At 40.2% G+C, this 72,089-nt stretch overlaps 4 protein-coding genes across 4 annotated transcripts; 1 reads left to right on the plus strand and 3 right to left on the minus strand.

Annotated features, from left to right (window-relative positions):
- Positions 1-9,778: 9,778 nt before the first annotated feature.
- Olr1469 (olfactory receptor Olr1469) lies at positions 9,779-10,723 on the minus strand. The gene has a single exon (NM_212527.1). It carries the CDS (start codon positions 10,721-10,723, stop codon positions 9,779-9,781), a length of 945 nt encoding a protein of 314 aa, NP_997692.1.
- Positions 10,724-20,946: 10,223 nt separating this feature from the next.
- Or1e16d (olfactory receptor family 1 subfamily E member 16D) lies at positions 20,947-21,891 on the minus strand. The gene is given in 1 exon segment (NM_001000723.1): positions 20,947-21,891. A coding segment is annotated over 1 exon segment (945 nt).
- A 13,743-nt stretch (positions 21,892-35,634) lies between these two features.
- Olr1471 (olfactory receptor 1471) lies at positions 35,635-36,576 on the minus strand. Its single transcript, NM_001000722.1, is given in 1 exon segment — positions 35,635-36,576. A coding segment is annotated over 1 exon segment (942 nt).
- Positions 36,577-48,197: 11,621 nt separating this feature from the next.
- On the plus strand, positions 48,198-49,135 carry Or1e21 (olfactory receptor family 1 subfamily E member 21). Its single transcript, NM_001000944.1, is given in 2 exon segments — positions 48,198-49,088; positions 49,091-49,135. Coding segments are annotated over 2 exon segments (936 nt in total).
- The last annotated feature ends 22,954 nt before the right edge of the window (positions 49,136-72,089 follow it).

The following is a 72,089-nucleotide window of genomic DNA, read 5'->3' on the forward strand; positions in this document are numbered from 1 at the left end:
TCTAGAATATTTAAGACTGACACACAGTCCCTGGTATAATATCATGTTTCCCTTTATTCACGATGGTCACAGGAAATGATAGTCTCTAGTCAACACCTAGATATGCACCATCCCTTTTCCTATCTCTCCTCCTAGTTATCTCTGGGATTAAGAGGCTCCGTATCCCAGAGGAATCCAGGTCCTGAACAGCCCATTAGTGTAATTATCCAGGATTCTTCTAGAACCAGTCCTTTCGGAGTCTTGTAGTTGTGACTGATTACAGTCATTGATTATGTGTTACTACACTTGGAGGGAAGTTGAAGAAGAGAGATACATAGACAGAAGTTTACAACTTATCCAGGGGATGAGCTGCATACCGATGTTGCTGGAGCCTGTATTTTGAGGAACATTAGGGGCTAAACTTAATAATGTAAAAGATCCTATGAATATGAAAATGTATAGACATCTTAGTTGCTGTTGGGAGAACATCACCATGAAAAACACATACTTTGGAAGTGTTCCCAAGTACCATTTTCTGAGGAAAACATAAGTCTGTACAAATCTGTCCTCAAGATATATAAACATGATGCTAACAACGATACGAATGTATGAGTCAACTTCCTATAAGTGTCAATATATATTACAGGGCATCTCTTTCCCTTTTCTGGACTTATCACACACATGTGCGTGCGCGCGCACACACACACACACGCACACACACACACACACATGCACACACACACACTTAGAAGATGTCTTAGTTTTAAATTTAGTCATTTTAGAAAATGGCTATGGTAGTTATTCACTAAAAAGGAGAGATTTTACCTTTACAGTAAAGGCTAAAATAATCTTTCTTTAAAAACAAACTTTTAATTGATTCTACGTGAATTTTTTTCTTTTCTTTTTTTAATTGGATATTTTTATTTACATTTCAAATGTTATTCCCTTTCCTGGTTTCCTAGACATAAGCCCCCTATCCCATCCCTCTCCCCTTCTTCTATAAGGGTGTACCCCTCCCTATCCACTCTCTCCCCATTCCCTGACATTCCCCTACACTGGGCATCCAACCTTGGCAGGACCAAGGGCTTCTCCTTCCATTGGTACCAAGCAAAGCCTTCCTCTGATACATATGCAGCTGGAGCCATGGGTCTGTCCATTTATAGTCAGTCTTTGGGTAGTGGTTTAGTCCCTGGGAGCTCTGGTTGGTTGGTATTGTTGTTATTATGGGGTTGCAAGCCCCTTCAGCTCTTTCAATCCTTTATCTATTTCCTCCAATGGGGGTCCTGTTCTCAGTTCAGTGGTTTGCTGTTAGCATTCGCCTCTGTATCTGGCTGGGTCTCTCAGGAGACATCTACATGCAGTTCCTGTTAGCATGCCCTTCTTAGCGTCATTAATCTTATCTAGTTTTGGTGGCTGTATATGTATGGTCCACATGTGGGGCAGGCTCTGAATGGCTGTTTCTTCAGTCTCTGCTCTAAACTTTGTCTCCATATCCCCTCCTATGAATATTTTTGTTCCCCCTTTTAAGAAGGACTGCAGCATCTGTGCTTTGGTCATCCTTCTTCTTGAGCTTCCTGTGGTCTGTGTATTGTATCTTGGGTGATTCGAGCTTTTGGACTAATATCCACTTATCAGTGAGTGCATACCAAGTGTGCTTTTCTATGATTGGGTTATGTCACTCACAGATGATATTTTCTAGTTCATTCCAGTTGCCTATGAATCTCATGAAGTCTCCTGTTATTATTAAATAAATATATAAAACAATCATTAGGTATTAGTCCACCCCTTTGAGCAGATTTCTGTGGAACAAGTACTGCCTTGTAGAGATGACATATAGACAAATAAATAATTTATTAATTCTTAATGATGATTCTATAAGAATTCCAAAAATTTTATTAAAATTGTTAAGATTTTTTTTGATGCAAGCTCAAGAGGTTTATTTTTCTGGAGCCTTGGGTCTATCCTCAATCAGCCCCTCTTGGCGAGTGCCTAGAAGGTGACCCCAAATGGCTATAACAAGCAGTTTTTATACTTTTTTAGGGATACATGTTACATCAGCAAGGCTAGAGTTTAAAATTATTGGCTAAGTATATTGACCTTTGAATCTATTGGCTACCAAGCATATGACATGCATTCAAATTCTATCTGGGACCAGAAGATCAGGTGACAGTCAGTACATTCTTAGTTTTTTGTTTTCAAGAATGTTTCTGCTCCTCCAGGGAACTCTGGGTGGAGAATGGAACTTGGCCTACTCTTGACTTGAGGCAGTGGGTATAAGGCTGGCAAAAGCCCTTAGGGTCCTTCATTCCACCCTTTTTCTTGTACAAGCTCCAATCTTGTAGCTACGCTCAGGGGTCTCTGGTAACTAACTCATATTCTTCAGGTCCTGTCTTCAGGGTCTCACATGGTTGGCACAGGACTATAAGCTGTACTGCACCTATTCTCTCTCTTATGAAGGAAATAAACTTGTTCAATATGCAGGGTCCAAAGGTCAACAATAGCAGAACAATTAGGGGTCTTAACAAGGTGGATATAAGGGTGGTTAGCCAAGGGGACAAGTTAAACCAAGTACAGTATTCCATACTCTGTTCTCTCTCTCTCTCTCTCTCTCTCTCTCTCTCTCTCTCTCTCTCTCTCTCTCTCTCGTTTTGCTAGCTCTTCTCTTACCTTGGCCATCATACCACACTTTGTACAACCTGAGTCCCCAAGTTTTTCTCTTTAGCCATCTCATTGCTTTGCCTTTCTGAGTGAATCTGATTATTATTGGGTTATAGGTGGCGTTTGTGCAGAAGGTATCCCAATACCCTTGGTCTTCCTGGTAGGGCCCCTCAGTGATATAATTTCTTTTTACTGTGATCAAGTCCCAAGAGGAGGAGGGGTTCCAGTAGGTATTTTCCTATAGTCTCACATCCCCAGGTGGCACAATAAAACTGGTATGGACCCCCACATCAGTGAACTTCTGCCTGGTTTCTTTCATCTTGATGGCAAACGTAAGTGGGGGTCTCCTGCAGGTGATACCTCTGTGCAGGGAATGCACATCCTATTGTTCCCTCCACCCCAGCCCAGAGCCCCCTTTCTCCCATATGGGCAGTTTGCTTCCACCAGTACTCCCATCATGGGTGGGGATGTCCCATAAGTCAAGTCCTTCTGCCAGCTAGCACAGGTCAAAAGTGACGTCGGACCACCAGGTGTTGAGGGGTTTGAAAGTCATCAGGGAGGCGACCTCATCTCCAGTTCCAGTGGAAACCACAGTCCAGGTTTGATGGACCAGCACATGGGGGAGTGCGGTGTCTGCAGGTTTCACATGGGACACATGTACCAGGGCTGCAATACCATCCACCTTGAAGACTATAGGAGTGGTTAACAGCACTAGGAAGGGTCCCTTCCACTAGGGTTCCAGCGACTGTGCCCAATGCCAGTCTGGAAACAGTGAGGGGTCTCGGGTGTTCCTGGAGCATATAAGGCAGAGAGTTTGGGACAAATCTGATGTTGTATTGACTGAAAGGCTTGGAGTCTCAAGAAGAGGTTCCTGTTAGTGAGTTGGAATACCTCCAGGGAGGACCTAGTGGACACGAAGGAAGTTGGGGTACCAAACGGAATCTTAAAAGGGGTCAGATTAAAATGGTGGGGGGTGTTTCAGGCTCAGAACAGGGCCAGGGGAAGGAGCACCACCCAGTCAGGACCAGTCTCCAATGCCAATTTAATTACGGTCTATTTTAGGGTTCTGTTCATTTTCTCTACCTGCCTTGAGCTCTGGGAACAGTATGTACAATGAAGCTTCCAATTAGTCTCCAATATCTTTGCCAATTCCTGTCTTACCTTAGAAACAAAAGCAGGACCGTTGTCCGATCCAATTACCTTGGGCATTCCAAACCTCGGGGAAATTTCTTCTAATATCTTTTTGGCAATCACAGTAGCTGTTTCCTGCTTGGTGGGGAAAGCCTCAACCCATCTAGAGAAAGAATCTACAAATACTAGGAAATATTTGTAACCATATTTTCCTGACTTAACTTCTGTGAAAATGACCTCCCAATATACTCCAGGTCATTCTCCTCTAGGTCTCTTGCCCTGTTTGCTCTTGGCTGCATAAGTATTTACTTGCTGACATACCTTACACTGTTCTACTGTCTCTCTGGCTAAAAACCTAAGGTCCATTACATACACCTTGACTGCTTGGATGAACTTCTTATCCCTTAAATGAATCTATTTGTGAATTTAGCCAAGTGAGTTGTTTATTCTCTAGGGAGTATAGTTTTCCCCTTTTGAGTGTGCCATTGTCCTTCCTCTTCTAAGCAATTTGGGCCTTTTCTTCCATTGTATATTCTAAGTGAGGCCATCTCTTAGTCCAATCCTGGTTCCCAGCGGGTGCCTCTTGCAGGCCCATAACTGTGATAGGCTCCTGCATAGCCACTTCTCGAGCCACTTGATCTACCTAGTTATTGCCCTGTGCCACTGAGTCTCTTCCCTTCTGATGTCCTGGGCAATGAATAATACTCACAGTTGCTGGCTTCATCAGGGCATGCCAGAGATCCAAGATTTCTGTTTTTTATTTTATTCCCTCTGATGTGAGCAGTCCTCTCTCGGTATATAGCTCCAGGAACATGGGCTGTGGCAAAGGCATACCTGTTATCTGTGTAGATGTTAATTTTCTTGCTGGCCCCAAGTTCCAAGGGAAATTAGCTCTCCTTACTGCGCCAATATGCTGAAGGGTAGAGGTTCAGCCAGCCCATCTGACATTTGTGTCGTCCACCACGGCAGCACCCACTCATCTCTGAACTTCATGAAGAAAACTGCTCCTGTCTGTAAACCAGGTAGCCTCAGCTTCTGGAAGGGGTTGGTTTGAGAGGTTGTTCCTCTACCCATGGGCTTCTGTCATTATTTGACACTTGTGCTGTGGTGGCTCTAGGTCAGGATTGGGCAGCAAGATGGCAGGGTTGAGCCCACCTGGTGGAGAATCTAGTCCATGTCAGCCGATAGGTGGTCCCATCCTCTGGGTCTTTCCATTCAAAGGTGAAGTACTCTTAACTTGGGGTGCCAAGGTCAGGCAGAAGAAAGCATCTTTCAAGTCTAAAACTGTGTACCAATTTCTGGAAGGTGACAAAGAACTCAACGGAGTGTAGGGGTTAGGCACAATAGGGTGGATGTCAGCCACTCTACCACAGTTTATCTCTTTTAGGTCCTGGACTGAGCAATAATTGTTAGTGCCTGGTTTCTTAACTGTCAGGAGTGGTGTGTTCCAGGCCAAATGTAACCCCCTATGCTGGAAGAGCTGGGGGATGTGTGGCTTAATTCTTCCTCATGCCTCCCCGGACATTGGGTACTGGCACACCAAGGCAGAATCAGCCTGGGTCTTAAGTTCCACTATGTTCCACAGCCTGCAGATACGCATGACCTAGCCCAGCCATTTCAGCCCAAGTAAGAGGAAACCTTTCTAGCCACCAAGCAATATCTTCTGTCTTTTGGGTGTTTGTCTCAAACAATATGTATTTGTTCTCCAGCCTAATGCTAAAGACCTGGACAGGTTCTTCAGCAGGCCCCCTCAATTGAGGACCCTCAGGAAGGAAGTAGCTTTGAGCCCCCATCTTGGATAACAAATCTCTCCTGAGCAAGGGACAGGGGCAGTCATAAATGATTGGGATACCTGGCCCATGCCCTGGTCCACAATTTTTCAGGTAGTCCATGAATATTGTTTATTCCCAGTGGCCTCTTGGACTCATGAGTTTTTTGCTGGAAACTGGCCCATCAACTTGGAGGAGGACTGAGTGTTGGGCCCCAGGATTCACCAAGAATTGGATGAGTTTCCCTTCCACTTTCAAGGTTACCCTGGGTTCAGGGAAGGGAGTCTGAACCCTGTCTTCCGTAGTTGCTATCTTCCCTCAGGGTTAACACCTTCAACATCTGGGGGGAGGTGCTTTTTCCAAGGCCTGGGATTTCCTGCCCCTGGCTTCTATTTGTTGGGAAACTCTCAGGCCCAGTGGCCTCTCTCCTCACAATATGCACACTGGTCCTTTTCAAGGGGGTTTTCTGTCTCTCTTTGGTTGGAGTCTTTGCTCTATGCTTTCCCTAACTATTGTAGCCAAGATTCTCTAAAAATTCCTTTTCTGTCACTTCTCTTTTTTCATCTCTCTTTCATCATCTTCCTCTTTCTCTGCTCCTTCTCTGTCTCCCTGTTATGGTAGACTTTCTCAGCAACCTGTACTAAATCCCTCAACAACTTATCCTGTAGTCACTCTGCCTCTGAAGCTTTTTCCTGATATCCCTACATAGATCTTTTATAGCCAGGTCTATAAAAGCCATTGTCACAGTAGCTTTGTGCTCCTTGCTGCTGGGGTCATAGTGTGTATATTGGTGGAATGGCTTCATGAGACGTTCTAGAAAGGCTGAGGGTGACTCGTCTGGTCCATGCTTAACCTCATGTACTTTGGTTAAATTTGTGGGTCATCCTGCGACCCCCTTGAAATCTGCCAACAGAATCTGGTGGTAGACCTTCAGGTACTCCTTACTTCCTGCCATATTAAAGTCCCTGTCAGGTCTAGCCAGGGGATATCTGCTGTTGATGACAGCCTGGTCAATCGATGGTGCCCCCTTGTCTGAGGGGGGACATTCTTTATGGCTTCCTGCATTATCCTCTCTTGCTCTTTGGTAATAAAGGACACCCTCCTGAGTTGTTGGATATCAGTACAAGTCAGGCAAAATGAAAGGTCAGTATTGCATAGCCTGATTGCAATCCTCATCTATGGGCCTGTAGGCTCAGAGGGGGAGGACCACTGTTACATTGGGTGAAGTGGCCCTTTTGTTTCTGGTCCCCATGGTCAGTCCTGGTTCTGAGGGCCCCTTCCCACCCTTCCCTTGTTGGGGCCAGAGGAGGGGGGTAAAGGGATGCTGGATGAGGGCTCAATGGAGATCCTTGAGGAGGGGCCATGGGAACTGGGACCATGGTAGAGCGATAAGAGGGTGGAGGATCCAACAGTATCAGATCCATTGTGGAAGGTCCTGGAGGATGTTGTTCTTTACAGACTCATTGGTCTCTACAGGGTTATTCTCCTTCATGGCTAAGACCTGTGAGAGTCTTAGAGACAAAAAAGCTTTTATCCAAGAAGGATGGGGGTGTGTCCTCCACTAGATCCTTTCAGGTAACTACATAGGGCCCTTGGTCTGGGTGCCTGAGGGATCCTGGTCTAAGGGGTCTTTCCTTTACTGCTTTGATCAATTGAAAATCAAGGGTCCCTCCGGGTGGCCACCCTATTCTGAAAGTGGGCCATTCAAAGGAGCAGAGAGTAACTAATCTGCCCTTCTTTACTACTACTGACAAGTTTTCTCCTCTTTCCCCAACTTCTGTCTAGTGGCTAACTAGGATGTTTAATGGGGTTAGATTCAGTTTGTCCCATGTCCAAAAATAATGTCAGTTGAAGTCCAAGTCCAAAAAAACAGAGAAAGACAATCAAGACACAGACAATTCACCCCTGCCATAGGCACAGAACAAGATTTTGTCGGCTCCTGCTGATACTGAAGTCCAAAAGCAAAGAGAAAGACAATCAACACACGGACAATTCACCACTGCCATGGGCGCAGACACCAGGTAATCGGGTAACTCAGTCAGGCTTACACTGATGTAGAGTCCAACAGGTGACTCAGCCAGCTTACGCTGGTATCGAGTCTAACAGGTTCCAAAAGGAGCAGAGTCCTCCCAACTCCCTTAAGTGGGGGTGGGCTGAAGCATCCTCCAGACTCACCAAGTCATGACCTTAAGGCACGTCTGCCAGCCACAACTTGACTGCACCAGACCAGAGGCTCTCTAAGCTTTACAGACACTCATGAGCAAACCAAAAGCAAGACAGAAAACATGGATACAGATAACACAGATATAGACAACTGTGGTACCTGACATCAAGCTCAAGCTGTTCCTCCGACTACCATTCCTTGCGACCACATAGTGGGTCAGGCTTCCTGGCCAACGCACCAAATGTAAGGCTCGAAGTGAGTCTTAACTACTGGGAGATGCCCCAAGTGAGACACAAACATGGAGTTTGATGCAAACGCAAGAGGTTCATTTTTCCAGCTTTTTGGGGCCAACCCTCAATCAGCCCCTCATGGTGAGTGACTAGAAGGTGACCAATATTTCTTTTTATAATAGAACTGTTATGAAGTCCTTCCTGATATCAAAACTGCAATGAAAACTCTGCCAGTCTTCCAGTTAATTTCTGAGTTAGAAAGCAAGCATTTACAACTTAGAGTACATGAGAGCAAGATTAGGAGAAGAGAGCAAAGAGAACATTTTTGGAGATCTTTTCTTTTTCTTCTTTAATCCTTTGTACAGTCCAGACTTCATCCTCCTCCCAGTCTATACCCCCTGACCACACCCCTTCCCATGTATCCTCCCTCCCCCATCTCCAAGAAGGATGTCTCCCTACCACCAGACCTCCCTACTTCCTGGGGCCCCAAGTCTCTCGAGGGTTAGGTGCATCTTCTCTCACTGAGGCCAGACCAGGTATTCCTCTGCTGTATGTGTAGGGGGCCTCATATCAGCTGGTGTATGCTGCCTGGTTGATGGCTCAGTGTCTGAGAGATCCCGGAGGTCCATATTAGTTGAGGTTGCTAATCTTCTTATGGGGTCACCCTCCTCAGCTTCTTCCAGGTTTTCCCTAATTCAACCACGGGTGTCAGCAGCTTCTGTCCATTGGTTGGGTGTAAATATCTGCATCTGACTCTTTCAGCTGCTTGTTGGGCCTTTTGGAGGGAAGTCATGATTAGCCCCTGTTTGGAACACATCATAGCATCAGTAATAGTGTCAGGCCTTGGGGCCTCCCCTTGAGCTGGATCCCAATTTGGGACTGTCGCTGAACCTCCTTTCTTTCAGGCTTTTCTCCATTTTTGTTCATGCAATTTTTTCAGACAGGATCAATTCTTAGAAAACTTTTTAGATATAGAACTTAGAAGTAAAGATTAAAACCACTTTTCACAATATCCATATGTTTATTTGGACATTTATACATTTTTTTAGTTTAAAATGACATGTACAAAGTTAAAACAACACATGTTGGGCATGACACTTTTAGGAGAAATATAGAAAATGCATAAACTTGTATATACATTATGCTTTTAATAAAATTATTTACTGTTAAGATCAACCCAAAACAAACAAAACCTCCCACTTTTCTAAGTGTCCCTTTTTCTTCCTGTGACTTCAACTAGCAGTCTGGGAGTTAGAGCCACACAGTTCCTGCAGACTTAGAACAATGTCTACTTTTCTTAATTCCCCACTGTTTTACTATGAGCTGTTAAATGCCAGAGGCTGCAGTTTTCTGGTCTCAGAGGAACTCAGACAAATGGGTCAGCTACTGCAGCAAAATGACTTAGACATAGATAGGTAAACATTTTCTTATTAAACAGCAATCCTAAGTATCTCAGAAGACCAAGCCTTGCACCCCATTGATGCTCTTCCCCCTTCGCTACCTTCAAGAGAGTCAGAAAGAAGAACCTTTGGCTCCAAGCAGATAGAGATAGATAAAAAGCAGAAGTTTGAACAAATGCTAAAATCTGAAAATAAGTTCATATCAGAAGGAGCAAGAGTCTAGCATTGTAATACATCTACACTATAATTTTCCAGGAACAAAGACAGGCAAGACAAAGAGAAAGGTAGATCAGGTCCCTTAGACCAGTCTCCTTGTTAAACTACTTAACTTCTTAATATAGTGGACCATTAGTATAGCTTGTGGGCTTTCATGGTGAAAAATTCTACAAAATATTCACATTAGTATGTTTATAGAATGAAATTATGTTAAATTTTCAATTTTTATCATTATAGGTTTAGTTGAATTTTTCTTTTGCAAAAGATTCTTTCCATTGCTCCCTTTATATCTCTATTCCTCAGGCTGTAGATAAAGGGGTTCAGCATGGGAGTCACCACTGTGTACATCAAAGACATGACAGTCTCCTTCACAGTAGAATTATTACTGGAAGGACATAAATAGAGACCAATGACTGTCCCATAGAACAGTGACACTACAGACAGGTGAGATCCACATGTGGAAAAGGCTTTGTAGATACCTTGAGAAGAAGGGACCTTGAGAATGGAAGACACAATTCTTACATAGGACATGATAATGAGGGCAAATGGAAGGACAAGAAAGAGGCTGACCACAATAAATATCACAACCTCATTAACACGGGTGTCAGAGCAGGCCAGCTTCAGCAGAGCAGACATGTCACAGAAAAAGTGGGGGATCACATTGTCCTCACAGAATGACAATCTGGCCATGAGCAGGGTGTGCAGCATGGCATGGAAGGTAGTCAGCACCCAGGACAGCACCACCAGACTCACACAGAGCTTGGGGCTCATGATGCTCATGTAATGAAGGGGGAAGCAGATGGCCACATAGCGGTCATAGGCCATGGCCACAAGCAGGAAGTTCCCGAGGTCTCCAAAAAACAGAAAGAAGTATATTTGTGACAGGCAGCCTGCATAGGGGATGGATGGAACTTGGCTCTGCATGTTCTGCAACAACTTGGGCATCGTAACAGAGGAAAAGCAGAGGTCAGAGAAGGACAAGTTGCTGAGAAACAAGTACATGGGTGTGTGGAGATGGGAATCCAGTAGAATGAGGATGATGATGATGAGGTTCCCTAGAACAGTGGTGAGGTACATGGACAGGAACAGGGCGTAGAACACGTGCTGGTGCTCTGGGGGAATGGGCAGGCCCAGGAGAAGGAACTGGGAGATGACAGTTTGGTTCCTTTCTGTCATGGTGTCTATGGTACCTTTAAGAGAAAAATCTATCAGTTTTTTTTTACAACTTTTTTTTTTTATTAACTTGAGTATTTCTTATTTACATTTCGAGTGTTATTCCATTTCCCAGTTTATGGGCCAGCATCCCCCTAACCCCTCCCCCTCCCCTTCTTTATGGGTGTTCCCCTCTCCATCCTCCCCCCATTGCCGCCCTCCCCCCAACAATCACTTTCACTGGGGGTTCAGTCTTAGCAGGACCCAGGGCTTCCCCTTCCACTGGTGCTCTTACTAGGATATTCAATGCTATCTATGAGGTCAGAGTCCAGGGTCAGTCCATGTATAGTCTTTAGGTAGTGGCTTAGTCCCTGGAAGCTCTGGTTGCTTGGCATTGTTGTACATATGGGGTCTCGAGCCCCTTCAAGCTCTTCCAGTTCTTTCTCTGATTCCTTCAACGGGGGTCCTGTTCTCAGTTCAGTGGTTTGCTGCTGGCATTCGCCTCTGTATTTGCTGTATTCTGGCTGTGCCTCTCAGGAGAGATCTACATCCGGCTCCTGTCTGCCTGCACTTCTTTGCTTCATCCATCTTGTCTAATTAGGTGGCTGTATATGTATGGGCCACATGTGGGGCAATATATCAGTTTTTAAAATAAACGTGATCATGTATTCTTGTTAATCATCTGTTATGCGGTCAACAATATTAATTCTTCAATCATCACAGTAATTACATATGTATTCCAAATGTTTATTGATTCTATAATACTGATGATTGAATATTTCATTTTTCTATTATGCTGCAGTGCTCATTACCCCATAAACATTTTGTATATTTGTTTCTGAGACACAGTTCAACATTATTTTCCTCTTACCTGTCCCGATTTTTCACTATTATTTTATGAATATTAAACAACAGTAGTTAACTTTTTCTTCTATTAGTATCTCACATGGCCATGGTCTGAGAGATGTTTTCTGAGCCAAATACTCTCAAAATTCTATGTATAAGCTCATTGCCAATGACAATAGTCTTTTCCCTGTAGATTCTGCTTTGCATTGCTAACTATCTTATCTGAAGTTCAAGAGATTTCAAATACATCTTAATGGTGTTGCTTAGCTCACTCAAGACCTCCTATCCCCACTGCTTTTATAGTTGAGCAAAAGGAATTCCAAATAACATCAGAAACATGAATTTTAGCGAATTCACTTGTTTGTTGTACCTTCAGTCTAGGACATCTGATAGGTTTTCCTGTGTGTTCACTTGCTGTTCCTTCATATCTTACCAAAAGTCCATATTCCCAGAGCAATGTGGCATCTTCTGTCTCCTGGAATATCAAAGCAAATGTTTCCTTTATGTCAATGTCTGTCCTGGCAAACCCCGTTTCAACATGTTTTATCCATACAGTTGTGTTCTGAGATGATAATTTGAATTTTTCATGATTATTGCTTCACGGGGATTATCATTACTCTTAAGAAAAAGGCATACATTTTAGCATGTACACAGCCTCACATTTTTATTTTACTGTGCAGTAAAGCCTTTGTTGGAAGTCATAGTATTTTATCTCCAGTTTTCAAAACTTTCCAGTTCTCATTACTATCATTCTCTGTAGTCTGTGATTTCTTCACCCAGTGTATCCTTCATGATTTAATGTTTATGATTTAATGTTTCATCTAATGTTAAAGACATAAAACTTTTATTTCAAGTAGAATTAATACTCTTTTAAAATATTTTCAGGATATAGACTTACTACATAACAGTTTACTGTGAAAAACCTGAAATTTTGTAATGAGTTTCAGACAAAAATTTTATATGCACAAAAATTATATGGGTAGGTCAGATGTATGATTTTTCTGTGATGTTGGTGACTAAGAATAACATTTTTATGCTTCAATTTTGAATGTCATTGAGATTAATGTAGGAAAATGAATGTGATGATTATTTTTATAAATTATTGAAAATATAAAACGAAGGATGTACTTGTTTCAAAATACCTGGGGCCTTCTCTTCTACAATTACCCAATGTTGTCTAGCTCATTAGATACTTGAAAATACTGATTTTGAGATATGTAAATTTTAATGTTTCTCTAAAGTTTCATTTCAACATTGTCAATAATTTAGTCAGCGTATTTGAATAAAGAAGATTACTGTTCATGCTGTAATGAGACTCATATTGAAGGATATTAGAAGAAAGTGCACTCTTCTGAAGAATTTTGCTTCCAGACTGGACTAAAAACTCCAACCTCTAATATTTTCAGGGACTCCACTGTGCTGACTGGCCCTGAAGATACTGGGTTGATCCAATCAAGAACACACTCCCCCTATTATATTTCTTCTGGGAAACCTTTTTGAATAATACTCAAGATGTCTCTTTTCTGACAAAGGGAGCAGAGGAGGATTCTTATGAGATGTGGGAGGGCTGGAAATGTAGCTCGATGGTATGGCACTTGCCTAGCATGTCCCAAGTATAGCATTTGACAGCTAGCATCAAGCAGAGAAAGAGAAACATTGCCCCCAAAAAGCAAATGAAAATTGGAGTGAGGAAGAGAAGGACTGAGGAAGAGAGGGAAAGAAAGAGCGAGAGACAGTGAGAGACAAAGAGAGAAACAGAGACTATATGAGACCAATCAAATGCTTCATTCTGTTGGTAATGTTTATGATGTTCACTGTTTGTATATCTGAGTATTATCAAATGAAGATATATGTAGGAAAATCACACAGTTTCTGAAGTTCTTTTGCTCTGTGAATGACTGGGACCCATATCTTACATAGGATGATGTAATCAGAAACCAGAGACCTAACCTGGACTTATTTCTACTGATGACCTCTAATGACTTCCTATCTGTTTCAGCTGTCAAATATACAAGTTTGATCTGGAAAGCGAGAATTTCTCATGAAGTGTTTCTAACATTAAGTATGCAGGAAGCCCTTCAAACAATAGTATAAACATGAAAGGAAGAGCACCAGAGATTTTGAGACAAGTACATGTTTTTTTTTAATATTTACAATGATATATAAAATAAATTAATCCTATTTGTTTTCCCACATCAACTTCAATGTCACTCTCTGAGCTAAAATGTAAGGAAATAATTTTTACTCACCAATATTATAGGACACTGCACTTCTGACCCATTCAGATATTTTCATAAGTCTAAAATCTCTTGTCTGAAATTGCACACAGACCAGATTATGCCTCTGTAGTTCAGATTCTACATGACAAATGCACACACAGATGATGCCAGTAGCATGGTCAGTGGATTATATTAAAGAACAATTGCATCTATTACTACTAAGCACAAAGGTTTAGCTTTGTCAGATAAATTATGATCTTGGATCTTTCAACTTGTCTATAGTTTACTAAATCTTCATAGGTGTAGGCATATTAAAGAAGAATTAAGGACCACAGAAAGTATATTAAATTTGACTTAAGAACTTGCAGGCTGGGCGCAGAATTATACAACTGTAATTCCAGCTGAGGATCACAGTAGCTGAAGGCATAAGAACACTTTGAATTCAAAGTACCCTTAGGCAACAAAGTGAGTCCCATCCTCGAAAACCCAAACAATTTTGTTGCAATCATATGATCTTTGAGAACATTGCATAAGAAGTAATTGTAAAGAAGTCTGTCATTATTAGTTATAATTGGTGCTCACTATATATGGTGTCCATGAAACAAAATCCTTCGATAGTAGCAAAGTCTTCATGGGGAAGAAATAGCAATGAATAATTTTATGGTACCTGAAAATATGTCCAGTGTGACATAAAACCAATACTCTCAGCCTGGAAGAACTTAAGGAGACAGATCACTTTACTCGGAGTGCAAGGGTAAAAGTTACTGCTCTTCTTTAGTCACTGTAGACACAGGTCCAAACACGTCCTACAACCATCCCTTAAGTATGCGCCTCTGTTTCTCTCATACCCTCTTCTACTCATCCCTGTGCCTAAGAGGCTCTGCATCCCAAAGGAGTCCAGTACCTCATTAAATGCAGTAATTACCAGGAACCTCTGTAGGACCAGTTTTCTCATTGTCTTACAGCGGTGACTGATTATCACCACCAATAGCATTACTGTACTTAGGGGAGGGTAGAGTTTGAAAGAAGCTAATGAATGGATTCTTACCCCTTTACTTTTTCATGTAGCTAAATCTGACTCTTTGTGGAATGGAGAAGGGGCCCAGAGAAAAGGAGTTTGTAAAATTCCTAGAGCAATCAGAGACAACACTCATGGATAGAAAATACATCAGAGACCAGCATTCATTCAAAAAGTCACAGTGACTTTTGAAGACATACAGTTTGGAAATGTTCCCAGGCTTTTATGAGGAATAGTCATGTTGCTAGGGTGAATCAGACTTCTGTGACCAACTTCCTCTGCCAAAATGTTAAACACAGAAATAAGACGAAAGAGAAACTTGTCCATACCATGTTTAATTCTTATTCTAATTAATATATAAATGAAAAACCCATATTCCCACCTCATTTGGTTACTCATGTTTTATTCTTATCTCTTTAGGAAAACATCAGTAACATTACACCACCATCCCCCCTACCATTCTTTAGAGGCTTCACCTTATGCCCTAATGCCACATCTTATGGCCCTGTCTATGGTCCAGAAGCCATAGATTACTTATAGTTTCTTACTCCTGGACCAGTCCCATGTACAAGGCAGTCATCAGCTTAATGAACTTCTTTATGAAGTGACACACTGCAGACTTTCAATTGAGGGATTCAAAATTGTTTCTCATTGCATTTGTATTTGTTAGAGGTGATAGGGGCTGGAGAGGAGAGATGGCTCAGTGGTTAAGAGCACTGACTGCCCTTCCAGAGGTCCTGAGTTCAATTCCCAGCAACCACGTGGTGACTCACAACTATCTGATATGGGGTCTGATGCCCTCTTCTGCTGTGTCTGAGGGCAGCTACAGTGTACTCACATACATAAAATAAATAAATCTTTAAAAAAGAAGAGATGATAGTAATATTTATTTTTGGACACAGCAATATAATTTTGGAAAAACAATCTTACAGCACTTAAATTATCCCATCACAAATCTACATTTACAGGATTTTAAGTCTCTATCCCAAATCTCTTAGATCTCACACTTTCAACGAAGTAGAACAATGGAAAAAAATCAAGACAATAAATCCAATAGCTTTTCTGCATACCATCTGTCTTAGTTAAGGTTTTACTGCTACAAACAGACACCATGATCAAGGAAACTCTTATAAGGACAACATTTAATTGGGGCTGGCTTACAGGTTCAGAGGTTCAGTTCATTATCAAGGGGGGGACATGGCAGCATCCTAGCAGGCATGGTTCAGGAGGAGCTGAGAGTTCTACATCTTCCTCTGAGAGCTGCTAGCAGAATACTAGCTTTGAGACAGCTAGGATGGGGGTCTTAAAGACCACGCCCACAGTGATACACCTACCATAACAAGGTCACAGCTACTCTAATAGGGTCACACCTTTTAATAGTGCCCCTCCCTGGGTTGAGCATATACAAGCCGTCACCCCAACATTAAATTCATGGAGCAGAAAATTAGAAAATATCACTTGAACAGCTTCAAAAATTATGTACATTGTGAAAGATTTCAAAATGAGGAACTCGAAAATGAAGTTGCAAGGCTGGAGTAACCAACATCTATCTAATTGGACTTAAGTTCTGCTCAATAGGAAGTAATTAATACCTGGTACTGCAAAACTTAACCATCCATCTATGGCTGATGAAATCATGGATCCTAGAGAACTTATCCCTTCACTTTCCTAAACTAGTATAATTTCTAACTTCATTAAAAAAATACATGTCCTTATACTTACAGATAAGTGTAGCTGAGGAACCTTATCAAAGAAATTTCAAAAATGCAACAGACAGAGAATATTATAGAAATCTGTAACTTGTCAAAATATGGAGAACATGACCATAGCATACTCAAACCATTAAGATAAATCTACAACACAACTTCTGTACCTCAGAATCAGAAAGCAGTTTAGAAAAAGGGGTGGAAAGATGGTAAGAGTCAAAGGACCAGGGCATCTGCCATAGGATAGTGTTTTCCACGTGTGATAGAGATGATGTACTTATGAAATCTCAACAATGTTACCTAAATAAGACGAACAAAATGACAGCACTAGCTGATGAGCTAATATGAATGGGGGGACAGATCTCATAAGGTCCCACATCAGATAAAAAGCTATAGGCAACTAATGGCTGCTGAGAGAGGAAGGATCATTCTTTGCCAGGTATGAACCCCTGATAAGTTCATTATTCAATCCAAAGTTGTCCGCCTTAAACATATACATGTTTGAGCAATTCTAAATGGACCCAGCAGTATGTATACATCTATCTGTCTGTCTTTCTATATCTATCTGTATATCTGTCTGTGTATATACATATATACATACAATATAGAGGAGGTTATGAATTTGAGAGGGAATTAGATAAAGTAGGAAAAATTGGAAAGGGAGAAGAAAGACTAAAAGTATGTAAAATTTTATTAATATATGAAAATTTCACAAAATATTTTAATCAAAATTAGTAAAAATAAATATTTTAACAAGTGAAGAAATCAAGATACAATAAAATAAACAATGCATGTTTTTTCATTTGTAGATCTTACATTTAACATTTTTATTTCATTATAGCTATCCATTTATCTATAATCTATCTATCTATCTATCTATCTATCTATCTATCTATCTATCTATCTACTTATCATCTATCTATCAATCTATCTGACCCTAACCTTTGAAACTGCTATAGGAAATTAAATAAAACACTTCAAGGTATAACTAAACACAGGCTGGGACTATCTGAAAAGAACTCCCACAGTGCAGGAGATAATTGCAAGAATTGACAAATGTGATATGTGAAATTAGCTTCTTCACAACAAAAAATATCTGTGGAGTAAAGAGATAGTCTACAGAATGGGTGGACTTTTTCCAAGTACACATCATGCATATGTCACCATCTAGGCTATATAAATAACTGAAAGTAACCAAACAACACAAACCCCAAATAATCTGATAGACAAGTGGCTAATGAATGGATAGTCAAGTCTCAGCAGAAGAAACACAAAATTAAGAACAATTAGCTGAAAAGGTGTTTTTCTGAGTTTGGGTCACCTCACTCAGAATGATTGTGTCAAACTTTGTGCATTTATCTGCAAGTTTCATGATTTTTTTCTTAACAGCTGAATAATATTCCACTATGTAAATGTACCACATCAGTTGATGGACATCTAGGATGTTTCCATTTCCTGGCTATTGTACATCGAGTAACAATAAACATGGGAGAGCAAGTATCTTTGTGTTAGGATAAAGAGTTCTTTAGAAATATGCCCAAGAAAGATACAAATGGATAGTATACATTATTATTCTATTTTATTATCACTTTTTATTGATTCTTTGTGACTTTCACATTATATACCACAACCCTACTCACTCCTCATCCCTTTGTATCTACCCGCTGCCCCTGCAACTTCTTTCCCCAAAAGAATAAAAAAAAGAAATTAAAACAAAACAAACACCATTCTGTGGAAATTGTAGTTTGTCACACAGTATACCCTTTTGATTACACACCTTTGCTTTCAAGTGTTCATTGGAATGACTTATTGGTCTGGTTTGAGGCCTTTGGCTTCTACTACACTATCAATACTGGATCCTACATAGACTTACTCCTTTTGGATATCCTGTTGTTGGCCCTGTATCATGGAGATTCTCCAGCCTTGGATCTGAAGGGCCAGCCCCTTCATCTTCATGTGCTCTCGCAGTTCAAAGATGGGGTCGATATTAGGGTGGGCCAACTCAAAGCTCTGTATCTGAGCTGTCTTGTAGCTGAGGTGGTCAGTCCACAAACTGTTGCATTCACACCATCAGGGTGAGCTTTCCATCACTGTTCCAGCTAGCACAAGCAATGCCACAACAAGCAAAGGGCAGAAACAGCTTTCCAGATCTCATGCTTTTGGGGCCAGCTCACTGGTGCCCAAGCCAGAAGTGCCAGCTCTACTGTGCTACCCATGTGAGGTGCATGGCCTTTCTTTCATAAATTCTGCAGCCAGTGAGGGGCAGAGCCAGCCCTCCTACTCTCAGGACCTTGGGGTCAGCTCTCCAGTTGAAGGTAGTGAGGAGTGAGGGAGGTTATCATTCCTTAGCCTATACCACCTGTGGCAATGGGATGACAGGACAAGCTCTCTAGAGCCATGTGCTCAGAGATTGTGCTTCTACCAGCAGACCCAGTTCTACTGGATGGCATGGTGCAGGGCCTGTTGTAGGGCCTTTTCTTCTGAGTGCTGCAGCCACTGAGGGGTGGGAGTAGTTTTTCAGAATGCTGAAGGCAGTGAGGTTGGGGTCAACTCTGCATAATGTTTCAGCATCACCATTCAGGTGGCAACACAGATCAGGGATTTTCAAAATGGCTTTTGTTGGTAATATGAACCACAAACATTGATACAGACCTACTGCTGCTACGTGGCTATAGACCTAGACATGGCCCTCAGTGGCAGTGCAGGCTGGAGCTTCACTATGGCATCAGGTGACAGGGCAGGCTATTCATCTCAGGCTATTTCTCTCCACTCTCAAGTATTCAGTTCCTTCTCTCTTCATAGTGCTCAATTTATTCAGATTTTCTTTTGCTCCCATCTCTCCACCACATATTTGTACATTGTAGTGGCTCCTGCTGCAGAGAGGTCCACAAAATGGGCATGTCTTTGGGCATCCTCTGCCTATCCTTACTGCATGGTATGGTGGTGGTGGCCCTCTCCTATCATTATTTCATTAGTATTAAATTGTTTTATTTTAAAATTTTATTAAAAAGTAAATACATCACTTTCCCCTTTCTTTCCCTCCCTCCAATCCACTCTCAAAGCAGTAGCCTCTTTTTCTTTTTATTGTTATCTGTCTGTCTGTCTGTCTGTCTCTTGTCTATCTGCTTATTATATACTTGTCTGTCTGTCTATCAATCAAAACTATATAAGCACAACTTGATGAGCTCATGTTTGTTATTTGGATAGATATGATTTCAAGGCTAACTGCTTTGTATTGGGTAATCAATCAGGGGGTTAATCCCTGGGAGTACTTAACTCTCTTTTTCTTAGTAATCATTAGTTGCCTATAGTTTTTCGTCTGGTGTTGAGACCCTGTGAGATTTTTTGCTCACTTCTGTATTAGCATGTCTATTGATATTGTCATTGTTCAGGCCTTGTTAAAGTGGACATTTCTAAGAAAGGCAGTCACACAGTAGACTTCCTGGTATTCCGATTTTTGTAATCTTTCCATTCCTTCTCCTGTGATATTACCTGGACATAGAATGCAGTAGCTATGCTGTTGATGTAGCCATCGAGGCAGGACTCCTCACATATATTGATCTTTGTATTGTGTGCAGTTGTGGCTCTCTTTAATGGTCACTATAAATTATTTTTTAGATAATTTTCTGATAATCTTACACATGTACACAACAACTCTCACCTCTTCCCTATGATTTCTGTCATATCTCTCCTCTCCACAGATTGCTTTTCACATTTATGACTATTCATTTTGTTTTGTGACCTATTGAGATTATCTAGTCTATCTGTTGGACCCTGGTGAGATCAGCTATAAATACACTACTACAGATGGTGGTTATCCGTTCCCAGAGTCTGTGAACAATTAATAGTTAAAAAAACTGGTGGGGCCCCATGAACCCTCTATCTTTATCTTTGCCCCTTTTAAAAAATACTCATTTTTGAGAATTTTATAAGCTTATAGATATCACTGAGAACAGACAACAAACATCTATGCTAGAAAACAACACAAATGATGAACACATAGTCTAGGGAATTAAGTGATGCAATTATTTAATGACAAATTGTAGAAAGAGCATGTATAAGACTGGAAAAAGGCTGGCAAGCTGAGTTACTTGGATATTATTAAATATTGATCTGAGATTATAAAGTACAGTTTTATAAGCACACAGTCAAACAGACATTTGGACAAAATGATAAAATGGAGTAAATTAAAATAGAAAACCATGGGGATTAGAGATGTGACTTTAATTCTATGCTAGTGTTTTCAAGACCACCTGGACAAGTAACATGTGCATATTCAGATCCCCCAAACTTACTTCCCAAATTCAACTCCTCATATAAACTTCTAATTTGTGTGTTGAAAAGTTATGTTGTGGGACCTTTAAACAGAGGGATCCATGATGAGGAAAAATTCTGTGACAACAGCACAATATTAACATTTTTCTGCAAGAAATTATATGAAGATCTGAAGTATTACCATCATAGAAAGGAGGGAGTTTGCTTTTTGCACATTATTTTTTCTAATGCATCTTTTATGTCTCTGTTTCTTAGGCTGTAGATGAAGGGGTTCAGCATGGGTGTCACCATTGTGTACATCAAAGACATGACAGTCTCCTTCACAGTGGAGTTATTAGCTGAAGGACATAAGTAGAGACCAATGACTGTCCCATAGATCAGTGACACCACAGACAGGTGGGAGCCACAGGTGGAGAAGGCTTTATGGATGCTTTGAGAAGAAGGGACCTTGAAGATGGAGGAAACAATTCTTGCATAAGAAACAATGATGAGAAGGAAAGGTAGTACAACTATAGGGCCCCCTAAGATAAATATTGCTAATTCATTATCATGGGTGTCAGAACAAGCCACTTTCAGCAGAGTAGACATATCACAGAAATAGTGAGGGATCACACTGTCCTCACAGAATGACAATCTGGCCATGAGCAGGGTGTGCAGCATGGCATGGAAGGTGGTCAGCACCCAGGACAGCACCACCAGACTCACACAGAGCTTGGGGCTCATGATGCTCATGTAATGAAGGGGGAAGCAGATGGCCACGTAGCGGTCATAGGCCATGGCCACAAGCAGGAAGTTTCCAAGGTCTCCAAAAAACAGAAAGAAGTATATCTGTGCCAGGCACCCTGCATAGGGGATGGATGGAACTTGGCTCTGCATGTTCTGCAACAACTTGGGCATTGTGACAGAGGAAAAGCAGAGGTCGGCAAAGGATAAATTGCTGAGAAACAAGTACATGGGTGTGTGGAGATGGGAGTCCAGTAGAATGAGGATAATGATGATGAGGTTCCCCAGGAGAGTGGTGAGGTACATGGCCAGGAACAGGGCATAGAACAGGTGTTGGTACTCTGGGGGAATGGGCAGGCCCAGAAGGAAGAACTGAGAGATGGCAGTTTGGTTTCTTCTAGTCATTTCTTTACACAAATGCCTTTTCAGGAAGAATAGCAGCATTTAACAATCCAAATGAAGGTGAATGTATTTCAAATTCATCAGACATTGAGATGATGTCACACATTTACGTCCTCTACAATAATATCATCAAAAGTAGTATACTGTTCAGATCAACATGCCTTTATCAATAATTATTAAGGCCTTTTAACTTCTTTTTAGCATATAGTTCACCAGGCAGTTCTTTCTGAAACATTTTTCTATTTAGTCTTGTCATGAAATTGAATTTTTTTCTTAGATTTACCTTGCTAGTCATCCTAGATGAATTGAATTGCCTGTGATTTATCATTTTCTCATTGTGTGATGGTTCTAAAGAAGTTTTCCATACTATCTATCTATCCATCTATCTAACATGTATATGTATATGTACAGCCACACATATGAACATATCTATTTCTTTAAGCTTTGCAGAATGCAAAGTTACTCTACTTGACCACTCTAAAACTTTGACACTAAGTGATCAAGTTCAGAGAGGTAATTTTGTATTTATTAAACACATAGTGTAAGAGTTTATGATAGTTTTTAGTAATTATTATAATTAAAAGCATCTACAGAGACTATCACTGGTATTGATGTAGGAAAATTTAATGACAATTTCTATAAATTATTGAAAATATAAGGACAAGAACAAGGTATGGACATATATGCAAAATTATCTCGAGTTCTTCCTTATCCATACATACCACTAAGAGATTGATATTTTTAAGGCCATGATAACAAGTTTTGACAAGTGCCAGTCAATTCTTAATGATGTTAGGAAGGTATTTTCAATATTGTCAATATTGAAGTAAGCAGACCTAAGAAATCAATCTTTATAATATGGCAATTCCTATGGAACAAGATAAAGGATATAAAAAAAGAGAAGTCTTCCAAAAGACAAATTCTGACTTCAGACACAAGACTTTAGTCTCTACTCTTCTTAGAGACTCTTGAGGCTGTCTCTGCAGGTATTAGACCCTCAGCTGCTAATATTGTATAGACTGTATCCTTTAAATAAATTGCCCTTTCTGTTATGTTTTTCTATTTTCTTCTAGACAGTCTTGATTAAAGAACCCTAGCAGTTTTAGATGGCAAAGAAATCAGAAAAAGGGCATTAAGAGACATGCGAGGGTAGGTGTATAGTCCAAATGTATAGTGTTTGACCAGCATGCCCAACATTCAGTGAAACCACCCAACTGCCTCAGGATGAAGAGACCTTCACTCTGTTTATGGATATTTAATGCTGTTTCATTCAGTGATGCATACTTCAGAATCATGTTTTAATATTATGGAAAGATGAGACATGTAGGGAAAACCATAACCCAGTTTCCTAAATTCTGCTTCCCCTGTGAATGATACAATGAGTGTGGTAGCATATATCTGTAATCCCAGTGCTCCTATGGAAGATGAAATGTGAAGATAAGAGAATCCTTGGAAGACTGGAAGTCAGGTAGCCTAGCATAAATTATAGCAAACAATAAGATCTTACATATTGCGAAATATACATGGCTTTTGATAACCTCTGACCTCTACATAGACAGAGAGATACAGAGATTAGAGAGATACAGATAGAGACAGAAGAACAGAGAGGCAGAGACAGAAACACATAGAGTGAGAGACAGAAAGGAGACAGAGAGGAAGAGACTTAAAACCAGAAGGACTACATAACTTATCTCCATGTAGTAGTGCAGACCTATGTTCAAGCACTTAGAAGGCTGAGGCAGGAGATCACTATGAATTTGAGATCAACCTGGGACACAGTGAATCTCTCCCCACAGAAACCAAATTAAGTTACATAATTCAACTCAATTTTCTAGACTGGGGCTTGAAATGATATGTTTTAGGAGAATATTTGAAGACAGAGCAATTGTAAGAACCACATAGATACTAAAATGTTTATTAATATTTATCGCAAACCAAATACTTCAACTATAGGATAATAATACAAATCAGAGAAGACAAAGATGTATATTATCATACCCAAAAGATTGTCCTGTGAATATGCAATTGGGAAGAAAAAGAAAATACTTTCAAGTAAAAAAAAAAAACAGCAAAGGAATAGCTCACTATCCAGATAATTTACCTTGGATGGCCAAGGGTGATTCCTAAATCCTGATAAAAGATTGTGTTTTTATATTCAGTATGGGCACAGGAAGTCAGCAGATCTGTGGTCTTCTGTAGTGTCTACATAACATTTCATATCTCCCCTACCATGCATCTCTATAATAAGAGGCTGTGAGTCCCAGAGGAGTCCAGTGCTGCAGTAACTCATTAACTTCTCTATTGCCAGTTCTCTCAGTGACCTACAGAAATGACTGATAATCACTGATCACAGATAACTACACTTTGAGGGTCATAAAGTAGGAGAGCAACTCATGGGTGGATGTTAACTTGTTTGTTTGGTGTAGTTTATTCTTTTTGGGGTGAAGAGGAGTATTTGAATTGTTATGTAAACAAAGACTATATGGTGAACAAAATAATATTTCTTAGAAGATAATTTTTAAGTGACCTTTAAAGACATATCATTTGGAAAGGTTGCAGCTTGATAGTCCATCAATATGTTGTAACTCCAGTAAATAAGCCCTTTGAGGAATGAATGTGTTACTGGCAGATATCAGACTTTTATGACATAACTTTCTAAAGCTGTCAATAGTGTTATTGATAGAAATATGAGAAATTACACTTCCCAGGATCATGTTTAATTGTTAAAATTAAAGCACACATTCTCATTCAATTAGATTATTTTTGGCTTCTTGGCTCTAAGAAAAATATCAATGACACCCATCACCACACCACTTGCCCAGCCACTCTCTACACTTGTACTACTGTCTAATGCCAAAGTCTATTGTCCCTGTTATTTTGCAGCAATAGTTGAGATCCATAATTCTGTTTTTCACTAACACTTTGTTGCACATGCAGCATGCAAATGATGTTGGAAGAAATTTTTGATGTTGTGTTATAATGCATGTTTTCCTTCTGAAGAAATCTTCATATTATTCATGTGATAATTGTGACAATATAGGTCATATTAGCATTTTTATTTGGACATGAAAATGCTATGTTTTTAAAAAAAGGAACGCACCAGGAAAATACATAGTATTACTTGCTTCAGTTTTGTATAGGGTTTCTGCCTGCATCCGAACTGATCTGGTCCCACAGATCTCTGTACCTAAATCCTGTGGGGGAGAGCACTGGACTCTTAGAAGTGTGGACAATCCTGAGAGCTCAGGGGAGACTGCCATTTTTTGCTCACATTCCTGGTCCAAGAGGACCTGTCTAGTGCTCTCTGGGCACAGGAATCTGGGAGCAGTCAGGGGCAGGACCCTTCCTGCTTCTGCCTGAGTCCAGAGCTGGAAGTCAGTGACCAGGAGCATCGATCCACCTGACAGCAAAGGTAAGATCAACTTTTCTGCTCTAAGTAACCTACCTGAAGGCTCAGGACACACAAACCCAGGAGTAGTTCTCTGTTCCCAGATCTTGCTGAAAGAAAACAGGTCTACAGGAGTGCTGACACATAGGCTTAAAGGAGGTTCAAGCCACTGTCAAAGACAGCAAGACAAGCTAATACCAGAGACAACCTGATGGCAAGAGGCAAGCATAGGAACCTAAGCAACAGAGACCAAGACTACGTGGCATCATCAGAGCCCAGTTCTCCCACCAAAGAAAATACTGGATATCCAAATACACCAGAAGAGCAAGATTTGGACTTAAAATCACATCTCATGATGATGATAGATGACTATAAGAAGGACATAAATAACTCCCTTAAAGAAATATAAGACAACACAGATAAACAAGTAGAAACCCTTAAACAGGAAACACAAAAATCCCTTAAAGAATTACAGGAAAATACAACAAACAGGTGAAGGAATTGAAAAAAAACCATCAGGGATCTGAAAATGGAAATAGAAACAATAAAGAAAGCACAAAGGGAGATAACCATGGAGATGCAAAACGTAGGAAAGATATCAGGAGTCATAGGCATAAGCATCACCAATGGAATACAAGACATAAAAGACAGAATCTCAAGGGCAGAAGATAATAGAAAACAGTGACACAGCCGTCAAATACAATGTAAAACACAAAAAGCTCATAACCCAAAACATCCAGAAAATCCAGGACACAGTGAGAAGATAAGGATAATAGGTATAGAAGAGAGTGAAGATTCCCAACTTAAAGGGCCAGTAAATATCTTCAACAAAATTATAGAAGAAAAATTTTCTAACCTAAAGAAATAGATTCTCACAGACACAGAAGAAGTTTACAGAACTCCAAATAGAGTGAACCAGAAAAGAAATTCCTCCCATCACAGAATAGTCAAAATACTAAACATACAACACAAAGAAAGAACATGAAAAGCAGTTAGGGAAAAAGGTCAAGTAACATATAAATGCAGTCCTATTTGAATTACACCAGATTCTCACAAGAGACTATGAAAGAGAGAAGATCATGGGTGATATCATACAGAACCTAAGAGAACACAAATGCCAGACGAGGCTGCTATATCCAGCAAAACTCTCAATTAAGTAAGATGGAGAAACCAAGATATTCCATGTCAGAACCAAATTTACACGTTATCTTCTACAAATTCAGCCCTACAAAGGACAATAGATAGAAAACTCCAATACAAGGAGGGAAACTGCACCCTAGGAAAAACAAGAAAGTAATCTGGCAAGAAACCCAAAGGAAGAGAGTCACACAAACATAATTCCACCTCTAACAACAAAAATAACAGGAAACAACAATCACTATTAATTAATATCCCTTAACATCAATGGACTCAATTCCCCAATAAAAAGACAAGACTAACATACTGGATACATAAAGAGGACACAGCATTGTGCTGTGTACAGGAAACACATCTAGGTGACAAAGACAGACGCTATCTCAGAGTAAAAGGCTGGAAAACAACTTTCCAAGCAAGTGGTCCCAAGAAAAAAGCTGGAGTAGCCATTCTAATATTGAATAAAATCGACTTTCAACCAAAAGTTATCAAAAAAGATAATGAAGGACACTTTATATTCATCAAAGGAAAAATCCACTAAGATGATCTCTTAATCCTGAATGTCTATGCTCCAAATGCTAGGACACCTATATTTATAAAAGAAACCTTACTAAAACTCAAAACACACATTGCACCTCACACAATAATAGTGGGAGATTTCAACACCCAACTCTCATCAATGGATAGATCCTGGAAACAAAAACTAAACAGAGAGATAGAGAAACTAACAGAAGTTATGAACCAAATGGATTTAACAGATATTTATAGGACATTTCATCCTAAAACAAAAGAATATACTTTCTTCTCAGGACCTCATGGTACCTTCTCCAAAATTGACCATATAATGTGTCACAAAACAGGCCTCAACAGATATAGGAAATTGAAATAATCCCATGCATTTTATCAGATCACCATTGACTAAGGGTGATCTTCATAACAACAAAAATGACAGAAAGCCCACACATACATGGAAGTTGAACAATGCTCTACTCAAGGATAACTTGGTCAAAGAAGAAATAAAGAAGTTAAAGACTTTTTAGAATTTAATGAAAATGAAGGCACAACATACTCAAAATTATGGGTCACCATAATTAGCACTGAAAGCAGTGCTAAGAGGAAAACTCATAGCTCTGAGTGCCTTCAAAAAGAAACTGGAGACAGCATACATTAGCAGCTTGACAGCACACTTAAAAGCTCTAGAACAAAAAGAATCAAATACACCCAAGAGGAGTAGACAAGCAGGAAATAATCAAACTGAGGGCTGAAGTCAACCAAGTAGAGAAAAATAGAACTATATAAAGAAATCAACAAAACAGGGAGCCGATTCTTTGAGAAAATCAACAAGACAGATAAACCTTTAGCCAATAACCAGAGGGCACAGAGAGAATATTCAAATGAACAAAATCAGGAATGAAAATGGCAACATAGCAACATATTCTGAGGAAATTAAAAAAAATCATTAGATCCTACTACAAAAGCCTATATTCAACAAAACTGGAAAATCTGGATGAAATAGACAATTATCTAGACAAATACTAGGTACCACAGTTAAATCAGGATCAGACAAACTGTCCAAACAGTCCCATAACTCCTAAAGAAATAGAAGCAGTTATTAAAAGTCTCCCAATCAAAAACAGCCCAGGTTCAGGTGGGTTTAGTGCAAAATTCTATCAGACCTTCTTAGAAGACCTCATATTCCACGAAATAGAAACAGACAGGGCACTACCCAAATCCTTCCATGAAGCCATAATTGCCCTTATACCTAAACCACACAAAGACCCAACAAAGAAAGAGAACTTCAGACCAATTTCCCTTATGAATATTCATGAATAAATACTCAATAAAATTCTTGCAAACAGAATCCAAGAACACATCAAAATGATCATCCATCACGATCAAGTAGACTTCATCCCGGGGATGCAGAGGTGATTCAATATATAAAAATCCATCAACTTAATCCTCTGTGTAAACAAACTTAAAGGAAAAAAAACACATGATCATCTAATTAGATTCTGAGACAAAAGTCCTGGAAATATCAGGAATTCAAGGCCTATACATAAACATAGTAAAAGAAATATAGAGCAAACCAGTAGCCAACATTAAACTAAATGGAGAGAAACGAAGTAATCCCATTAAAATCAGTGACCAGACAAGGCTGTCCACTCTCTCCCTACTGATTAAATATAGTACTCAGATTCTAGACAGAGCACTCAGACAACAAAAGGAAGTCAAAGGGACACAAATTGGAAAGGTGAAGTCAAAATATCACTGTTTGCAGATAAGTGACTCCAAAAGTTCCACCAGAGAACTACTAAGCCTGATAAACAACTTCAGCAAAATGTCTGGGTACAAAATTCACTCAAACAAATTAGTAGCCTTTCTGTTCTCAAATGATAAACAGGTTGAGAAAGGAATTAGTGAAATGACACCTTTCACAATAATCACAAATAACATAAAATTCCTCAGTGTGAATCTAACCAAGCAAGTAGAAGTTCTGTATGACATGAACTTCAAATCTCAGAAGACAGAAATTTAAGAAGATCTCAGATGATGGAAAGACCTCCCATGCTCATGGATTGGCAGGATTAATATAGTAAAAATGATCATCTTGCCAAAAGATGACCAAAAATCTATAGATTCAGTGCAATCCCCATCAAAATTTTAACTCAATTAATCATAGAGTTAGAAAGAAAGAGCTATTTGGAAATTCATTTGGAATAACAAAAAACTCAGGGTAGCAGAATCTATCCTCAACAATAAAAGAACTTCTGGGGAAATGACCACCCCTCATCTCCCAGCAGTATTACAGAGCAATAGTGATTAAAAACAGTCTGGTTGGGGTTGGGGATTTGGCTCAGTGGTAGAGTGCTTGCCTAGGAAGCGCAAGGTCCTGGGTTTGGTCCCCAGCCCCGAAAAAAAGAAAAAAGAAAAAAAAAACTGTATGGTATTGGTACAGAGACAGACAGATAGACCAGTGGAATAGAACTGAAACCCAGAAACGAACCCACACACCTATGGTCACTTGATTTTTGACAAAGGAGCCAAAACCATCCAATAGAAAAAAGATAGCATTTTCAGCAAATGGTGCTGGTTCAACTGGAGGTCAGCATGTAGAAGAATGCAGATCAATCCATTCTTATAACCCTGTACAAAGCTTAAGTCCAAGTGGATCAAAGACCTCCACATCAAACCAGATACACTCAAACTGATAGAAGAAAAAGTGGGGAAGAATCTTGAACACATGGGCACTGGAGAAAATTTCCTGAACAAAACACCAATGGCTCATGCTCTAAGATCAAGAACTACAAAGCTTCTGGAAGGCAAAGGACACTGTTGTTAGGACAAAACGGCAACCAACAGATTGGGAAAAGTTGTATCCTAAAACTGATCGAGGGCTTGTATCCAAAATATACAAAGAACTTACAAAGTTAGACTGCAGGGAGACAAATAACCCTATTAAAAATGGGGTTCAGAGCTAAACGAAGAATTCACAGCTGAGGAATGCCGAATGGCTGAGAAGCACCTAAAGACATGTTCAACATCTTTAGTCATAAGGAAATGCAAATCAAAACAACCCTGAGATTCTACCTCACACCAGTCTGAATGGCTAAGATCAAAAACTCTGGCAACAGCAGATGCTGGCGAGGATGTGGAGAAAGAGGAATACTCCTCCATTGTTGGTGGGATTGCAGACTGGTACAACCATTCTGGAGATAAGTCTGGAGATTCCTCAGAAAATTGGACATTGAACTACTGGAGGACCCAGTCATACCTCTCTTGGGCATATACCCAAAAGATGCCCCAATATATAACAAAGACACATGCTCCACTATGTTCATTGCAGCCTTATTTATAATAGCCAGAAGCTGTAAAGAACCCAGATGCCCTTCAACAGAGGAATGGATACAGAAAATGTGGTACATCTACACAATGGAATACTACTCCGCTATCAAAAACAATGACTTTATGAAATTCATAGGCAAATGGATGGAACTGGAAAATATCATCCTGAGCGAGGTGACTCAATCACAGAAAAACACATATGGTATGCACTCATTGATAAGTGGATATTAGTCCAAATGCTCAAATTACCCTAGATGCATAGAACACATGAAACTCAAGAAGGATGACCAGAATGCGGATGCTTCACTCCTTTTTTATTTCTTTTTTTTTCTTTTTTCGGAGCTGGGGACCGAACCCAGGGCCTTGCGCTTGCCAGCAAGCGCTCTACCACTGAGCTAAATCCCCAACCTCTCACTCCTTCTTTAAAAGGGGAACAAGAATACCCTTGGGAGGGGATAAGGAGGCAAAGTTTAGAACAGAGGCTGAAGGAATGCCCATTCAGAGCCTGCCCCACATGTGGCCCATACATATACAGCCACCAAACCAGATAAGATGGATGAAGCAAAGAAGTGCAGCCTGACAGGAACGGATATAGATCTCTCCTGAGAGACACACCCAGAATACAGCAAATACAGAGGCGAATGGCAGCAGCAAACCACTGAACTGAGAACAGGACCCCTGTTGAAGGAATCAGAGAAAGAACTGAAAGAGCTGAAGGGGCTTGAGACCCCATATGAACAACAATGCCAACCAACCAGAGCTTCCAGGGACTAAGCCACTACCCAAAGACTATACATGGACTGACCCTGGGCCCCAACTGCATAGGTAGCAATAAATAGCCTAGTAAGGGCACCAGTGGAAGGGGAAGACCTTGGTCCTACCAAGGCTAGACCCCCAGGGAATGGGATTCTTGGGGGGAGGGTGGTAATGGGAGGAGGATTGGGAGGGGAACACCCATATAGAAGGTGAGGGGGAGGGGTTATAGGGATGTTGGCATATATAAGTACACTGTAGCTGTTTTCAGATACACCAGAAGAGGGCATCAGACACCATTACAGATGGCTGTGAGCCACCATGTGGTTGCTGGGAATTGAACTCATGACCTCTGGTAGAGCAGTCAGATGCTCTTAAACGCTGAGCCATCTCTCCAGCTCAGGAATAACATTTAATGTAAGTAAGAAATACTCAATTTAATATAGATGGAAAAAATAAATTAAAAAATCCCAAAACTCCACGTGGGAACTCTGACAGCTAAAAAACACCGTTAGTGATGTGGCTGGTTACAATATTAACTAAAAAATTCAGTAGCCTTCCTATATACAAATGGCAAATAAACTAAGGAAGAAATCATGGAAACAACACCCCTCACAATAGCCACAATAATATAAAATATCTTGGGGTAGCCCCAACCAAGCAAGTCTAAGAATTTTAAGACAAACCTTTCAAGTCTTTGAAGAAAGAAATTGAAGAAGATATCAGCAGGTGGAAAAATCTCCCATGCCCATGAGTCAGTAGGATTAACATAGTAAAAATGGCCATTCTATCAAGAGCAATGTACAGATTCAACATAATCTCCATCAAAATTCCAACACAATGCTTTTTAGATCTTGAAAGGACAAAACTCATTTCATATGGAAAAACAACAACATAGCCAAAACAGTCATGCAAGATTGTAGTGGCTCATGTTCTCATGGTAATTGTGTTACCCAAAATACACTGTTTGAAGTGTTCAGTAAATAGGCTAAAGGAAAATTACCCCCAGTTGGCTGTGATTGGGAAATAAAATTGCCAACAGCCAATGGCTGGGCAGGGAGACAGAGGAGGGACTTTTATGATTCTTGGGCAAGAAATGCAGGGAGGAGAAGAAGTGAGGGATGTAGGATGGACCACCCCATGAAGGAGCAAGAGAGTGAGATGGATGAAATGTAGGTGCAAAAGGAAAGCGGCTCCATGGGAGGGTTGCCCAGAAGGAAACAGGGCAGCAGAGATAAAATATAGATTTAGCAATTATAAATTCAGGAATATCAGAGGGGAAAGTGTATTAGCCACATGGAGGTTCAGGAGTGGCCCAAGCGTTGAGCTAGTAAGACATATTAAAAATAATGCTGCACATGTGTGTCTTTCATTGGGGGAATCCAAAACATGTGGGTGGGTGTAGAGGAGGTGTGTGCACCTGCCAGGAGCTCAAAACAGTTTAACATTTTACCACCACACCTAATAAAATAACTACTGGAGTTATTACTGCCCCTGATTTCAAAAGTACTATAGAACAATAGTAATAAAAACTGCATGGTAGTGGCATAAAGAGACTTGAAGACTCAGACACAAATCCACATATATATGGTCACCTGAGTTTTCATAAGGAAGAAGTATACAATGTAAAAAAGGAAGCATCTTCAACAAATTGTGTTAATCTAATTGGATGTCTACATATAGAATAATGCAAATAGATCCAGATTTATCACCTAGCACTAAAGTCCAGGAGGATCAAAGATCTCAACATTAAACTGGATACACTCCACCTGACGGCAGAATAAATAGGGAATAGCCTTGAACACATCAGCACAGGAGACAAATTCTACAACAGGACAGCAATAATATAGGCACTAAGATTGACAATTAATGAATGTGAACATGTGAAACTGAAAAGCTTCTATCTCAGTCAGGGTTTGTATTCCTGCACAAAACATCATAACCAAGAAGCAAGTTGGGGAGGAAAGGGTTTATTTAGCTTACACTTCCACATTGCTGTTCATCATCAAAGGAAGTCAGGACAGGAACTCACATAGTGCAGGAACTTGGAGGCAGGAGCTGATGCAGAAGCAATGGAGGATTGCTGCTTAATGATTGCTTCCCTGTCTTGCCCAGCTTTCTTTCTTATAGAATCCAGGACTACCAACCCAGGGATGGCACCACCCACAATGGCACCTCCCACCCTTGATCACTAATTGAGAAAATGCCTTACAGCTGGATCTCATGGAGGCGTTTCCTCAAGGGAGGCTCCTTTCTCTGTGATAACTTCAGCTTGTGTCAAGTTGTCACACAAAACCAGCCAGTACAGCTTCTTTAAGGTAAAGGACACAGTCAATTGGATAAAACAGCAGCCTAAAGAATGAGAAAAGGTTTTTCTGAACTCCATATCTAACAGGGTAAATATCTAAAATATAGAAAGAGCTCAAGAAACAAATCATTGACAAATAAAATAATCTACTTAAAAATGGGGTACAGATCTGAACAGAGAGTTCTCAACAGAGGAATCTTAAATTGCCTCGAAGCACTTAAAGAGATGTTCAACTCCTTAGCCATCAGGGAAATCCAAATCAAAACTTCTCTGAGAGTCCATCTTATTCCTGTCAGAATGACTAAGATCAATAATGTCAGTGGCAGTTCATGCTGACAAAGATGTGGAGTGAGAGGAGCACTGCTCAATTGGCACTACAAAGTTGCACAGCTATTATGGAAATCAGTATCATGGTTCCTCTGAAAATTTGGAATTGATCTACTTCAAGACGCAGTTATAAGACTCCTGGGCATATATCCAAAGGACTCTACATTCTCCCACAAGGACACTTACTAACTACATGCACAGCAGCTTTACTCATAATGTCCAGAAACTGGAAACAACCTAGATGTGCCTCAACCAAACAACAGATAAGGAGGATGTGGGAATTTATAAAACAGAGTACTACTTGGCTCTTAAAAAACAGAAATCATGAAATTCATAGGTAAATGGCTATAACTAGAAAAAAAATATTACGAGCAAGGCAACACAGACTCAGAAAGACAAACATGATATGTACTCACATATAAGTGGATATTAGTTGTGAGGTAAAGGATAACCAAGCACATTAGAATCCACAGGCTAAGTAAGGAGGGCTTTAAGGGGAAACCCTGTAAAAGGAAAATGGAACAGATTTTGCAGGTGGATTGTGGGTAGATGGAGAAGGAAACCCAAGAGATCAAGTGGGTGAGAGAGGGATGCTGGAAGAGAGTAAAGGGAAGACAACTAGAGTACTAGGCCATTTAGGGAATGATGTTGAAACCTACTGCAAAGGAGACTTTCTGGAACCTATGAGGATGACCCTAGTGAGGACTACTAGTAATAAAGAATACTCGCTTCAAGTGGCCATTTTCTGTAACCACACAAGGCTTCTAGTGGTAGGACTGGGACACCAACCAAGTCACAAAATCCACATGAGTCCTGCCTACAAGATGTGCCGAGGCAATGGTGATTCAGAGTTTGTGGGTGTGGCAAACCAATGGCTGATTTAGCATTAGACCCTAGCAACTGAGAGGGAATCTATGCTGGACTCTCCCTGGATGGCCAGGAGCCAGAAACTAGATAACTCAGAGGCTTAGGGTAGAAGCAAATACAACTGACAGGAAAAAAGTCAATGAAAATTACTCCTAATGATATTCTGCTGTGCTGATAGATCAGTGCCTAGCCCAATCACCATCAGAAAGACTTTCTCTGGCAGCTGATGGGAGCAGATGCAGTTGAGGTGGAGTTCAGGAACACTTTGGAACAGGGGGAGGAAAGATCGAAGGAGTCAGAAGGATAGAAGACACTAGGAGAATGCGGTACACAGAAACAGCTACAGGTCTACAGGGGTTTCCAGAAACTGAACCTGCATACATGGTGTGGTTATTTAGCTTGGGATTTCTCTCAGTCGGAATGGGATATCTTTGACTCCTTTGCCTGCCCTTGGAACCTTTTCCTCTTCAGTTGCCTCATCCAGCCTTGATAGGAGGGATTGTGTCTAATTTTATTGCATTTATTTATATACTGTAGCTGTCTTCAAACACACCAGAAGAGGGCATCATATCTCATTACAGATGGTTGTTGCTGGGAATTGAACTCAGGATCTCTGGAAGATCAGTCAGTGCTCTTAACCACTGAACCATCTTTCCAGCCCTATTGCATCTATTTATACTGTGTTTGAATTGTTTCCATGAAGGGAAACAGAGGATCAATGGTTCTGTGAGAGAGGGGAGGTTGGGAGGAGGCTGGAAGAGTGGAAGGAATGGAGGCTGTGTTTGGGATATATTGCATGAGAGAAGAGTAAATAAAAGGAGAAAATAAAGAAAATGTTTACTGGGCATCAACATAGGATCATGTTATATCATTTATTAATATTTAAAAAATACATTGCAGTCAACACAGAAATTTGTCTACAATCACAAAATGCAAAGAATGGAGATCTGATAAAACAGTGGCTGTTACATAATGATTTTCTAGCATCATATGCGCAAAACTAATATTTACAAATACAAATATTATGTAGTAATCTCTTGACTGTGGATCTTATTGCAGAGGTACATTTTATAATAATAGTATTAATATATTTGCTAGTTAATTTTAGGTAAAAATCCCTGTGGAATCATGACAATGATATTTTCTTCTTGCAAAGGACTCTTATCAGTGCCTCTTTCATGTCTCTGTTCCTCAGGCTGTAGATGAAGGGGTTCAGCATGGGGGTCACCACTGTGCACATCATAGCCATGACAGTCTCCTTCACAGTAGAGTTATTAGCTGATGGATATAAGTAGAGACCAAAAATTGTTCCATAGAACAGTGAGACCACAGACAGGTGGGAGCCACAAGTGGAGAAAATCTTTTGTATAACCTGAGTAGAAGAAATCTTTAGGATGGAAAAGACAATTTGTACATAGGACACAACAATGAGTAAGAATAGGATGACCATAATGAGTCCTCCCAAGATTAATATCATTAATTCATTAATACGAATGTCAGAGCAGGCCAACTTGAGCAATGCAGATATGTCACAGAAAAAGTGGCGGATCACGTTGTTCTCACAGAATGACAATCTAGACAAGAGTAAGGTGTGCAACAAGGAATACAGCACATTAAATACCCAGGACATCAGCACCAGACACACACAGAGCTTGGGACTCATGATGCTGGTGTAATGCAGAGGGAAGCAGATGGCCACATAGCGATCATAGGCCATGACCAAAAGAAGAAAGCTCTCCAGGTCTCCAAAAACTAGTAAAAAGTACATTTGTGACAGACAAGTGGCATAGGAGATGGATGTGTCCTGGCTCTGCATGTTCTGCAGCAACTTGGGCATTGTGACAGAAGAAAAGCAGAGATCAGAGAAGGACAAGTTGCTGAGAAAAAAGTACATGGGTGTGTGGAGATGGGAGTCCAGTAGAATGAGGATGATGATAATGAGGTTCCCCAGGACAGTGGTGAGGTACATGGACAGGAACAGGGCGTAGAACAGTTGCTGGTGCTCTGGGGGGATGGGCAGACCCAGGAGAAGGAACTGGGAGATGACAGTTTTGTTGTTCATTATCATTCTTCGTCTCCAGTATTCTAATGAGCAAATATTATTGTCCTTTAAAATTCAAAATAATAATGCATATTTGTTTCTGATATATATTCTACAACAATGGATCTGCTGGTCATCATAGCAATTATTTTCCCCCCATTAATTAATTTATTTATTCACTTTTAGATTCTAATTACTGCTCCCCTCTGGGTACCCACCTTACACAGTCCCTGGAACCCCTCTCAGATATCCCCCAACCTGGCACTTGAAGTCTCTGCAGGACTGTGCACATTCTCTTCCACTGAGGCCAGAGGAGACAGCTCAGTTAGAGAAATCGATCCACAGATAGCCAACAGCTTTAGGAACAGCCCCTGATCCATTTGTTGGTGGTCTCACGTGAAGACCAAGCTGCACATCTGCTACCTATGTGCAATAAGGGGCTAGGTCCAGCTAGGGTACGATCTTTGGTTGATGGTTCAGTCTCTGAGAGTCCCCAAGGGTCTAGGTTAGTTGACTCTGTTGGTCTTCTTGTGGGGATTTTATACTCTCCAGGGCCCTGGTTCCTTCACCCAACTCTTTCATAAGACTCCCTGAGTGCCATCGAATGTTTGCTTGTGGGCCTCTGCATCTGTTTCCCTCAGTTGCTGGGTGGAGCCTTTCTGAGGACAGTTATGCTAGGCTCCTGTCTTCAAGCATAACAGAGTACCATTAACACTGTCAGGGATTGGGGCTTGCCTTTGGGATGGGTTTCATGTTGGGCCAGCTATTGTTTGCCTATTCCCTCAGTCTCTACTCTATCTTGGTCCTTGTATCTCTCGTAGAAAGGACAAATTTTGGGTCAAAAGTTTTGTGGGTGGGTTGTTCTTATTCCTTCATTGGGGGTTCTGCCTGAATATAGGAAGTTGCCACTTCAGGTTTCATATCCCCATTCTAGGAGTGTAAGCTAAAGACTCCTGGGAGCCTCCCCCATCCTAGGTCTTTGGCGGGCACCACACCCACCAGCTGTCAATTTCCATTTATTCTTCTGACTCCTTAGGCCTTTCTCCTGTTTTCTCCACACTTGATTCCAACCCCCACACTTCCCTCCCCATCCCCCCTTCCATTCAGTTTCCTCCCTCCATTTGTCTCCTATGACTATTTTATTCCCCTTTTAAGTGATAGTAATTATAATCTCAGAACTCCTAATGCTTGCAATCATTACATTCATTAATAATTTTTCAATTTTTCTTTAATAGGTTCCAATATCCCGTTCCTTTCTAGACAGCTCTATGCCATTTATACTGAGTTACAATGGACTAATGCTTTTCTTTCCTGCTACCTGCTCCTACTGGGTAATTGTTTGTTCATTTCTAATTTGCTCTTTTATTTTGTATATTGATGTTCTTGAGGAATTTGCTTAAACTTTACCATCATAATTTCATATGAATTTCAGGAAAATCTTGCATATCTCTGTGCGGAGGTTACCATTTCAAACCCAGATGTGCATGTCATAGTAACATACAGATTTCTGTCCCACTGTTAACTAATCATCTTACTTCCATTGCATGTATGATGGGCATCAGAAGCTCAAAAGGCTCAAGTGAAGTTTCTGTCTTCACTTTATCATTTGCAAAATATTCCTCACCATCCTACCTCTCCAGTCTGCTATAGTATAGTAAAAAACAAGTTTTTTGGTCAGAAATCCACGAACCCAAAAAATATGTTCTCATAACCCTGCAAATTCATGCGGATTGACAGCAAGACACCTGCCTATTTTCTTGAATGTCCCCAGCTCTGCTGAGGCTGAGTCATAGTTTCTGTTTCATGATCCTGCTCACCTTCATGTCATTTGCAGACACAGGAACTAGCAGCCTCTCTGCTCATTATCTATCTACATCATCTCTACTCACACATCACCCTGCTGCCATTCCAGGGCCTTAGGAGCCCTGCATTCGAATGAAGTCTAGATCCTGAATAATTCATTAAGATAGTAATTACTGAGAACCTTACTAGGAACAATTTACCTCAGGGATCTCTAATTGAAACAAACTGTAATCACCAACCTCTCCTTCCTACACTTATGGGAAGGTAGACTTTATACAATAACAACAGCAACAGCAGCAAGCAAAACAAGAAAGAAATAGCAAAGTGAAATCAAAGAAAGCATGGAGAGATGCATACTCATTCTTTGTTTAGGTAACAATGAAGGCTTCTGTTTGACTGGCTCCCACTTTGTCAGGACAAATCCTAGTTTCTATGCAGATATTCTCTAAATAGCATTAAAATCTATAGACTTTGAGTAAATAACTAACACTTCATCTCTTGATGAGCTTTATGCTTCCAGAGGAAGCAATTAGGGAAAAAGGAAAGTTATTAGAGAAAAAGTTCGCATCTTCTGCTTAGTTACGAGTATTTAACCTCCCTACTCAGGGACTCCAATAATCTAGACAATTCTTCAAATGTTTCCCTTATCAGTCTCTAACACTATCCATTCTGTGTCCTAAATCACATGAATGGGTGGGCATGCATGCGTACACACACGCACACGCACACGCACACACACACACACACACACACACACACACACATGAATACACACACTCCCCCTAGCACCCTAGACATGTCATTCTGTGATTCTGGACAACACTGTCTAATGAATCTGTCACATTTCTCAAAGCTGACAAAACAGAAGAAATATCAACAAACCCCAACAACTTTCTCTGAAATGCTATAACTTATTCTGAAATGCTATAACTTACTCTGACTGCTTGCATCTTCAATGATTGACAGTGTTTGATGCAACTGAATTCGGATTTTCCACACTTAGACATTGTGGATTATCATTGCAGAGGGGAAATCACATAGGAAAAAAACCAAACATAGCTTAAAAAGATGCTACCCTTATGTACCTCAGATCAGCCTTAAATATGCAACACTGCTGCCTCTGTGTCCTGAATACTGGGATAACATGAATGGGCCACCATGCCCAGTTTCTGCTTCTCCTGTAATGAATACTACTTTTGTGTTTTGTATGCATGTGTGCAAATTTCAGAATCCAGAGAAATCACTGTCAACTATTACCACTGATGGGCCAATAGACTTCATACTCTCTCTACATGTTAAGTCCACAGTCCTCAAGTGAAGTAGCACATGAAAATCATAAGGGAATTGATTTTACACCTTCCTGTCACCTTGGATTCTTTAGAAGCACAAAATTTGGTTGAATAATCTTTATTGTACATTTAAATGAACACATAGATGATATTAATATAACCTTGATGGACTGCATTTAGGAGTACTCTTATTCAGTACCAGTAAAATAGAGATTTGTGAACTTGTACAGATAAAATAGATCATCATAATTGTTCAGAGTTTGTGAAGACCTACCTTCAGCAGTACATCACTGACCCTCACCTCACAGGGCTTTTCCTGTGTTGAAATGGTAGGGTACTGAGAGAAAAAAATGAATAATTTTAAGGAGTCCATCAATATAAAAAGGGTTACATGATAACTATGAAAAAATACTTACACAGTGTGATGCGGTCTTCGAGACAGAGAAAAGAGGAATGTTATCATACCTCAAAAACTGTCCTGCATCACCTGGGAAATTCATGTGGATTGACAGCAATTTCCTGTATGTACTCAGCTCTGCTGAGGCTGTCAAAGGTTCTGGCTGATGATCCTTCTCACCTTTGTTTTATTTGCAGACACAGGACTATCAGCCTCTGTATCATCACTCATCTGCACCATCCCTACTCACAGCTCCTACTGCCATCCCTGAGCCTTATGGGTCCTTCATCCCACAGGATTCCAGATCCTGTATAATGAATTAAAGACAAAATAATTACCTAAAGCCCTTTTAGGACCAATTTACCTTAGTGATCTACAATGGAGACCAATTATAGTCACCAATGACTCCTTCCTACACTTAGGGGAAGGTAGACTTTAAAGAACGACAACAAAGAAAACTAACAAAACTAATAAAGAGTAGCACCAAGAAGGAAAAGAAGCATGGAAAGATGTATAATCATTGTTCACTTGAGTAATAGACAGGAATGAGGAAGGGTGACTGAAAAACCACATCGGCTTACCAGCCATTATTTTGATTGTTAATAATTTAATGTGTTTCAATCATGAAAAATTATACAAAAAGCATAACAGTAGTTTTTATATTTTTGGTTTTGAGCCTAGCCTTTAACTTCTGAGCCATCTCTGCAGCCTACTCAGCAGTAGTTTTAAGCAGAATGAGACCATAGAAAACCACATACACTGAGACTGCTTCCAAGGACATCATCTCAATTCTATATGACAGAGGACTTAGAACAGTTACATCTTTCTGTAAAAATCTAAACTTTATCCCCCAACATTCTATGTGTGCAAATATGTGAAAAAGAGAGGAATATGGCAAGCAGATGGCATGTTTAAGGCTTCCTCAAGCCAATAGGAAAGAAGTTCATGTTTCTATGCCTGCTCGCTCATTTTGTCTTCTTTATCTTTCTATGAAAATGCTAATTGTATCTACTACTACCACCATTATCCAACTCCTCTCCACCTATGTGAGATTACTTTATAAGTCCATGTTGTATGAGTTTACCATTGTTCACAGGGCCATAGGTGGCATTTATAATTTCTTCCTTCAGGATAATCTCATGGATGTGGCAGGCATATGTTGAAAAAGTTCTGTCTATGATAGGAAAACGCAAACTTTCAAATCTCTGGAATTTTTATCCTTATTTGTCTAATCTGTACTAGGCTATTAAAGATGACTAGTTTGGCAGTCTTAGATTGGCCCATTGTTCCTTACCCCACAGCTCCTCCTGCCTCCTGGAAGGTCTGTTCTAACCTGGGACACACTAGTGAGATCCCACACCCCAATCCCTCCACCTGCTGGAACCTAGTAAGCCCAGCAGTTGTGGCTCTGCCCCCCATGTCAGAGTTCTATTTTTTCCAGTCCACCCCTACACCTATAGTCTAGGATAACATGTACAGCTCCACATGCTGCCCAGAAGTCCTGCTCTGATCTGGGACACAAAGATCAAATTGTCTCTGGGGAGGCCTGCTCCAGTCTGGGATATTCAGGCCAGCCAACACCAGAGACAACCAGACAGCAAAAGACAAGCACAAAAACATAATCAACAGAAGCCAACTTCATATGGCACCGTCAGAATCCCGCTCTCACACTACAACAAGTCCTGGATATCCTAACACACCTGTAGAGCACAATTCTGTGTATTGCTTTCTGTGAGACATCTATTTTTACAATATTTATTCTTTCAACTCATGAGTATGGGAGACCTTTCCAACTACTCATGTCTTTTTGCAATCTTCTAAAGTTTTGTGGTTGAGGTCTTTGATTTCTTGGTTTACATTTCTGTTTTACCTAGATAGAGAATTTTATGAATGCATACTGTATTTATACCAATTCCACATCTTCTTTTATCCAACTAACTCCTTCTGTGCCTTCTTATTTTTAGTATTTTTTTTAAATTGGATATTCTTTCATTTACATCTCAAATTTTATTCCCTTTCCTGGTTTTCCATCCATAAACCTCCTATCCCATATCCTTTCCCCCCTTCTTCTATTAGGGTCTTCCCCCTCCCTAACCACCCACTCCTTCCTGCCTCTGTGTTGTGACATCCCCTACACTGGGAGGCAGGGGACCAGCCTTGGTAAGACCAAGGCTTCTCCTCCATTGGTGCCCAACAAGGTCATCCTCTGCTACATATGCAGCTGGAGTCATGGGTCTGTCCATGTGTACTCTTTGGGTAGTTTAGTTCCTGGGAATTCTGGTTGGTTGGTATTGTTGTTCTTATGTGGTTGCAAGCCCCTTGAGCGCCTTCAATTCTTTCTTTAATTCCTCCAATGGGGACCTGATTCTCAGTTCAGTGGTTGGCTACTAGCATTCGCCACTGTATTTGTCATGCTCTGGAAGAGCCTCTCAGGAGAAAGCTATATCAAACTCCTGTCAGCGTGTACTTCTTTACATCAGCAATACTGTCTGGATTTGGTGGCTGTATGTATATGGACTGGATCCCCAGGTGGGGCAGACTCTGAATGGCCATTCCCTCAGTCTCTGTTCCAAACTTTGTCTCCATATCTCTTCTACGAATATTTTTGTTCCCCCTTTTAAGAAGGACTGAAGCATCTGCATTTTGGTCATCCTTCTTGAGCTTCATATGGTCCATGGATTGTATCTTGAGTAATTAGAGCTTTTGGGCTAATATCCACTTATCAGTGAATGTATACCATGTGTGTTTCTGTGATTGGGTTACCTCACTCAGGATGATATTTTCTAGGTCCATGCATTTGCCGATGAATTTCATGAAGCCATTGCTTTGATAGCTGACTAGTGCTCCCTTGTGTAGATGTACTGAATTTTCTGTATCCATTTTTCTATTGAAGGGCATCTGGGTTCATTCTTGTTATATGTTAGAGTATCATTTGGGTATATGCCCAGGAGTGTATAGCTGAGTCCTCAGGTATTACTACATCAAATTTTCTAAGGAATATCCAGACTGATTTACAAAGTGGTTGTACCAGCTTGCAATCCCACCAACAATGGAGGAGTGTTCCTCTTTCTCCACATCCTTGACAGCAACTGTTGTCACCTAAGTTCTTGATCTTAGCCATTCTGACTGGTGTGAGGTGGAATCTCAGGATTGTTTTGATTTGCATTTCCCTGATGACTAAAGATGTTGAACATTTCTTAGGTATTTCTCAGCCATTTGATATTCCTCAGCTGAGAATTTTTTGTTTAGCTCTGTACCCCATTTTTAATAGGGTTATCTGAATTTCTGGAGTCTAACTTCTTGAGTTCTTTGTATATTTTGGATATTAGCCTTTGATCAGATGTAGGATTGGTAAAGATCTTTTCCCAATCTGTTGGTTGCCATTTTGTCTTAATGACAGTGTCCTTTGCCTTACAGGAGCTTTGCAATGTTATGAGGTTCCATTTGTTGATTCACACATTGGCACACATAGATATGGAGGATGATCAAGTTTGAATTTTTCAGAAAGTTGTATATCTTGCACTAAGTCTTCTTGTGGGTAGTCTGTCATGTGGAATTGACATACTGACCTTGGAAACTTCCCAATGTGTGTGGTTTCGATGATCTCGTGCTACTCAAGTGTCATTGGATAGGCTGAAGACATGGTTCTGCCATTAATATCAGGGCGGGGAGATGGGAAGGGGTGGGTTGTCCCCACCAGCGGGGACCCAGTTATTCAGAGTCCCGAAGAGGCTTTCTACCTGTGGGCCAAATGGGGTGAAGAGAAGAAGGAGACCAAGCAAAAGTTCTGTTGTTAAGGTCTCCTTTATTGGGATGAACGTTACAGCTTTTAAGGCTTTCAGGTAGGGGGAGTGACCTTTGTGAAACATGAAGGAGTGGGAGATGAGGGTATAGGCAGTGATAGCTGGAGGCAAAGAGGTCAGGTGGTGGAGACACCGGGTGTAGACTCAGGAGATAACTGTTTTTTGCTTAGGCTGAAGCATCCCATGAATGTTATCTTCCTGTACTGTAAATTCATGGGAGAGGCTCTTAGAGGAGTATGTGTGGCCAAGATCTATACAGTCACAAAACGGCCAGGCCCAAATCCAATATGGCTCCCTACAGTGGGTGATTGGGGAAGGGGAACACCCTTATAGAAGAAGGGAGAGGGGGGATGGGATAGGGGAGTTATGGACAGGAAACTAGGAAAGTGAGTAAAATTTGAAATGTAAATAAAAATATCCAATAAAAAAATACAATCTATTCACCTCACACCAGTGAGAATGGCTAAGATCAAAAACTCAGGTGACAGCAGATGCTGGCGAGGATGTGGAGAAAGAGGAACACTCCTCCATTGTTGGTGGGATTGCAGACTGGTAAAACCATTCTGGAAATCAGTCTGGAGGTTCCTCAGAAAATTGGACATTGAACTGCCTGAGGATCCAGCCATACCTCTCTTGGGCATATACCCAAAAGATGCCTCAACATATAAAAGAGACACGTGCTCCACTATGTTCATCGCAGCCTTATTTATAATAGCCAGAAGCTGGAAAGAACCCAGATGCCCTTCAACAGAGGAATGGATACAGAAAATGTGGTACATCTACACAATGGAATATTACTCAGCTATCAAAAACAACGAGTTTATGAAATTCATAGGCAAATGGTTGGAACTGGAAAATATCATCCTGAGTGAGCTAACCCAATCACAGAAAGACATACATGGTATGCACTCATTGATAAGTGGCTATTAGCCCAAATGCTTGAATTACCCTAGATGCCTAGAACAAAGGAAACTCAAGACGGATGATCAAAATGTGAATGCTTCACTCCTTCTTTAAATGAGGAAAAAGAATACCCTTGGCAGGGAAGGGAGAGGCAAAGATTAAAACAGAGACTGAAGGAACACCCATTCAGAGCCTGCCCCACATGTGGCCCATACATATACAGCCACCCAATTAGACAAGATGGATGAAGCAAAGAAGTGCAGACCGACAGGAGCCGGATGTAGATCGCTCCTGAGAGACACAGCCAGAATACAGCAAATACAGAGGTGAATGCCAGCAGCAAACCACTGAACTGAGAATAGGTCCCCCGTTGAAGGAATCAGAGAAAGAACTGGAAGAGCTTGAAGGTGCTCGAGACCCCAAAAGTACAACAATGTCAAGCAACCAGAGCTTCCAGGGACTAAGCCACTACCTAAAGACTATACATGGACTGACCCTGGACTCTGACCCCATAGGTAGCAATGAATATCCTAGTAAGTGCACCAGTGGAAGGGGAAGCCCTGGGTCCTGCTAAGACTGAACCCCCAGTGAACTAGACTATGGGGGGAGGGTGGCAATGGGGGGAGGTTTGGGAGGGGAACACCCATAAGGAAGGGGAGGGGGGAGGGTGATGTTTGTCCGGAAACCGGGAAAGGGAATAACACTTGAAATGTATATAAGAAATACTCAAGTTAATAAAAAAAATAAATAAATAAAAAAATATTAATAAAAAAATACAATCTAAAAAAAAAGACTAACCAAGACTAACTTCACATCCAAAAATATAAAAACTACTGATGTTTGTGTACATTTTTGTTGTATGTGAGAAACTTTAAGTCATTTATAATCAGAAAAGTTCCTGATAAATTTGATAGGATGTACAGTCATTCTTCTTCCCTTTCCCTGCTAAGAAAGTGAGCTCCACTCCAATAGAAGCCATGTATTTACCCAAATATGGAATGAGTATGTATCTTTCCATGCTTTTTGGCTTTCTTATTGGTGCTATTTTTAATTAGTTTTACTTGTTGTTACTGTCATTAAATTTTGCTTCTATTAAGTATGGGAAATAGAGATCAGTGGCCATAATTGGTCTCCACTAGAGGTCCCTGTAGTAAATTGGTCCGAGAAAGGTCCTAAGTAATTACTATGACTTAATGGGTTATACAGGATCTGGACTCCTCTGGGATGAGGCCCAGGGATGGCAGGGGGATGTTGCAGGGATGGTGCAGATAGGTGATGAGTAGAGAGGCTGCTAGTCCTGTGTCTGCAAATAAAATAAAGGTGAGCAGGATCATCATCCAGAAACTAGGACTCAGACTCAGAAGAATTATATTTAGTCAGGAAAATGAGCAGGTGTGTTTCTGTGAATCCACATGAATTTCTGGCATGGTACAGGACTGTTTTTCAGGTAAGATTACATTCTTCTTTTCCTTATATGGCCAATATTTGAAGAACTGTCTAGAATATTGGAATCCCCAAGAAGAGTGGAGATTAGAGACTTGTATGTAAGTCAGAAGACACAAACTTTTCTGTGAAAAACTGTATTCTTCCACCTACATCCTTCATCTGATTGTATGAAGCTCATCATGTGAAGGAATATTTATTTACTCAAAGTCCACACACTTAAATGAAATTTAGAGAATATCTGCATATCAAATAGAATTATTTAAAAATTAATATTAGGCTTAACCCATTTGATGCATAAATTAACTATCATATATAGAATAAATGTCTGAGGAATAACTCTTGAAGATTCAAAGATTCAATCTTGTTGCTTCTTCTTTTTATAATTTATTAACATTTCATCCTGTCTGAATTCTGCATCAGAATCAGTTACATTTTGTAGATTAAATCATATGGATATGATATGTAGTCATTGGTATTTCTTATCTCTAAAACTGAAATAAATATATTAGATCTCTCACACTCATTATAGAGTGTAAAATTTAGTATTAAATATTCAGGTACTTATATTTTAATGGAAATTTTTCTACCATTGAGGTTGACCAAATCTGAATCAATTTGAGGTGCAGCTAACAAATCTTCATTGGCTAAATTCAGGTATTGACCCTAGTTGGAGAATGAATGAACAATTGCAAACAATCATACGGCATGAAGGCATATGTGACCTTTCCTGCACATACTTTACAATTGATGGGAAGATATTTTAAAGCCATAATCAAAGTACTAAGTATGTGGGATATAAGTATAGGATGCTATGAAGCATGGTTGAAGGTATCACATAGTATAGGAGGACAGGGTAAGTTTAACTGTGTATGTGATAAGCAATAACTCTTATGTATGAGTGAGGGTGAACCAAATGAAAGGGAAAGGGAGGGGAGAAAGTGAGAGGCAAGAGAAACAACAACTCTAAAATGTGGATTGTGAAGAGATTAACCCCAGCATTGAGTGATGAAAGGAAAGCATGTGGGGCTATGTGGGATGTATCACTGATACCTATAAGATAATGAAATAGCATTCGTATCCCTGATAGGAGCCTGGTCCTTATTCTCAGAGAAACAGTGGTAATATGAAGAATAAATCAGAAAAGATATGATTAAACTCCTCTGTTCAAATGCCACAGTGTAAATGAAGCATGTCGAAGGAGAAGAGAAGAGTCAGGAGACATGAGAACATGGACATGAACTGAGTCTGTTACTATATTCCAGAAAAGAAAAGATGTGTTCCTGATAAATTGATAAAATCTCAAAGAGAAAAATGGATGAAATATGAGGAGATTGAAGAAGAGACTTTATAGAATGTATAACAGCAGTTCAAGTTAAGGAAAAAAAATGAATGGAACCAAAATCACAGATTTCTGATGGAAATCTTATTGGCTTTATTATGGGAGACTGGAATGGTAGGAAAACAATAAACACTTTGGGAAATAATAAAGTGACAACATGAATTTCGCTTGGGGCTTTTGCACTTGATGTCTGTCATACATGCAATGGAAGGAAGATGATTAGTCAGCAGTGAAGCAGAAGTCTGTATGTTACAGGGACATAGAGGTCTGTTTTTGAAATTGTAATATAACACATTGGAGTATATGAGGTTTTCTTGAAATTTATTCTAAATTGTGTGACAAAGTTTATCCAAATTCATTAAAAATGTCAAAGTATAAAATTGCATAGAGCAAATTACAAACAATTGAGCAGGAAGCAAGAGAGGGGAAATATTAGTCCATTTTTCATCTCAGTACAAGTACATAGAACTATTTAGAAAAGAATTTGAGATACAAATGTTTTAAAGAAAAGTTTAAAAATCAATAATTTGGCCTTTGGCATTTGAAATTCTAATTTCTAAGAAAATGGTCAGATCCATTGTTGGAGGATATATATCCTAGATATATGTTGATTTATTTTTTATTTTAAAGGATCTGATATTTTCTCATTAGGATACTGGAGACGAAGAATGGTAATGAACAACCAAACTGTTATCTCCCTGTTTTTCCTCCTGGGCCTGCCCATCCCCCCAGAGCACCAGCACCTGTTCTATGCCCTGTTCCTGGCCATGTACCTCACTACAGTCCTGGGGAACCTCATCATCATCATCCTCATTCTACTGGACTCCCATCTCCACACACCCATGTACTTATTTCTTAGCAATTTGTCCTTCTCTGATCTCTGCTTTTCCTCTGTCACAATGCCAAAGTTTCTCCAGAACATGCAAAGCCAGGACACATCCATCACCTATGCAGGTTGCCTGATACAAATGTACTTCTTCAATCTTTTTGGAGGCCTGGAGATCTTCCTCCTTGTGGTCATGGCCTATGACCGCTATGTGGCCATCTGCCTTCCCCTTTACTACACCAGGATCATGAGTCCCAAGCTCTGTGTGTGTCTGGTGCTTATGTCCTGGATATTTAATGTGTTGTATTCCATGTTGCACACCCTACTCTTGGCTAGGTTGTCATTCTGTGAGGACAACATGATCCACCACTTTTTCTGTGACATATCTGCCCTACTCAAGTTGGCGTGCTCTGATATTTATATAAATGAACTTATGATATTTATCTTGGGAGGGCTCCTTGTGGTTATCCCATTCTTACTCATTGTTGTGTCTTATGTACAAATTGTCTTTTCCATTCTAAAGGTTTCATCTACTCGGGTTATCCACAAGGTCTTTTCTACCTGTGGCTCCCATCTGTCTGTGGTATCACTGTTCTATGGGACAATAATTGGTCTCTACTTATGTCCATCATCTAATAACTTTACAGTGAATGAGGCTTCCATCTCTATCATGTACACAGTGGTGACTCCCATGCTGAACCCTTTCATCTACAGCCTGAGGAACAGAGATATATAAAGGAGGCCCTTATAAAGGTTCTTATCAAGAAAATATCTTTATAATGGCAATGTTGGGAGTTTTACTTAAATTTATCTAGTGAATAAATTGATATTAATATCACAAAATTTATACTTACAAGGGAACCCACATATAAGAACATACTATATAATATTCCCATCTGTAAATGGGAGTTTTTATAAGTAGTTAAATTGGGAAAGGGAACCTTGGAGATTCAGTGATGCCTTCCTCTGCCTTTATTGTGTGATTCTAGATAATCATTAAATAAAAGTTAATGTTTAATCAGATTCTATCCTTTTCATTCTTTTTATTATTATAGAAAATAGATTGTTCTCTCATACAATTCATGCCTGCCACAATTTACCCCCCTCCACACTTCCTTGCTCCTCCCCCAAATGTATTCCCTCTCCTTTTCTTCTGCTGAAAAGAGCTGGCCTCCAAGAGAGAACAACTAAACACCGAAAAAAAAAAGATACAATAGGAAAAAGTAAAAGCACTCATATTAAAGATGGCCAAGACAACACAATAAGAGAAAAAGACTCTTAAGATCAGACAAACGATTCAGAGATAAACCTGATCCCACTCTTTGGAGTCCCACAAAATCACCAAGCTAACAGCCCTACCGCATAGGTAGAGGACATGATAGAGATCCCTGCAGGACTCATGCTTGTCTTTTCACACTTTGGGAGACCATGTGAACCATTGCTTAGTCGGTATTGTGGGGCCATCCTCTCCTAGTATATTCCACCCCCTTTGGTTCCTACAATCTTTCCCCCTCTTCTCAGGGTTCCCCCATCTCTGAAGCAAGGGAGACTTTCAATTTAAACTCTTTCTACATCGTGTTTGGGTATGGATCTCTGCATCTGCTCCCATCTGATGCCAGAAGAATTCTGTGTACTGTTGCCCTAGCCCTCAGTCCCTCAGCATAGTCCTTGGGGGTAAGGGGTAAGGAGTGGAATCAATGACAGAAACTCTGGGAGCCAGGTGAAAAACAGAGGCAGACTCGTTTATTGTAATAACAGGGATTGCCCTCATATCCTCTACCTATGTCCCTTCCATCTGTAACTGCTTATCCCACACAGCTGACACTAACTGATTGGCTACACTGGTCACAGCTCTGTCTTTGTTCATCCCCGAGTCTCAGTTAGGTCTGAGGTTTGTAAATGGGCAAGTGCCTGCTGTACATACTTGGGCCATTGCAGACTACTAGTCAGAACATGCTGTTTCACTCCTCCTGCAAATCTATTTTTTTTCTTTTAAAAGTGGGCAGCTCAGTGAGAGCTGGAGTTCTATACTCTGACCTTGTTGACCCCACCTCAAGGTGCAACCAGCATAGGGAACCATGCCTGTCTTAGCTGACCCCAGCTATTGGGATCTCTCCAGTCATTGACTACAGGTTTTGGAAGGTCAGCCTCCCTGGAGAACATGCCCAGGTGGAGTAGGTCAGCCTATGTGAAGCCTTTCATATATCTGAGAACCATGCCTCTATAACCTTAGGAGGAGGACCCTGTTCAGAGTATTCCAGGGCCATCAACACTTGGAGTGTGGTCTTATTGATGGAGCACTGGAGTGACATATGCCACATAAAGAGAATGCAGCACTTAAAGAGAATGATTACTAACAACAGAATATCCCCTAATATTGCATAAGTGTCCACTCAAGAGGCGTTAAAGAGCCTTTTAAGGTCTTTACTTTAAGGTTTCATACTTTAGTAATAAAGCTCACTTCAAAGGACATAGCTGGAGAGAGTATGTGTATCATTAAGGCTATAGAATAATTGAAGAACTTGGTGGGCCATGTCCTCTGGATATAATGTACCTCAGCCTATCTGTAGTAGAATTATGTACCTGGCAGCAAGTCAGGAAGAAAGACTTAAATCTATGGTCATACTCAAGAAGAGACACGTCCTGTACCATCTTGTGTTCTTCAGACGACATCAACCTGTTGTTGTAAAATATGGATGGTCTGGTAAAGATGTTGATCAATCATCTCCTGTGTGTGGATAGCATTTGCAGAGTGGGATTCTCCTCTGTCTGATTTTTCTGCCATTGTTGAAGTTTGCATCAAGGCCACTGTCACTGTAGTTGCCCTCACTACAGTCACCAAGATGATGGTAATGGTAGCTGCAGTGATGTCAAAATCATGTTTGACCTGTCCTAGAGGTTGTAGGTGAATTCTAGACATCAAAGTGATGGCATGGAAATGAGTTGCATTAATTACAGGCATCCACATTGCAGCAGGTTCACATAGGAGGATGACCAATTTAGTATGGTGGGACCAGCATACCACTAGATAGCATGGTATGTTAGAACAGTTTAGCACTTCTTGAAGGTCAGAAGCTTTTGTGGAAAGAAAGAATGTCAGAGCCTCCTGGGTCCCCTGCAATGTTTCACCCCCCTTGTCAGACCCTTCTGGGTCTCTTGCAGGGCTTGACCCCTGCTGAGCCCGGCTGATGCATGTGGAAGCCTTTTGTTCCTAACAAAGGAGCAGTCTGGCCTGGTACCACAGTACCTACACACCTGGGCGATGGTCAATTCATTCCTGCCTTTTGTCTTCTCGTCTTTGTCTTTGAGATTTAGGTTGGTCTTCCAGGATTTCTCGCTAGTTAATTCAGGGCACATAGTCAGTCTTTTGTTACTGAAGTCTCGAGCCAGGGTTTCCCACTGTGCTTCCCAGATATTTTCTACCTGGTGAACTTGGGATATATATTTGGTGAATAAAGCTACAGGAGCACCTTCCTCTTCTGGCTTGACACAAATAACCTCTGTGTGTGTGTGTGTGTGTGTGTGTGTGTGTGTGTGTGTGTGTGTGTGTGTGTTTCTTTAATCCCGCAGGCTTTCGCCCGATTCTTGGTGCCCTGTCGGTGCGGGCATCAACAAAAGAAGAATGGGGGAGGGGCCACGTACTGGGGTAGGGGCCCAATTAATTTCAGAGGTTCTCATGGTTCTCAATCTTTACATTCATGCCAATGCCAGATGGATCAGTAAAAGTCCCATTAAAGGTGCTACCCCTTAACAGAAAAAAAGGGTGCAGGTCGATACATCCGAGGGCCAACAAATGCCACAGTGTCCCAGAATGGTATCATACTGAGTCTGGATGGATGTTCTAAGGGTATAGGGCTGGTCCTCATCCAGTAGGAAGCATCATAACCCTAAGGTATAGGAGGACACATCAGAATCCTTGGAGTTAGCAGTGTGTACTCTGAAATCCGGGACTCACAAGTATGGGTTGACATGTTCCCACAGGATTGGAAGTTTGACCATGATGGGCAGTCTACTTGTAGGGAGACAGTGAAGGACAGTAGAATGATAGATACCTCGCTGAGGTAGAGAGGAACCAGGGCCACTATAGGGCCAAATACCGGGAGAAAGTATTTCCATACCCAGCATCTTCACTACAGATTTTTTACCATGCAAATCCCCTGTTGTGAGGTTCTTAAGTTGGATACAATGGGCTCCCTCAGCTTCTATAACAAAACAGATGGTCCTAGCTACAGACCTTGTGCTGGTAATCATCTGAATTGCATCTACTGGAACCATGAATGTTAGTTCCAGTGTGGTATTAGTTGTAAAAAGTGCAGGATTTGCAGGGAAACATCAAAGGGCAATAATGGGGGGTGGCAAAGGCATAAGGGCCTCATCCATACCCAAGAAAGTAAAATGAGGAGAAGAGTCAGACTCCCTCCAATGTATTGGTTCACCTTACATAGCTTTGTTGAGCTCAACTTGTCGTAATGCTGTTACTGAGAGCAACTTCACCAAGAACTGCTCATGAGGTTTCTATGGCAGCTTCCCACTTCCAAGGCCCCACCTCAGGCCAGTTGTCAAGCCTTGCAGTTTCTTCAGGCTTGAACTACAATTGCCTGATGTCTGCCTGATGTAAGAAATGGACTGTAGCTTCTGGTTCATATGTGGTGTCTACCTGCCTTGAGAATGGGTCTGCAGCTGCTGAGTTGTATTTGGTGTTTGCTATGGGACTGATCTACTGCCAAATAAGATTGAATTCACACCCCCAAAAAACTGTTGCCAAACAGGCCCACTACTTTTCCCCCTTTTATTGGCTATTTCATATATTTACATTTCAAATGTTACCCCCTTTCCAGGTTTCCCTTCTGGAAACCCTCTATCTCATCCCCTCCCCCTGATTCTATGAAGGTGAATCAAAAGAAGCAAATACAAAAGAATCAGAAGGATCAAAAGAAGCAAAAAACACCCAAGAAAAGCAGATGGCAAGAAATAATCAAACTCAGGGCTGAAATCAAACAAATAGAAACAAAGAGAACTATAAAAGGAATCACCAAAACCAGGATTTGTTTCTTTAAGAAAATCAACAAGGGGTTGGGGATTTGGCTCAGTGGTAGAGCGCTTGCCTAGGAAGCGCAAGGTCCTGGATTCAATTCCCAGCCCCCAAAAAAAGAAAAGAAAAAAAAAAAAAGAAAATCAACAAGATAGATACACCCTTAGCCAGACTAACCAGAGTGCATAGAGACAGTATATAAATTAACAAAATCAAGAATCAAAAGGGAGACATAACAGAAATTGAAGAAATTTAAAAAAATCTGCAGATCCTACTACAAAGGCCTATAATCAACAAAACTGGAAAAATCTAGATGAAATGGATGATTTCTAGACAGATATCAAGTACCAAAGTTAAACTAGGATCAGACAAACTGTCTAAACAGTCCCATAATTCCTAAAGAAATAGAAGCAGACATTAATCATCCCCCCACCACAAAGCCCAGGATCAGATGATTTTAGTGTAGAATTCTATCAGAGCTTTAAAGAAGACCTAATACCAACATTCTTCAAACTTCCACAACATGTAAACAGAAGGAACACTCCCAAATATGTTCAATGAAGGAACATTTACACTGACACCTAAACCACACAAAACCCAACAAAGCAAGAGAACTTCAGACCAATTTCCCACATGAACATTGATGCTAAGCTACTCAATAAAATTCTTGCAAATCAATTCCAAGAACACATCAAAATGATCATTCACCATGATCAAATAGGCTTCATCCCAGGGATGCAGGTATGGTTCAATATAAGGAAATTTACCAACATAATCCACTACATAAACAAACTCAAAGAAAAAAAATCCACATGATCATTTCATTAGATACTGAAAAAGAATGACAAAATTCAGCCCCCTTTCATGTTGAAAATATTGAGGAGGTCAGGAATTCAAGGCCCATACCTTAAAATAATAAAAGCCATATACAGCAAAGCAATTGCCAATATTAAACTAAATGGAGAGAAACTTGAATAACGGACAAGACAAGGTTGCCCACTATCCCCATATCTGTTTAATGTAGTATTCTAAGTTCTAGCTAGAGAAATTAGGAAACAAAGGAGGTCAAAGGGATACAAATTGGAAAGGAAAAGAAGAAATCAAAATATCAACCCCAAATATTCCAAGAGAGAACTCCTCTATGCTTATAGCCTCTTTTTTTTTTTAAATCAGCTTTTATTTATTTATTTTTTATCTTTATTAACTTGAGTATTTCTTATTTACGTTTCGATTGTTATTCCCCTTTCCGGTTTCCAGGCCAACATTCCCCTAACCACTTCCCCTCCCCTTCTATAAGGGCTTCCCCTCCCCATCCTCCCCCAATTACCACCCTCTTCCCAACAATCACATTCACTGGGTGTTCAGTCTTGGCAGGACCAAGGGCTTCTCCTTCCACTAGTTCTCTTACTAGGCTATTCATTGCTACCTATGAGGTTGGGGCCCAGGGTCAGTCCATGTATAGTCTTTGGGGAGTGGCTTTGTCGGGGACCAGATGTCAGAACTAAGCAAAGCTAGAGCCCTGCCCTGAGCAGATTCCTGAGAAGGGCTTGACCCTTTTAAAGAACTTGTCCAGGGAAGACTGTTGCCTCATTGTGTAAGGAGAATATCTTGCAGTTTAATGATTCACCTTATGTCCTTGGGCACTTCCCTGTACTCCCCCCCCCCCACCCTAAGCTTCAGTTCCTGCTTCAATTCCTGCTTCAGAGCTTTAAATGCTGTACATTCCTCTCAATAAAGAGACCTTGACAAAGACAATGCTTGGTCTCGCTCCTCTTTCTCGCCCATTCCTCCTCAGGTTTGGATCCCCCTCGGTTCCAGTAAATTACGAAGCCCCTGCGGGCAGGGGCATGGCTTAGTCCCTGGAAGCTGTGGTTCCTTGGCATTGTTCATATGCTTCAAGCTCTTCCAGTCCTTTCTCTAATTCCTTCAACGGGGGTCCCGTTCTCAGTTCAGTGGTTTGCTGCTAGCATTTGCCTATGTATTTGCTGTATTCTGGCTGTGTCTTTCAGGAGAGGTCTACATCTGGTTCCTGTCGGCCTGCACTTCTTTGCTTCATTCATCTTATCCAGTTTGGTGGCTGTATATGTATGGGCCACATGTGGGGCAGGGTCTGAATGGGTGTTCCTTCTGTCTCTGTTCTAAACGTTGCCTCCCTATTCCCTGCAAAGGGTATTCTTGTTCACCTTTTAAAGAAGGAGAGAAGCATTTGCATTTTGGTCATCCTTCTTGAGTTTCATGTGTTCTGTGTATCTAGGGTAATTTGAGCATTTGGGCTAATAGCCATTTATCAATGAGTGCATACCATGTGTGTTTTTCTGTGATTGAGTTACCTCACTCAAGATGATATTTTCCAGTTCCATCCATTTGCCTATGAATTTCATAAAGTTATTGGTTTTGATAGCTGAGTAATATTCCATTGTGTAGATGTACTACAATTTCTGTATCCATTCCTCTGTTGAAGGGCATCTGGGTTCTTTCCAGCTTCTGGCTATTATAAATAAGGCTGCTATGAACATAGTGGAGCACGTGTCTTTGTTATATATTGGGGCATCTTTTGGGTATCTGCCCAAGAGAGGTATAGCTGGATCCTCAGGTAGTTCAATGTCCAATTTTCTGAGGAATCTCCAGACTGATTTCCAGAATGGTTATACAAGTCTGCAATCCCACCAACAATGGAGGAGTGTTCCTCTTTCTCCACATCCTTGCCAGCATTTGCTGTCACCTGAGTTTTTGATCTTAGCCATTCTCACTGGTGTGAGGTGAAATCTCAGGGTTGTTTTTATTTGCGTTTCCCTTATGACTAAAGATGTTTACCATTTCTTTAGGTATTTCTCAGTCATTTGGCATTCCTCAGCTGTGAATTCTTTGTTTAGCTCTGAACCCCATTTTTTAATAGGGTTGTTTGTCTCCCTGCAGTCTAACTTCTTGAGTTCTTTGTATATTTTGGGTATAAGCCCTCTATCTGTTGTAGGATTGGTAAAGATCTTTTCCCAATCTGTTGGTTGCCATTTTGTCCGAACCACAGTGTCCTTTGCCTTACAGAAGCTTTGCAGTTTTATGACATCCCATTTGTCAATTGTTGATCTTAGAGCATAAGCCATTGGTGTTTTGTTCAGGAAACTTTCTCCAGTGCCCATGTGTTCAAGATGCTTCCCTAGTTTTTCTTCTATTAGTTTGAGTGTGTCTGGTTTGATGTGGAGGTCCTTGATCCACTTGGACTTAAGCTTTGTACAGGGTGATAAGAATGGATCGATCTGCATTCTTCTATATGTTGACCTCCAGTTGAACCAGCACCATTTGCTGAAAATGCTATCTTTTTTCCATTGGATGATTTTGGCTCTTTTGTAAAAAATCAAGTGACCATAGGTGTGTGTGTGTTCATTTCTGGGTCTTCAGTTCTATTTCACTGGTCTATCTGTCTGTCTCTGTAACAATACCATGAAGTTTTTATCACTATTGCTCTGTAATACTGCTGGAGTTCAGGGATAGTGATTCCCCTGAAGTCCTTTTATTGTTGAGGATAGTTTTAGCTATCCTGGGTTTTTTGTTATTCCAGATGAATTTGCAAATTGTTCTGTCTAACTCGATGAAGAATTGGATTGGTATTTTGATGGGGATTGCATTGAATCTGTAGATTGCTTTTGGTAAAATGGCCATTTTTACTACATTAGTCCTGCCAATCCATGAGCATGGGAGATCTTTCCATCTTCTGAGGTCTTCTTCAATTTCTTTCTTCACAGGCTTGAAGATCTTTTCCTTGCTTGTTTAAAGTCACACCGAGGTATTTTATATTATTTGGGTCTATTATGAAGGGTGTCGTTTCCCTAATTTCTTTCTTGGCTTGTTTCTCTTTTGTGTAGAGGAAGGCTACTGATTTATTTGAGTTAATTTTATACCCAGCCACTTTGCTGAAGTTGTTTATCAGCTTTAGTAGTTCTCTGGTGGAACTTTTGGGATCACTTAAATATACTATCTTATCATCTGCAAATAGTGATATTTTGACTTCTTCTTTTCCAATCTGTATCCCCTTGATCTGCTTTTGTTGTCTGATTGCTCTAGCTAGAACTTCAAGAACTATACTGAATAAGTAGGGAGAGAGTGGGCAGTCTTGTCTAGTCCCTGATTTTAGTGGGATTGCTTCAAGTTTCTCTCCATTTAGTTTAATGTTAGCGACTGGTTTGCTGTATATGGCTTTTATTATGTTTAGGTATGGGCCTTGAATTCCTATTCTTTCCAGGACTTTTATTATGAAGTGGTGTTGAACTTTGTCAAATGCTTTCTCAGCATCTAATGAAATGATCATGTGGTTCTGTTCTTTCAGTTTGTTTATATAATGGATCACGTTGATGGTTTTCCATATATTAAACCATCCCTGCATGCCTGGGATGAAGCCTACTTGATCATGGTGGATGATTGTTTTGATGTGCTCTTGAATTCGGTTTGCCAGAATTTTATTGAGTATTTTTGAGTTGATACTCATAAGGGAAACTGATCTGAAGTTCTCTTTCTTTGTTGGGTCTTTGTGTGGTTTAGGTATAAGAGTAATTGTGGCTTCATAGAAGGAATTTGGTAGCGCTCCATCAGTTTCAATTTTGTTGAATAGTTTGGATAGTATTGGTATGAGGTCTTCTATGAAGGTCTGATAGAATTCTGTACTAAACCTTTCTGGACCTGGGCTCTTTTTGGTTGGGAGACCTTTAATGACTGCTTCTATTTCGTTAGGAGTTATGGGGTTGTTTAAATGGTTTATCTGTCCCTGATTTAACTTCGGTACCTGGTATCTGGCAACGAAATTGTCCATTTCCTGCAGATTTTCAAGTTTTGTTGAATATAGGCTTTTGTAGTAGGATCTGATGATTTTTTGAACTCCCTCTGATTCTGTAGTTATGTCTCCCTTTTCATTTCTGATTTTGTTAATTTGACACACTCTCTGTGTCCTCTTGTTAGTCTGGGTAAGGGTTTATCTGTCTTGTTGATTTTCTCAAAGAACCAACTTTTGGTTCTGTTGATTCTTTGTATGGTCCTTTTTGTTTCTACTTGGTTGATTTCAGCTCTGATTTTGATTATTTCTTCCCTTCTACTCCTCCTGGTTGTATTTGCTTCTTTTTGTTCTAGAGCTTTTGGGTGTGCTGAAAAGCTGCTGACATATGCTCTCTCCTGTTTCTTTCTGCAGGCACTCAGAGCTATGAGTTTTCCTCTTAGCACAGCTTTCATTGTGTCCCATAAGTTTGGGTATGCTGTACCTTCATTTTCATTAAATTCTAAGAAGTCTTTAATTCTTTTCTTTATTTCTTCCTTGACCAGGTTATCATTGAGTAGAGCATTGTTCAACTTCCACGTATATGTGGGCGTTCTTCCCTTATTGTTATTGAAGACCAGCTTTAGCCTGTGTTGGTCTGATAGGACACATGGGATTATTTCTATCTTTCTGTATTTGTTGAGGTCTGTTTTGTGACCAATTATATGGTCAATTTTGGAGAAAGTACCATGAGGTTGTGAGAAGAATGTATATCCTTTTGCTTTAGGATAGAATGTTCTATAAATATCTGTTAAGTCCATTTGGTTCATGACTTCTCTTAGTCTGTCTATGTCTCTGTTTAATTTATGTTTCCATGATCTGTCCATTGATGAGAGTTGGGTGTTGAAATCTCCTATTATTATTGTGTAAGGTGCAATGTGTGCTTTGAGCTTTAGTAAGGTTTCTTTTATGTATGTAGGTGTACTTGTATTTGGACCATAGATATTTAGGATTGAGAGTTCGTCTTGGTGAATTTTTCCTTTGATGAATATGAAGTGTTCTTCCTTATTTTTTTGATGACTTTTAGTTGAAAATTGATTTTATTTGATATTAGAATGGCTACTCCAGCTTTTTTCTTGGGACCATTTGCTTGGAAAGTTGTTTTCCAGCCTTTCACTCTGAGGTAGTGTCTGTCTTTGTCTCTGATGTGTGCTTCCTGTAGGCAGCAGAATGCAGGGTCCTCATCGCGTATCCAGTTTGTTAATCTATGTCTTTTTATTCGGGGAGTTGAGACCATTGGTATTGAGAGATATTAAGGAATAGTGATTATTGCTTCCTGTTATATTCATATTTGGATGTGAGGTTATGTTTGTGTGCTTTTCTTCTCTTTGTTTTGTTGCCAAGACGATTAGTTTCTTGCTTCTTCTAGCGTACAGCTTGCCTCGTTATATTGGGCTTTACCATTTATTATCCTTTGTAGTGCTGGATCTGTAGAAAGATATTGTGTAAATTTGGTTTTGTCATGGAATATCTTGGTTTCTCCATCTATGTTAATTGAGAGTTTTGCAGGATACAGTAACCTGGGCTGGCAGTTGTGTTCTCTTAGGGTCTGTACAATATCTGTCCTGGATCTTCTGGCTTTCATAGTCTCTGGTGAGAAGTCTAGTGTGATTCTGATAGGTCTGCCTTTATATGTTACTTGGCCTTTTTCCCTACTGCTTTTAATATTCTTTCTTTGTTTTGTGCATTTGGTGTTTTGACTATTATGTGACAGGAGGAGTTTCTTTTCTGGTCCAATCTATTTGGAGTTCTGTAGGCTTCTTGTATATTTATGGGCATCTCTTTCTTTAAGTTAGGGAAGTTTTCTTCTATGATTTTGTTGAAGATATTTACTGGTCCTTTGAGCTGGGAGTCTTCACTCTCTTCTATACCTATTATCCTTAGGTTTGATCTCATTGATTCCTGGATTTCCTGTATGTTTTTTTTAAAGATTTATTCATTTATTATGTATAAGTACACTGTAGCTGTCTTCAGACACACCAGAAGAGGGCATCAGATCCCATTTCCTGTATGTTTTTTACCAGTAGCTTTTTCCATTTTACATTATCTTTGACCGTTGTGTCGATGATTTCTTTTTTTTTTCTCTCTTTTCTTTTTTCAGATCTGGGGACTGAACCCAGGGCCTTGTGTTTGCTAGGCAAGCGCTCTACCACTGAGCTAAATCCCCAACCCCGTGTCGATGATTTCTATGGAATTTTCTGCTCCCGAGATTCTCTCTTCTATCTCTTGTATTCTGTTGATGATGCTTGTATCTGTAGCTCCTTTTCTCTTCCTTTGGTTTTCTATGTCCAGGGTTGTTTCCCTTTGTGCTTTCTTTATTTCTTCTATTTCCATTTTTAATTCCTTCACCTGTTTGATTGAGTTTTCCTGGAATTCTTTCCGGGATTTTTGTGATTCCTTTTTATAGACTTCTACTTGTTTATTTATGTTTTCCTGCATTTCTCTAAGGGAGTTCTTCATGTCTTTCTTGAAGTCCTCCAGCATCATGATCAAATGTGATTTTAAATTTAGATCTTGCTTTTTTGGTGTGTTTGGATATTCAGTGTTTGCTTTGGTGGGAGAGTTGGGCTCCGAAGATGCCATGTAGTCTTGGTTTCTGTTGCTTGGGTTCCTGTGCTTGCCTCTTGCCTTCAGGTTGTCTCTGGCGTTACCTTGTTCTGCTATTTCTGACAGTGGCTAGATCTTCCTATAGGCCTGTGTGTCAGGAGTGCTATTTTCTTTCCTATTTTCTTTCAGCCAGTTGTGGGAACAGAGTGTTCTGCTTTCGGGCGTGTAGTCTTTCCTGCCTACTAGTCTTCAGCTGTTCCTGTGGGACTGTGTCCTGAGTCCACCAGTCAGTTCGCGTGGAGCAGAAAAGTTGATCTTACCTGTGGTTCTGCTGCTCAAGTTGCTCGTGTGGGGCTGCTTTTGAGCTCTCCGTGAGGGCGGCAACCAGGAGGGCTGATGCCTCCTTTTCCCAGAGCCTCCATGCACTGGGGTCCCAGATGGCATTAGGTGTTTTCTTCTGGAGTCAGAAATCTGGGCAGTGTGTAGTCTCTTCTGGCCTCCCAGGCTTGTCTCCCCTCTGAAGCTATAGCTCTCCCTCCCATGGGACTTGGGTGTAGGGAGCTGTTGATCGGTCCCTTCAGGTCCGGGCAGTGTCTGGACTTTGGGGGACCTACTGCTCCAGTGTCCCTGTCTTCTGGTTCCCAGAGTCCCTATACAGTTTCCTCTTGGGCCAGGGATGTGGGCAGGGGTGGGCAGTATTAGTGGTCTCTCCCTCTCTGCAGTCTGAGGAGTGCCCACCTGTCAGGGTGGTGAGCTCTCTCTCCCAAGAGGTTTGGAAGTAGGGAGCCTCACAGCTTCTTTTTAGCCTTTGTTGTTGCACATACATATAAACAAATCCATATTTAAATACAATCAACGGATCTCATGTGGTGTTGCCTGCAGGTATAAGCGTCTAGGACTTACCATTTTGTATTGGATAACCCAACCTGGGACTCATCACTGGGGAAAATGAATGCTCCTTCTCTTGGCAATTGTTAGCTACCCATAGCTCTTCATCTTGGGGTAAGATATAAATTTCTGTTGGAATTGTTCAAGTTGAAATTTTTAACTGGTTTGATCTTGTTTAAGTGTAGTTTAGGTGACCACGACCTCATTCAGTTCATATTTGTAACAGCTCTGTCATTACCAGAGGCCAGAATCTGACACTCCTTCTCCCTATTCTTTGGCTCCTCTAATCCATAATGCTCCCTGAACCTCAGAAGAAGAATAGTTTGTATAAGAGTCCATCCATGGCTGTGTGCTCACTCTTGTTTAGTCTTAATAATTGAACATTTCTGTGACTTAAAATTAACCAATACCCACTATAATTAGAAGCTTCTCTATCCAATATTGAGAGTAACACAAATGTATAGGTTAAAAATTTTCAATGAAATTTCACAACTAGACAATTTGCATATGGTTTTTAAAGACATCAAATCGAAATTTCAGTTATGCAATATCTGGTCTTGACAGTTGCCTTCCTTGTTACTACAGAATCCCAACACAATTATATACACTGATAATTCATTCATTTATGTTGTTGAATAATGTTTCATTTTATGAGTATAAACATTGACTATATGTGGATATCACTTGATTGATTATTTTGCTTTGCAACCATTATAAATTGTACTTGCATGCACAATGAAGCAAAACTATTTGCATGAATCTCACAGCCGTTGTAGCTATGTGCACAAGTGTACAATTTCTCAGTTATATGGTAAATCTATCCAATATTTTGTCAAATAACCTTTTTCTAGAGCAAATGCAATGTTTCAAAGTCCGACATTGATGTTTGGGAATTTCATTTCCCCTGCAGGGTCTCACTGTACAGCCTGGGATGGCCTCACAGCCTCATGTGCAGTGAGTCTGACCTTACAGGATCTCTCTGTGCATCGAGGCTAAACTCACATTTACATTGATCCTTCTGCCTGAAGCTTCTTCAGTGCTGGGATCTCAGGCATGATTCATCACATCTGGCCTGATTTTTACTTATCTTTTTGTTCACTTTTTCAGTTAACCTCTCTTGTTCCCTACTTACTTCTCTCTCTTTAAACCACTCTGACATAGTCTACATTACATATGATATGCATTGCCCAGTGGTATATTGATACAATTGTATGATTTTTATGTACCAGTTAAATATTTTAAAATATTTTTAAAGAAAGGCTATATTCCCCCCTTTCTTTCTTTATTTACATACCAAATGCTACCCTGGTATCCCTTGAAGAGTTCTTCCTGCCTTCCCTTTCCCTTTGCCTCTGTGAAGGCAGACCCCCCTCATTATACTCCCATGCTGCTGCATCAAGTCTCTGCCACATTAGGCACATCCTCCCCCACTGAGACCAGACAAGGCAGCCCTCTGCTATATATGTGTCTACGCTCTATTTTTGCACTATGGTACTGTTTTGTATTGCTCAGCAGATCTTTTGCTTCCTTCTTATATCTTATACCTAATGTCATTACTATTGAATCTATAACAATTTCTGTCCGTTCATGAGGAGGAAAGTGGATTAATTTACATCTTTTCTGTCTTGTTACTGATAATTCTATTCTACTAAGATGATGTGATTTCAGTGTTTATCAATGACAAAAACGAGTGCTACCTTAAGTACATGGGAATAACAATAATAACAATAATAAATATCTTAAAACCATAATTAACAAAAGACAGAATTCAAAAATCTATGAACTATTATCCACTTTTGTAAACATATGTGTCTCTCCCCTCTGTGTGTGTGTGTGTGTGTGTGTGTGTGTGTGTGTGTGTGTATCAGCAGAGTAAAAATGACTATGTTTTTTGTCATCACCTACCAAGGTCCACTGTGGATATAAATGGACCAGGGTTATTACATGACATAGTGAAGCAAAGAACATAAAAAACATAAAGAAAAATTTATTTTTCTACAGAAATGAGACAAAAGGTGGAATTGATCCATGATCTCATATGTGCTCACACATTGCTTCATGTGTGAGGTGGGAAGTCACCGAATCTCACATTCTTCAGTCTGTGAAATAGAATATCCTTTATCTCCTTGCAATGGTAAGAAGAATAAAATAAAGCCATTCACTAGAAATAGATTATTTTACCAAGTAAAATATGAAAGATAATTAGGCATTACCAAATTCTAACCTGTGGATGCTAGAACAGAAATTCTAGAATTCATAGATGAGTCTGAGTAACAGAGAGATAAGCTTTAGACTTGGTAACGTGGCCTAGAGGAAACACTAGAACTAAAGGTTCAGAATTTCATAGGTCAAAATAAACAGCAGAAAGAGCTTAATTTACTAAATCTAGCAAATCAAAATAAGGAAATGCTGAAAAAAATCAGAATTACAACATAAAGAGAAGCTAAGTCTATGAAAGCAGGACTTAGAACAGAAGATAGAGCAGCATGAACAATAGAAAGAAATTTAAGACTTGACAGCATGACCTAGAGAAAACACTAGAATTGAAGACACAGGACATTATAGATCAGAATAAGAGACAGAAAGATGAAAATGAAGGTAGGAGACCAGAGCTGGAAAAGATGTTATAACAAAAGGTACAACAGTTCACAGATCAGACTGAGCAAAGAGAAAATAATGAGGATTGGAAGCAAGACTTGGAGAATAAGCTTTTTAAAGTAATCAATCAAAATAAAATGGACAGCAGACTATCAGACTTGCAATATAAAGAAAAACTCAAATGTGGAGGCAAAACATTGAACAGAGAATACAGGAATAGTAGGAGTGACAAAAGGAGAGATATGGATCATGGACACAGACCTTAAGGGAAACATTCCAACTCAATTCTTCATAGAGTTAGAGCAATTTGCAAATTCATTTAGAATAACAAAAAACCCAGGATAGCAAAAAAATATTCTCAACAATAAAATAACTTCTGGGAGAATCACCATTTCCTGACCTCAAGCTGTATTACAGAGTAATAGTGATAAAAACTATATGGTATTGGTACAGAGACAGTCAGGTAGATCAATGGAATAGAATTGAAGACCCACAAATGAACCCACACACCTATGGCCACTGGATCTTTGACAAAGGTGCTAAAACTCTCCAGTGGAAAAAAGATATCATTTTCAACAAATGGTGCTGGTTCAACTAGAGGGTTGAACCCATTCTTTTTTTTTTTTTTTTGGTTCTTTTTTTCGGAGCTGGGGACCGAACCCAGGGCCTTGCGCTTCCTAGGCAAGCGCTCTACCACTGAGCTAAATCCCCAACCCCGAACCCATTCTTATAAACCTATACAAAGCTCAAGTCCAAGTGGATATCAAGGACTTCCACATATAACCAGATACACTCAAAGTAATAGGAGAAAAAGTGGGGAAGATCCTTGAACACATGGGTACTGGGGAAAATTTCCTGGCTTATGCTCTAAGATCAAGAATTGACAAATGAGACTTCATAATATTGCAAAGCTTCTGTAAGGCAAAGGACACTGTCATTAAGAAACAAAGGCAAACAAGAGATTGGTAAAATATTTTTACCAATCCTACATCCAATAGAGGGCAAATATCCAATATTTACCAAGAACTCAAGAAGTTAGACTCCAGAGAATCAAATAACCCTATTAAAATGGGGTACAGAGCTAAACAAAGGATTCTCAGTTGAGGAATATTGAATGGCTGAGAAGCACCTAAAGAAATATTAAACATTCTTAGTTATCAGGGAAATACAAATCAAAACAACCCTGAGATTCCACCTCACATCAGTCAGAATGACTAAGATAATAAACTCAGGTGTCAGCAGATGCTGGTGAGGATGTGGAGAAAGAGGAACTCTCCTCCATTGTTGGCGGGATTGTAGGCTGAGACAACCACTGTGGAAATCAGTCTGGAGGTTCCTCAGAAAATTGGATGTAGTTCTACCTGAGGTCTCAGCTATACCACTCCTGGGCATATAACCAAAAGATGCTCCAACATACAAGAAAGACACATGCTCCACTATGTTCATAGCAACCTTATTTATAATAGCCAGAAGTTGGAAAGAACCCAGATATCCCTCAATAGAGGAATGGATATAGAACATGTGGGTACATTTACACTATGGAGTACTACTCAGCTATTGAAAACAATGACTTTATGAAATTCATAGGCAAATGGATGGAACTAGAAAATATCCTGAGTGAGGTAACCCATTCACAAAAAACACATGTGGTATGCAGTCACTGATAAGTGGATATTAATTTAAAAGCTCAGATTACCCAAGATACAATCCACAGATCACATGAATCTCAAGGAGGATGACCAAAGTGTAGATGCTTCAGTCTTTCTTAGAAGAGGGAACAAAAATAATCATAGGATGAGATATGGAGACAAGTTTTGGAACAGATACTGTAGGAAAGGCCATCCAGAGACTGCCCCACCTGGAGATCCTGTTCATATACATATAGTCACCAAACCCAAACAATAATTTGATGCCAAGAACTGCATGCTGACAGGAACCTGATATAGCTGTCTCCTGAGAGGCTGTCAGAGCATGACAAATACAGAGGTGGACATTCAGCCAACCGTTGAGCTGAGAACTGGGTCCCAATTGGACGAGTTAGAGAAAGGATTGAAGGAGCTGAAGGAGTTTGCAACATCAAAAGAACAATAATACCAACCAACCAGTGCTCCCAGGGACTAAACAACCATCCAAAGAGTACACATGGACAGACCCATGGCTCCAGCTGCATTCCCCAGGATAGGGAAATGTCAGGGCCGGGAGGCAGAAAGGGGTGGGTGGATAGGTGGGGGAGCACCCTCGTAGAAGTAGGGTGATGGGGAGATGGTATAGCGTTGTTTAGGATGGAAAACCAGGAAGGGATAATATTTGAAATGTAAATAAAAATATCCATTAAAAAGGGAGGAATTTAAAATTTCAATTAAGGAAAATACTCATGTAGAGACAGAGATAACATTGGAGAAAGCCAACCAAATTTATTAGAAACGAAACTTTTGCTTATCTGGTTAATATTCAACAAAACCTCCAGACAGTGATCTTCTACAGAGTTATCAGGAATTTAAATGGCAACCTGTGAATGTGTTAGAACTGAGGAAATTTAAGGAAAGTGTCACTAATTTTGGAATGCTTTCACCATTTGAAAAATAAATCCTGATTTCTTAGGCTATTAAAAATAGAATAATTCCCCAAGACTGGAAAGATATGGCAAGAACAATACTAGAACCTGCTGCAAATTTAAGATGGACCTCATGGTCAAGTGACAAGGCGAGGGAAACAGCAGGACAAAACAGAGCCAGGGGTAGAGAGATTCCCACAGATCAGCTGCTTGGTGAAGTTCAATTTGTTGAGGTAGAGGTGCAGACTGTATATGATGAAGAAGACTCTGGCATTGTGTTGATTGTCAGCCTTAAAGTCCTGGGACAATGTCACAGAATCAGGGAAAAGACTTGAACCATCCACCCGAGTTGTGCAAGATCCAAAAGAAACCTTCCCTGGTGTTTTATAAAGGCTAACCTCAGCTGTGGAAAGGAGTGTATCAGATTCATCAGCCCGGCAATAATTGAGTCTTTAGCCTTTGAAAATGTAAATACTGGTTGGGAGAATTTTAATGACCACTTCTATTTCTTTGGGGGTTATGGAACTGTTTAGATGGTTTATCTGATCCTGATTTAACTTTGGTACCTGGTATCTGTCTAGAAAATTGTCCATTTCCCCCAGATTTTCCAGTTTTGTTGAGTATAAGCTTTTGTAGTAGGATCTGATAATTTTTTGAATTTCCTCAGTTTAGGTTGTTATGTCTCCCTTTTCATTTCTCATTTTATTTGGACACTGTCTCTCTGCCCACTGGTTAGTCTGGCTATGGGCTTATCTATCTTGTTGATTTTTCTCAAAGAACCAGCTCCTGGTTTTGTTGATTCTTTGTATAGATCTTTTTGTTTCTACTTGGTAATTTCAGCTCTGAGTTTGATTATTCCCAGCTGTCTACTCCTGCTGGGTGAATTTGCTTCTGTTTTTTTCATGTTTTCTTTTTTTTAATTAATTACTTTATTTATTTTCACACTCCAGATTTTATTCCCCTCCCAGTATACCCTCCCAACTGTTGTACGTCCCATACCTCCCCCACCCCCAGTCTGCGCAAGGACGTCCCCACCCCACCCACTCCACTTGACCTCCAAACTTCCTGGGGCCTCCAGTCTCTTGAGGGTTAGGTGCATCTTCTTTGACTGAATCCAGATCTGGGTGTCCTCTGCTGTATATGTGTTGGAGGCCTCATCTCAGCTGGTGTATGCTGTCTGGTTGGTGACTCAGTGTCTAAGAAATCTTGGGAGTCCAGGTTAATTGACACTTGTGGTCCTCCTCCTCTGCTTCCTCCAGCTTTTCCCTAATTCAACCAGAGGGGTCAGCAGCTTTTGTTCGTTGGTTGGGTGCACACATCTGCATCTGACTCTTTCAACTGCTTGTTGACTCTTTTAGAGAGCAGTCATGATAGGTCCCTTTTTGTGAACACCCATAGCTTCAGTAATGGTGTCAGGTCATGGGGGTCTCCCCTTGAGGTGGATCTCACTTTGGACCTGTCACTGGACCTTTTTTTCCTCAGGTTCTTTTCCATTTCCATTCCTGACTTTCTTTCAGAAAGGAAGTATTATGGGTCAGAGCTTTGGCTGTGGGATAACAATCCCATCCTTCACTTGATGCTCTGTCTTTCTACTGGAGGCTGATTCAATAAGTTCCCTCTCCCCACTGTAAGGCCTTTCATCTAGGGTCTCCCCCTTTGAGTCCTGAGAGTTCCTCACTTTCCAGGTCTCTGGTACATTCTAGAGGGTCCTCCCAACCTCCTTTCTCCTGAGTTCACCTGTTTCCATTCTTTCTGCTGGCCCTCAGGGCTTTAGTTGCCCCCCCAATACCAGATCATGTTCCCATATTCCCCCACCTTATCCCTTTTCCCTTCCCCATCGCCCCTTCCTCTCTCTTTATGGTTGCTTTCTTCTCTCTCCCAAGTGCGAGTGAGGCATCCTCACTTGGCCCTTCAGCTTGTTGAGCTTTTTGAGTTCTGTGGACTGTATTCTGTACTTTTTTTGGCTAATATCCACTTATTAGTGAGAACATACCATGCATGTCCTTTTGGGTCTGAGTTACCTCACTCAGGATGACATTTTCTAGTTCCATCCATTTGCCTGCAAAACTCAGGATGTCCTCATTGTTAAAAGCTGAGTAGTATTCCATTGTGTAAATGAACCACATTTTCTGTATCCATTCTTCTCTTCTGGGACATCTGGGTTGTTTCCAGCTTCTGGATATCACAAATAAGACCACTATGAACATAGTGGAACATGTGCCCCTGTGGCATGGTGGGGCATCTTTGGGGTATATTTCTAAGAGTGGTATTTCTAGGTCTTTAGGTAGGTCTATTTCCAATTTTCTGAGGAAACTCCAAATTGATTTCCAGAGTGCTTGTACCAGTTTGCAATCCCACCAGCAATGGAGGAGTCTTCCTCTTTCTCCCCATTCTTACCAACATGTGTTGTCACTTGAGGTTTTGATCTTAGTCATTTTGTCTGGTGTAAGGTGGAATCTCTGGGTCATTTTGATTTGCATTTCTCTGATCACTAGGACTTTGAACATTTCTTTAGGTGCTTCTCAGTCACTTAATATTCCTCTATTGTGAATTCTCAGTTTAGTTCTATACCCCATTTTTGACTGGGTTGTTTGTTTTTGTGCCGGTAAGCTTCTTGAGTTCTTTATATATTTTGGATATTAGGCCTCTATCAGATGTGGGGTTAGGGAAGATTTTTTTCTCAATCTATAGGATGCCAATTTGTCTTATTGACTATGTCCTTTGCCTTACAGGTTTCCAGTTTCATGAGGTCCCATTTAACAATTCTTGATCTGGGTGTGAGCCACTGGAGTCCTGTTTAGGAAATTTCTGCCTGTGCCAATGGGTTCAAGGCTCTTTCCCACTTTCTCTTCTATTAGATTCAGTGTATTTGGTTTTATGTTGAGGTCTTTGATCCACTTAAACTTGAGCTTTGTGCATGGTGACAAATATGAGTCTATTTTCATTTTTCAACATTTAGACAACCAGTTAGACCAGCACCATTTATTTCTTTTTTCCATTGTATATTTTTTTGGCTTCTTTGTCAAAGATCAAGTGTAAGTAAGTGTGTGGTTTTATGTTTGGGTCTTCAATTCTATTCTCTTGACCAACCTGTCTGTCTCTGTACCAATACCATGCAGTTTTTAATCACTATTGCTGTGTAGTAGAGCTTGAGGTCAGGGATGGTGATTCCTCAAGTCATTCTTTTTTGTTAAGAACTTTTTTGCTATTCTGGGTTTTTTTGCCTTTCTAGATGAATTTGAGAATTGCTCTCTCCATGTCTTTGAATTGTCTTGAGATTTTGATGGGGATTGCATTGAATCTACTGATTACCTTTTGTAGAATGGCAATTTTTACTGTGTTAATTCTGCGAATTCATGAGCATGGGAGATCTTTGCTGAAATTATTAGCTGGAGATGTTCTCTGGCAGAATTTTTGGGGTCACCTATGTATACTATCAGCATCTGCAAATAGTGATACCTTTAATTATTTTTTGCTAATTTGTATTTCCCTGATCTCTTTGTTGTCTTATTTTCCTAGCTTGCACTTCGAGTACTATAATGAATAGATATGGGGAGAGTGTGCATCCCTGTCTTGTCCCAGATTTTAGTTCAATTGCTTCAAGTATCTCTTTATTTAATTTGATATTGGCTATTGGTTTGTAGCAAATTGCTTTTGTTATATTTAGGTATGGACCTTGAATTCTTATCTCTCCAAAACTATCAACATGAACTGTGTTGTTCTTTGTCAAATGCTTTTTCTGCATCTAAGGAGATTATCATGGGATTATTTTCTTTGAGTTTGTTTATATGGTGAATTATGTTAATGGATTTTCATATATTGAACCAGCCTTACATCCCTGGGATGAAGCCTACTTGATTTGGTGAATGATGGTTTAATGTGTTCTTGGATTCTGTTTGTGAGAATTTTTTTGTGTATTTTTGCATCGATATTCATAAGTGAGATTGGTTTGAATTACTCTTTTTTGGTAGGTTCCTTTTGTGGTTTAGGGATCAGAGTAATTGTGGCTTCATAGAATGAATTAGGTAGTGTTCCTCATGTTTTTATTTCATGGAATAGTTTGAGGAGGTCCCATTTGTTGATTGTTGATCTTATAGCTTAAGCCCTTGATGTTCTGTTCAGAAATTTTACCCCTTGCCCAGGTGTTTGAGGCTCTTCCCCACTTAATCTTCTATTAGATGCAGTGTATCTGCAATTATGTGGAGGTTCTTGATCCACTTGAACTTGGGCTTTGTACATGATGGCAAGAATGGCATTCTTCTATATGCTGACCTCAAGTTTAACCAGCATTAGTTGTTGAAAATTCTGTCTTTTTTCCACTGGATGGTTTTAGTTTCTTTGTCAAAGATCCAGTGGCCATAGGTGTGTGGGTTCATTTGTGGGTCTTCAATTCTATTCCATTGATCTACCTGTCTGTCTCTGTACCAATACCATATAGTTTTTATCACTATTACTCTGTAATCCTCTTTAATGACTGCTTCTATTTCCTTAGGAGTTATGGGGTTGTTTAACTGGTTTATCTGTTCCTGATTTAACTTCGATACCTGGTATCTGTCTAGGAAATTGTCCATTTCCTGAAGATTTTCAAATTTTGTTGAATATAGGTTTTTATAGTAAGATCTGATGATTTTTTGAATTTCCTCCGAATCTGTAGTTATGTCTCCCTTTTCATTTCTGATTTTGTTAATTTGGACACACTCTCTGTGTCCTCTCGTTAGTCTGGCTAAGGGTTTATCTATCTTGTTGATTTTCTCAAAGAACCAACTTTTGGTTCTGTTGATTCTTTCTATGGTCCTTTTTGTTTCTACTTGGTTGATTTCAGCTCTGAGTTTGATTATTTCCTGCCTTCTACTCCTCCTGGGTGTATTTGCTTCTTTTTGTTCTAGAGCTTTTAGGTGTGCTGTCAAGCTGCTGACATATGCTCTTTCCTGTTTCTTTCTGCAGGCACTCAGCGCTATGAGTTTTCCTCTTAGCACAGCTTTCATTGTGTCCCATAAGTTTGAGTATGTTGTATCTTCATTTTCATTAAATTCTAAAAAGTTTTTAATTTCTTTCTTTATTTCTTCCTTGACCAGGTTATCATTGAGTAGAGCATTGTTCAATTTCCACGTATATGTGGGCATTCTTCCCTTATTGTTATTGAAGACCAGTTTTAGGCCGTGGTGGTCCGATAGCACGCATGGGATTATTTCTATCTTTCTGTACCTGTTGAGGCCCGTTTTTTGACCAATTATATGGTCAATTTTGGAGAAAGTACCATGAGGAGCTGAGAAGAAGGTATATCCTTTTGCTTTAGGATAGAATGTTCTATAAATAT

The sequence above is a fragment of the Rattus norvegicus genome, chromosome 10 (genome assembly GCF_021556685.1).
Source record: "Rattus norvegicus strain SHRSP/BbbUtx chromosome 10, alternate assembly SHRSP_T2T, whole genome shotgun sequence".
Lineage (NCBI taxonomy): Eukaryota > Metazoa > Chordata > Mammalia > Rodentia > Muridae > Rattus > Rattus norvegicus.

Excerpts from the sequence above, each read along its gene's own strand:
- Olr1469 (NM_212527.1), bottom strand. The coding sequence starts at position 10,723 with ATGACAGAAAGGAACCAAACTGTCATCTCCCAGTTCCTTCTCCTGGGC.